Source organism: Motacilla alba, chromosome 2 (assembly GCF_015832195.1).
Source record: "Motacilla alba alba isolate MOTALB_02 chromosome 2, Motacilla_alba_V1.0_pri, whole genome shotgun sequence".
NCBI lineage: Eukaryota > Metazoa > Chordata > Aves > Passeriformes > Motacillidae > Motacilla > Motacilla alba.
In genome coordinates this window covers 148,083,748-148,155,836 of record NC_052017.1, presented here as the reverse complement: position 1 = coordinate 148,155,836, position 72,089 = coordinate 148,083,748, and the positions used below count along the sequence as shown (strand labels likewise).

Genomic DNA, 72,089 nt, shown 5'->3' with positions numbered 1-72,089 from the left:
GATGCAATTTGGACAAAATTAACAAAACGGATGTAAAGAGCCTTAAAAAAGTGCTTTTGCAGAAGGCCATGTGGATAGTGGAATTTTCTTGCAATAACAGTCTTCTTGCTGGAGCAGTTTAAATCTGGATGAGGCGCTTGAGAACGAAGCGAAGAGACGATCTCGTCCCGCTCCTGCCGGGGCATGTGGACAGGATGACCTAACAAGCCTTTCCCATCTGCCATCCCCGTGGTTCTCTGAGAAATGAAATCCCACAGGACCCAGGGCCTGATCCTGAGAGGTGAACCCAAAGGACCAGACTTCACCCTGCTTAAGCTTTGCTATAAATAAATTTGTGTCGGGGCCAATTACTGGCATTTGCCTTTTTCTCAATCCTTTCAGGCAGAACCTCTTGGCATTTAATGATGTGATTTTTCCAGCAATATGTGAATTGCTTTCACTTCTATATTTTTCCCAGCTGTCTGACTCAGAAATGTGGGCTGACTTGGTTAAATCAAGAGTGCCAATGCTAAAGAGATGGGCAAAGATGTCAAAAACAAAACAAACAAAACAAAACAAAAAACCCCACACCCTTATTTTGCAAATATTTGTGCAATGGAAGAAGTGAATCTGCCTCTCGTGTGTCCCCCCATTACTGAATTAAAATTGAGACTGCCAGTGGATGGCTTTTCTGGCAGGAAAATTGGTGTATAAAGCACACATTAAGTGAACATTCAAAAGTAATTCAAGAGGGTTAATTTTTATGGTGCAGCCTCAACGTGTCATTAATCTCAACAAAGATCAAATATTTTGCTGATTAATCTATGTACCCTGCAAAAAGTTAACCAGACATAAAACTGTCGCAAACTGAGAAATGTTTACCACCACAAGATGAAAAATAATATCCTATAATATGTACAATCAAGAAAGTCTTCATTCCCTAGAGAACAAATTAAAACAGAAAAGGAGGCTAAATTCCTAGCCTGTGTTATTTAACTGAATTGTGTTTTCAGCCATCATTTCATTTTTTCATATGTGCCTTCCGATATGGGGAAAGCATTTGACAACATTTTAGGACTGTTCAATTTTATTTTCTTTTTGTGAAAAGCCACTTATTTGCATTAAATCCACTATTTACTGTCCAACCTATAATTTACACAAGAAGTTTCCAATTTTTCTGCAATAATTTTGGCCTTCAAAAATGCCATAGACAGACATCTCAGTCCATCTAATGGATGTTATAAATTCAGTCACAGAATCACAGAATGGCTGAGTTTGGAAGGAACTGGTGGGGTTATGTGGTTCAACCTCCTCCCTCCAGAGTAAGTTGCCAAGAACCTGAAAATTATTTTTACTCAGCTATCAAACACGGAAAACCTGGAACTTTAAATATGCTAAAAATCATATGAAGTTACAGAAAATGGCCTTTTTGTCACTTGCCCATCTAGGGGAAGAAGGTGGCCTTCTAGCACATTTGAAGTTCTTCCCCACATGCTGGCTCCACTGACAAGGTCAGCAGCAATGTTGATGCCAACCTGCTGCGTCCTGTGTCTGGCAGCTCCAAGATTTTGTCATCACCAGGGTGGTTGCCTCTCAATTCTTGATGGAGAATTTCTTTCCCTTCATGCCCCACTGGGCCAGAGGCCCAGGAATCAATGGTGGAAAAATGCTGATGACAAAAAGATGGCATCTGATAAAGATAAAAGCTTCCAAGTTACGTTAAGCAGCACACATGCATATTATAATTTCTGCAGCAAGAGTGGCTAGAGAGTTTTTCCATGCCTCTTCTCACCCACAGAGGGTCCTGAATCCTGGACAGAACTTACTACATCTGTTCCATAACAGTCCTCCATGATTCAATAATGAAATCTCCATCCAGCCCAACTTCAGACCAGAGAACTGTTCCTTGACACTGCAGAACGAGATATAAAGGGACCTTTTAGTGTAAAAAATGGGGGATTTTCTCCTTCTGATTCATTCCCTGGTTTTCATTTGCCATTTCCTGTCCATCCTTCACAGAATCACTGTCCCTGGTGAAGGTGAGGGGTGGATCCAATGTGGGGCTGTCTCAAAAGGCCACTGAGCAACAAGATCAGAGGTGAAGATGTCCAAGTTGAATGAAGAAAATATCTTGGTAGACATTGGTACCTTGACAGATGATAAGATGGACAGACCTGGGGATGAGCAGAGGGATTTTTAAGGTCCCTTCCAACCTAAACTATTCTGTGTTTCTGTGGCAGTCCTGCCTCTCTGTACCTTTTTCAGCACAGATTGATCTGGGTCCATCTTGGACAGAACCACATCATGCACCTGAAGAAAAAGGCAATAAAGAGAATGTCCTCCATGCCCTGCTGTGCTTATATTCATTGTCCCTACCCTTCCACCCAAGGCCTGTGTCTGGAAGGTTCTGCGTCCTTCCTGGTGGAAAAACAAGGCATTTTGTTCCCATATCCACACAGTCTCAGCAGTTGACAGCTGGACTGCGTCCTGAGCTTCCACCTAGCCTGACTGGGCTTTGGAAGTTGACAACCCTTCAGCAACAGAGTTATTCTGTAATAATCAGATCAGTTATCAGTGATAATGTGAATGCATTTTTGGGGAAGGCTGGGGCCACTGGGGAATGACTCCACATAAGGGAAAGACAACTGCATGCTCCTTCTCCCAGGATTTTCCCCACACTGAGCTGAAGACAGACCAGCAGGTCACCAGGCAGGCAGTGAGCTCAGGGGAGGACTGCCAGTGGTGGAGACTACCGTGCTGGACCTCTCCAAAGGACCTGGCTGTAGGATGCTCCCACCAGCACAGATTTCTCAACACCGTCCCAGGAAAGCTATCCCAGAAAGTGCACAGTGCTGCCTGGTCTGCCCAAGCCAAGGCATAAATCTTCTGTCCACAGTGGTCAAGTCTTCAGTTCAGCCTCTGCAATGCCTTGCCCTTACCAAAATGACTGGTTCCAAGGGGCAGAAACTGAGACCTGTTTATCTGAGCCCTGAGAAGAACAGAGGCAGCAAAGGTAGAAGGAATTAGGGCTGCTCTGTGCCTGGTAGGTTTGTGCTTCTGTACCTCTAGCCATGAATGAAAGCTACTCCTTCAAAGCAAGATCATGTTCCTATCTTAGCTGACAACAAAACATCCAGTGGTTTTAGTGGCAGCAGAAAACAGCCTTGGGGAAATAAAAGGGCAAAGAAAGGCAGCAAACTCACTGTTGCCATAAATGTACCTGCACATCAGCTTCCTATCTGCAGAGGCCTTGTGTGAGCCAACCTCCTCCCCGTGACCATGAGCCATCAGGCTGTTCAGGGCAGGCTCACGGCAGGGTGGATGTACATGAAGAAGCTCCTGAGCATCAGAACCCTGCTCTGCCCAGACAGAAGGCCCCACAGGCTGACACGGCCCACGTTAGGTAGTGCTCAGGAGACAAGTGGCTTTTGCTAACCCATCATGCCGGACCAAGGACACAGATGAGGGAAATCAGGCGTGGGGCCAGGAGCATCCCAGCATTCCCACACAGCACCATCATCCAACGGTTGCTCATTCCCTGCTGATTTCAGAGTCTGTCCTCATCACCCCATGCTGCTGACCCTGTACAGATGAAGGTGACAGTACTGGGAAGGGTCACTGGGGTGCTGTTTCAAAATACAGATTTATTCAGGATTCTTTTTTTTTTTTTTTCCCCAGGAATTGTAACAAAGGCCAGGTTCCAAGGCAGATTGCCAGGCAAGCATCCTGCAATCTCCAGCTGTGGGCATTTCACCTGTGAAGCATCTGAAGGTTCACAGAAAGCCCAGGCTGCCCAGAAGCCCCCACATTAAACAGCAGATAAACATGAAAAGAATCAAGCAGATGTGGACTACAGCCCATTTTGCTTGGAGCTTTATCAGCTCAAGGGGATTTGCTGGCATGTCAGTGCCATGCAATGCTCCAAGGCATGGGAGGGTCTGGACTATACTCCCACCCTAAGGGTAATTACTCTTTATTTGTCTAGTTCATCACCTGGGCAGTTTTTCTGATGGGGCAGAAATCATTCCTCATTTTATCTATTCACAACACCTCCTTCCTGAAAGTCCTGCAGAGAAAATTAGAACATGATAGACTTGGAGATGCAACTTTTCTCTTGGAGACCCTAATCTTATTCTCTTGGAAATATGCCAATTTCTTTTTCTTTTCTCTTCAATTTTTTTAAGGGAGAGAAGTGTTGACAACCTTTATGGAGGAAGGAAGAATAAATATTTTATAAGATGAAAGAAGGAGGCAGGTGTGACATGAGCTCTCATCTTACAGAGCTGTGGCTGTAAGGAGAAGGATTAGGGAATGGGTTTTTCAGGCATTCGTCTCCAGCTCTTGTATAAACAAAACTCTTATCCATCAAGTGAAGGATTTCTGTCCCAGGGAATGTAACATTTTTTTCCCGAGAGCTCTTCAAAGGAAAAAGAAAATGTAGTTCCAGAGCTGCACAACTTTGTGTAAGCCATCGTCACAGTTTATGTCACCATAAATAAACAAAGGACTGCTGGGGCCAACCATGACAAAAATGTCAAATTCTTCCTAGAACAGTTACCTTGCCTGCTCTGAGAGCAAAGCAAGCTCTTGTCCTGCTGAACAGAGGGGTCTCTGGAAAATGGAACAGAGCCTGGAAAGGCCACAGAGACCTAATTGCTGACCCATATTGTCACAAGTACCACCATTTTCGTCAGTGGACAAAAAAGCTCCAAGAAAATTGTGTTCCAGGCCAGTCCTTCCTCATCATCCCTCATTTGTGTGGCCAGGGGTTTACATGTGGAGGTTGAGGGCATTATCCTGTAACAAAACAAATGTTTGCTCTCTCCTCCCAGGTTTGCCTGAGAGGAATGAAAACAGGAGGAAATGGTTTGCATGAATGGCACCTAGGAGGCAGTGCAGGTTGAGACTCCCTCCAGGTGAGGACACCTGTGTTTGGGTGCTCTTGTGTAAATTTGGTGTCTGAATTTCCACTATAGGCACTGAAGTTACAGTCAACAACCCTAGGACTCGATCCAGCCCAACCTCCAGTAGTTACTCATCTTGGGGTGGATTTACTTGCCTGAAAGGAGACACCTACAAAGGTGTTCAAAGGTATCCAAGTCATCCACATGAGGTTTTTTAGAAAAGACACAGGATCTACTTTAAATAAAGAGTGTTTCAGCAACTGAATCCTGTCCAGAACTGCTCCATGGGGGTCAATGACATTGACAAATCAGGTACAGATCTGTCCCCCAGGAAAAATAAATGCTGTGTTTGCCTAAATGATTCCACAAAGTTTGGAGATAGTGTTATGCAATTGTGCCATCTTTCCTGTGAGGTCTGAGGAAAACAAAGCTTTCAGCTCCCAAGGGTGCCAGAGCAGCAGTTCCCCTGAAAGCTCTGAGGAAACACCTCAAAGCAATCACCATTCCCCAGCTCAATGTCACGCTTTATTAAGGCAACCTCTTGATTTTCAGAAGCATTCATTTTATTTTGGGCTTCCTACTGTTTATTCACCATTTCCCACCTGGTCTTTGCAGTGGCTTCATCAGTGATGATGGAACCAATGTGCAAATTATGATCACCCTGCTTGATATGAGTTTCTTCATCCTACAAGGCTACATTTGAATGTCAGTCATGTCAGCCTGTTTCCACTAGCTCAAAAATAAGGATTCAGAAGAAAACCCTGAGTCATCAGGCTGTGTCTGAACCCGAGGTCTGGATCCTCTGAGTTATTTTAATGTCTCCATTTGGTATAAATGTCTCCACATTGTAAGTTCCTTCAGCATGGAAGCTGAGACAGCAACAGAACATAACTGCATCCATTTTCCCACTGAAATAAGCATTTCTTTGACTCCATCCTAGACGTTCTCATTCCCTGGCTCCGGTGCACCAAGCTGTACATACATCACCTCTCCTGGACCCTTCAGCACCCCTGGGACCAGCAGGAGAACAACTTGTGTGAGTCAGCATCCTGCCTCCAACAGTGGACGCCCAAGAAAGAACATAGGCTTAGAACAAATATGAAACAATATTTCCTTGAAACACTTCCCAGCATTCAGCAGCTTGCGGGTTGGGAATTTCCCAGGTAAGAAAAGGGATCTTTGCATTTCGTAGTCATCAGTGAACTTTTCTCCCAGACTTTTCCAGTCTCTTTTGGAGAGTACACAAACTTTGCATATCCACAACCTCCTGCAGTAAGGCACTCTACAGGTTTTATAACACAGAGTGTGAACAACCACCTCTTTTTTTCTCAAACGTGCCTCTCAGTAATTTCTCTTGGTGTCCTCTAGTTCTTGAATTGGCAGGGGCTCTGGGGAGTCATCCCTGAGTCCCCACCTTTGTGCTGCTAGAGTAATACTGCCCTATGTCCTTTCAGTCCTCTATTTTCCTGAAATCCCAAAATTTGGCTGCACTGCTTCTCCTCACTGCAGGTCAGCAGAGGGAGCTGATGGTCTGAGCCCTTCCAGCAGCTGCTGTTGCTTTTTGTGTTCCAGCTTTTAACATTCAGTCTCTATATAAAACAATACCCGTTGTCTCTCCCAGCTGCAGGGCTGAAAGTTTCAGAGGAATGAAATCAAATAGCCAAGAAAGGCCATGCACTCAAAAGGAAGAATACTGGTAAATAAGATAATGTTTTATTGTCAACTAAGACAAATTTCAGGGCTTGTCCTAAGACAGCAGCCAAAAGAAGAAAAGTAAGAAAAAACAATCCTAATTCAGACTCCTCAGCAAGGTTGACAACTCAACTTTGGTTTGTTTTTCACCAGTTGCCCTCTTATGCATTATCAGAATATGAAAGATCTTGCTTTGAATGCCACATACAGTGGGGTCTGCAGGAGGAAAGCTTGACCTTTGGAGGAAACCCGCTTTAATTCACAGAGATGTCATCTGAAGTGTCTGTGCCTCAGTTTCTCCACTCCCCTATGCTTTATCAATTTTATTATAGCTGCATCCGGCCAAGGAGCATGTCCTAGAGTCACAGAGTATGGAATTATTTGGGTTGGAAAGCAACCTAAAGATCAACCAGTTCCAACCCCCTGCCATGGGCATGGTCACCTTTCACTAGACCAGGTTGCTCAGAGTCCCACCCAGCCCAATCCTGAAAACTTCCAGGGATGGGGCAGCCACAGATTCACTGGGAAACCTGTGCCATGGCCTCACCACTCCCATCACCCTTGTCACATGTTCATCTTGGAGGAACTGATTATCTGCAACTGTCTGAAAAAGCTCCATTTCCAGAGTCTTTCCCCAAACTCTTGAGCATGTTTCCCCTGAATACTTTCTGCACTGTAAAAGGACTTTGCCTGAGCATAGGGGAAACCAGAAGCTGGGGGGATGTTGCCCAAGAGGAGCTGAGGTCTGCCCTAAGATTTAGGGTGTGGGAAGCCCTGTCTGCAAACCCTGATCTCCCCACGTGTCCCTAACCCAAGGCCTGGACCCACCAGCTGAAATGTGCTCCCTGGGAAGCCAGCTGCATCAGGACAACCAGGAGCCTGATTCCTTCCAGTCTTCCAGAAGCTCCAAGGGGAAACAAATCTGGTTTTGGTCCGATTTGGACACAAACGAGCTCATAAAAAAAAAAAAATTACAACCCAACACTTGATGAGATTTCCAGCCAAGAGGAAAGCCAGTGAGCTCTCACTCCCTCCATCACCCCTGGTTTTGGCATCCTCCAGGGCCCACGTGCTTTGGCCAAGTTTTGTTTGATCCACAGTGCAAAGGAGCCCTGTGTCTACGCTTCTGGCAGCTGGATTGCACCACTGGGTAATTCTGTGGCTAAACTGTTTAAATAATGTTAATGTCTTTACAAATTCACTTTCAAAACAGCCTGAAGTGTAAAGCCAGTGGAGCTGAAGCAGCTTGCTGGGGCTTAGGCATGTTTAGATAAGAATGGGTGCAGAGTAAGCTTTCCACATGAGCTACAGGAACCAGAGATCGCTGCCTCTCAGCCACCTCTCCTGCACTGCAAAGGGGTAGATGTTTGCTGCAGCAGGGCAAGGATGGAAAGCCAGCACAGCTAGAGGCTTTGGGATCAGTATTTTTGTTCTTCTTGGCAGCCAACTCCTTCTGTGGCAGGTGCTGTTGGAGAAAACCACAGCAAAGCCATGGGTAGTCTCAGGTTTTTTGAAACAGCAATAAATAAAATAAATAAAAAATAGAAGGGTTAGCTGACAGTGCTGAATGTACAATGAAAAATCAAGATCTGACACAGGGCAAATCTGGCCCATACCCACCTACTTGAGGCAAAATTGCAATTCACTGGCAGGTATCCTGCTCTTAGCTTTTATTCAGGATGCTCCCTGGCTCCTCAGTTGATAAAGAGGAGCTTGAGGAATGCAGTATTGCTTGCTGGAAGGCAAAACTGAGCTACATGAACCTGGGGAGAGTGCAAGGTATAGGGATACAAATCCAAAAGCAGAGGCACAAATGTGGCAATGGGGACAGGGACTCTATTTCCCCATCCAGATCTTTTCTGGGCTCAGCAGAGAAAGCTGGGAATACCTGAGCTCCCTGTGCTTGTGTGTATTTGCACACTGACCCTGCCTGGTACCTGTGCTGGCTTTGTGCCCACCACAGGTCACGCCATGATGGTGAGAGTCATAACAGCATCATGCAGGATTATCTGTGCCTCTCAGCAGCCCAGATTTCACACAGGTCACCCATTGCATTCCTGTAATCACAGTTGTACTCAATAATCTCTCTTGGCCAAATAAAAATGGGTTGGGGCAATGTTTGTGCTTTGATTTACATCAGGATAAATCAGCTGTTCTGCCCCAGTGGTCAGCTGTCTACAGGCAAAGGAAGAGTGAGGTAAGGTCAGCACAGACCTCTGGAGTGTCTGCAGGAAAGATTTAATGTCTGACAGCATGGCTCAAACTTGTGTTTAGGAAATCAAACAAGTTCAAAAGAAAAATTAAGCACATGCTTAAACAATACAGATAATAAAACACTAAAACAGGTCAGTAATGGGAAGGGGTGGATTTGCCAGTTCTTTATCCTTCAAATCAAAACCAAAAACTTTCCCAGTGAAACATAACTTAGGGCAAGTGAGATGCTCTCTGAAACACCCTTTGCCACAAACTGTGGAAGATTTAAGGGTTTTACTAAGCAGGAAAGATGGGTTTGCAGCCAGTGCAGAACCATCCTCACACTGGTCCTGGCACCAGCTAAGAGGAAAACCAGATATGACCAAGTAAAACCCCAAACACCCCCAAAGCAGCATTCATCCTGTGTCCCAACACAAACCAGCAGCTGCTACTTCCCTCTGGATCCAACCCTTTGCTTGTGCAGTGCCCCTGCCAAGAGCATCCACACTTTTCCCAAGAGCAAACCCAAGATTCCAGGAGAAGAGGAGGCTCAGAGAGGACCTTATCACTCTGTGCAATCCTCTGAAAAGAGACCGGAGCCAGTCTCTTCTCCCAGGTGACAAGGGACAGAATGAAAGGAAATGGCCTCAAGTCATGCCAGGGCAAGTTTAGATTGCATATAGGAAAAATTTCTTCCTGAAAGGATGGTCAGGCACTGGAAGAAGCTGCCCTGAGAAGTGGTAGAATCACCATTCCTGGAAATACTAAAAAAACATGGGTGTGGCATTTAAGGACGTGGTTCAGTGGTGGACTTGGCAGTGCTGGGTTAATAGACTTGATGATCTTAGAGATCTTCCCCAACCTTAATGATTCTATGATTTATGAAGCCACTGGCTCCAAACATGCTCTGCACAGGGCTGTTGATGGCACAGACTTGTGCAGTCCCAGGGCTGGGTCTGGTGGCACAGTCTCATGCTCAGAGCTGGGTTTAGGTACTGTGTGGGACACGGTCCACACTGCCATGCCATTCCCATGTCACACAGTGCTGGCATGCCTTCCATTACGCTGGATGGGGACTGCCAAGAGCTCCTGCTCTCTCATGAGCTTCTGCCCTCGAAGTGGTGAGAGTGATTTTTCCAGTCAGGTATAGAAAAAAAATGCTAATACACACCATTCCATCAAGCTGCCCCATCTCCTCCCTTCCAGCTGCAATCCCACAGGTTCTGCTACAAAGGAGCAGAAAGATAGGAACAAATCATTTAAAATGGGAAGTCTGGGGAAAATTATTTCATTTTGTCAGGTCAATAGATGCTCCCCAAATATATTTTTCAACTTGTGCACCTCTGGAGTTAACACAGATGGTGAATAAGAGCATCCAGAGACTCATATGTGATGGCTGGCCACTGGTCATCTACAGGATTCTTCTTCTTAATACTTCCTCCCAGAATTGTTCTGGGCAAATTACCCAGCAATGATGCAAAATCCTGAGGCTGCTGAAGTCAGGAGGAGACCTGCCAGTGACTCTGAAGATTTGTAGTCTGGTTTTAGCCCTGATAGGAAGAGAGAGATCAAACCATGGAATCATTGAATATCCTGAGTTGGAAGCGACTCACAAGGGTCATCAAGTTCAACCCCTCTTCCTGCACAGGACAATCACAAGAATCCCACCATGTTCCTGAGATCACTTATTGAACGCTTATTGAACTCTGTCAGGCTTGGTGCTGTGACCACTTTCCCAGGGATCCTGTTCCAAATGTCCTTGTAACCTGTTCATCCCTCACCTGGGCTGGGGTCAGGTCCCCCCACAGGCTCAGGTATGTCAGAGTAACCCTGCTCAAAGCTCCTCCACAAAGGAGGCAGCACAGTGAGGAGGCACAAGTCCATGTTTGCTGAGGCTGGACACAGCCCAGCAGCCTTCCTTCATCCCTCCCCAGGAGAAGAAAGGTCTGTGGTCTCACCCAAGATACTCAAGGGACTTTTCTCTTCCCAGACCCTCAGTCCCCATGTCCTCAGGGCCTCTGCCAGGTTGCAGGAGGACAAAGGCACCTCATGCTGTTCCAGGTTTGCTGTGGATCCTCCCAGCACAACCTCTCCAGCACGTGTGCCCTGCAGTCCTTACCCAGCTCATGTCCTGCCATGATTCATGGCTTCTCTTCTGCTCTTCCTTATAAGGGGATTTGGAACTTCACATTTCCTGCACTAGGAAAACCAATGCCAAAAAGTGCCTCTTTCTCTGCTCTGCCACCAGCCCTGTCTGCTCCCCTGGTGCCCTGCCCATGCTGCCACAGACCCAGCCTGCCCCACAATGCTCCCCACAAGGATTCCTTGGGATGCCCCTGTCCCACACCATCCCCTAACCCACAGATGCCATCCACGGGCACGGGTCCCTTCCCCACATGGCAATCCCCTGGTCATTCCCATGTCCCCAAATTACGGTGCACGTGCAGCAGGGCAGATTGTCCAGGAACACATCCCTGCTGAATCAGACATGGAAGTGGCTGTGGTGCAGCAACCTCTCTCTGTTTAATCCTGACTAAGATGTTCGTTTTCATCTAATTGCAGCCAAATCAGAATTTTTGCTTTTATGTTTTGAGGTGAGATTTTTTTCTATTTGGAAAAAAACGGGGGGGAAAAGAGAAAAAAAAAAGGCTGAGGATTATTTTAGAGAGCAAAAAAGAACATAATGAATGTGATAAAATTAAAGTAATAAAATAAATATAATAAAGTGCACTAAAATAAAATAAAAGAACAGGAGTACAGTAATTAACTCTTAGAGCCATTAAACTACATGTTTTTAACTGCTGAAGTCCTTAATGGGAATATTTTGGTCTGTAATGACAATCAGCCTTCTCAGCAGCCCTTTCTTGTCCAAGCAGTTTCCTGACAAGGATTTGTCAATCCTGATTGTGGCAAGCAGTTTGAAAATTCTCTTTTTGCAGCCAGGGAATACAGGAGATATGGCAAAAAGGGATTGGCAGATTCAGGAAGGCAATTTCCAGAAAAAGAATCTGGCTGGTGAGAAAAGGATGTAAAGGAAAACTCTCCCAAGACAGAAAATCCTTTGGAGGTGAGATGAGATAATGCAGCACTTCAGACACACCAGCTCTCTCTCTAAGTATCTGCTTCTCCAGAATATAAAAATAAAACAAGAGTACACGGAGCGACAAACAAGTGTGGAGTGGGAATGAGTTGTTCAGAAATTCTGGAAAAGAAAAGAATTTTTTTTACCAAACATGTTGGATGGGAGAAGAGCATCCAGCAGGTGGGTACCCAAGCCCAGCAGGATAGAGGATCATTGAACATTTGCTTCTCATCCATTCCCTCCCACCTGGTGACAGGCACAACACCCACAGTGACAACACTACCAGAACCATCGCAAAGAGAAGTCTGAGGAACTGGAAAAAAATGATCCTGCTGGGTCTTATCCAAAGGGTAGAATGAGTTTTCTGCAATATCCTCCTTCAATGTTTTCCACTGCTGTGTCTCAGGGTAGCTTTGATCTGTACTCATTCCAGCTGCTTTCCAGTAGGATAAGCCTTCTTCCCTTTCCACACAAAGCCAGCTTGTCCAGTTCTTGAAAGGAATTCAGAGGGATGGAAGACACTGCAGAAGTCTTCAGGGCCCTGGCTGCAGTCATGGTGTGTCGGAACCCAGGACATCCCTCTGGGTGCCCTGGATTGCCAGAGCTGCTGGCAGGGGGCTCTGAGACCCTGGCATGCAGCCAAAGACACACGTGGGGTTTTGATCTTAGCCCGTGGAGCAAATTACCAACTCTGTATGAAGAATTACAAGCCACACACACACAGGTTTAGGTGTTGTAGTAGAAGTAGTCATGAAGTGAAAGGAAGGATTTTTGAGTGCTGTACAAGGGGGTTTAAGCCTTGTACGCAGGGGTCCAAGTTTTGTACATGGGGGTCAGGGGTTCTAAGATGGAGGGATTTGGGTGTGCCCTGTCCTCCTTCTTTGTCCTTCCTAGCCTCCATGTCTTTGGTGATGTTGGCATTCACAGATATTGGTTTAGAGTAGAAATTCACCATTCAATACAGATAATAGGCATTGGGGGAAAAGTATAAACATGTAATACGTAATATATGATATAAAAGATGGCACCAGCCCCCTGGGAGGGCAGTGTGCCTTTGTCTGATCTGCTGAACGGGCTGCAGCAGTTCAGGAAAAGAATCTTTTAGATAACCAACAATAAACAACCTTGAGAACAGACAACAGAGGACTACTGAGACTTTCTTTGAAGGCACGAGTTGGATGAGAGACTTTTCCATCTTTCGGGGTCACCCCAATCTGGGGGTGAGACCCCACAATGGTGTTCCTGGAAGGAGTGGGGGTGTGTGGCCAGGGTGATTCCTGCTCCCAGCTCTCACACGCTCAGTTGGAGTTTGCAGTCGCGGAGATTTGGCTCCAAAGCCCTGGGTGTGATTTCAAATCCCACAGTCCATGCTGCCTCTCTGAATTGCCGCTGTTTTTCCATGTCCCTGGCAGGTGAACAAGGAGGAGGTGATATGTACTCTCAAGGGCCTTGGGCGAATATTGCTTTTGCTGCTCACATTTAACAGCCACATGTTGCCACTGACATTTATCTCAGCTGCCTTCTGTCTCTCCATGAAATGATCACAGCTCTCTGTATGGAAAATTTAGCTGCTCTGAGGATCAAGCTGCGCTGCTAGTTCCATGTGGAAAGGATCGGAAGTGGATTAAGAGGGGTTTCAAAACACAGATTGAAACGATGGGCTGGAACAAGATCTTGGTTTGGAAGCACCATTAAGACATCATCTCGGATTTTGGCACACTGAAAGTTAGGAGTGAATTGCACGCCAGGATTTTTCAGGCTGGGGAAAAAAGACAGAGCAATAGGAAGGATGACAGAGATTTATAAAACCACGAAAGGAACAGAAAGGGTAGTGACTTTTTCACTGTCTCTTTTAATGCAAAATCTGGGAAATCTAATGAAACTAAAACAAGGAATCTTCAAGGCAAAATGCAAGTCAGTTCTTCATGTGACGCGTGTTCATCCTGTGAAACTCCTCATCACAAGATTTTGTGGTGATAAAAGAGGTGAGGCTGAAAGGTCAGTCATTCCCAGGGTCCTCTTGGTCACTCTTTTTATTCTTATTAAAAATAAGTTCAATGGTTTCCTTTTCTCAGTCCCTGGGGACTTCACCGACTGCCATGACTATTTAAATATCTTAGAGAGTGGCTTGGCAACTGCCTCAGCCAATTCCCCCAGGACTTTGGGATGCCTCTTGTCAGATCTCACAGACTTAGACGTGTTCGGAATCCTCAGGTTGTTACAAGCCTGATCTCCTGCAGCTGGAGGGCCTTTGCTCAGTCAGTCCCTGCTTTGTAGCCCATCTAGTTTAACTCTACAGATGATGTTGATGTTCCTGGGATGCTCCTGAGTGATTTACTGCTGTAGACACAGCCTGTGCATCCCCTCAGCTCCAGCCATGGTGGGACACATGAAGACAAAACAGCACAAAGGCTGAGCTGCAATGACATTGAGGTGTTGGATGAGGTGAGTTCAGCTATGACTTAAATTCCCAATGTTCTTCATGGCTTACAGCTGTCTGGACATCTGTGGAGAATATTTTTCACCTGATCCAAAACTGGTGCTGATGCTCCCAAGCATCAACAATCACTCAGCATTGATTAAACACTCAGTCTCCCCCCAAGCTTGTCTCTCTCCTGCTCTCTGCTCTCAAGTTCAGTCTTCCCTCAGGGGAATTGCTGCACAACTTGGCTTTAACCAAAATAAACTGCCCTGGCACGAGTTCCTGTTTTTCAAGATATAGCTTTAAAATAACAAGGAGCAGATTTTCCCCTTCCTTGCTCTTACAGGCTCTATTGTGAAAGCTTCAAAGATTGTCACCTACAACACCATGGTGACCCCAGAGCACCCATATATTTATTCTCTCATGAGAGGCATTTCTGTAGCTAATAGAGATTTATAGGTTGAAAGCAGACAAGATTTTCCATTACTTGTAAAATTGTGGAAAAATCAGAGGGACAAAGATAGCTTGGGGCTTCCAAGACATAAAACAACACTCAGCCCATCTGATTTTAAGTATTTTAGACTTTATATCAATATTGTTCTTCCATGGGGGGGTAGGAAGAGGGACTCAGTGGGAAGAGGGACTCATCTACCCCAACAGCAGGAGAAATCTTTTGGAAACAACAACAAAACCACAGGCCTGGGTAATCCCTGTTAACAAAACAAAGCTGCAGTTTGGATTGTGTGTACAAACTCAAATCAGGCAGATTTATTCCTGTGGTGCTGTGAGACCAAAGAGATAGCAAAATCGTCACACAAGTATTTTTGGAAACTCACCAAGTGCATCCTTTTGTCATCTTCTCTTTTCTACTTCAATTGGAAGGAATCGAGCCCCAAGTACTCTAATCCAGCTTGGATCTCCCATTCTGTTCCTCCTGTTATTTTAACTTTAGGCACAGCAGTTCGTTGAAAAAGTGTCCCGTTCCCACTGCCTGGGAGCTATGGGAAAAAGCTATCTTGGTCCTATCAGGAATGTGCCTCGCCTCTGCCCTGCGGTTGTGTTGCCTTCGGAGAAACTGGTGTCACGAAGCACTGCAGAAAGACAGGCCACAGCGTTCCCTTGGAAAAGCTGGGGAAAAGAGGGGGACAAGTGGCTCAGGCTGTGCTGTTCCTTTGATTCTGAGAAACTGGAGGAAAGTTGGAGATACCTGGGTTGTTTTTCCCAGCTCCTTGGGGATGTTTTAGAGAGGTGGAAAGTTTAAGACTACAAGCAGCCGGGATTTGAAAAACCCAATCCCTGTGAGCAACTGGAGGCTGACTTGGATTTGATGATCTTAAAAGGTCTTTTCCAACCTTAATGATTCTTCCATTCCAGGATTCTAAGAGACATGCTGGGAAGCATCTCACACAGTGAGTGAGAACCCACACATTTGCAAGTGAATCAACACTTTTCTGGCTAGTCTCTCTCCGCAAGGTATAATGGGAGTTCAGAGCTAGTACACATGGATATACAGACATGAAGACTCCCACACATCTGGGTCTCCATCCAGAGCTGAATCCCACCCTGGAGACAATGAGATGAATTCCCACCCACGTGGTCAAAGGGTTTTATGGATGTGTGTACCATGAGAATTACACAGCAAGGGTTGAGCAGGGAAGAACACGATTTGTAGCTTGGTTTGCTGCATGTCCGACCTGACGCAGCTCCTGGAAATTCATCTTTCAACCCAAAGGTTCAGCACCTTTGAAGGTGGAAGAGCTTAAGTGAGAAAGGAGTCCAGTGAGCAGGTACAGACCCTCCATGTGAGCACCTGTACTTGCCTTCCAGCCAGGAGGGGTGTTAACCTGGAATACATTGCATGCTGAAGAGATACATCTGCTATTTCCCAAATAGATCCATTACCCATGTGAATTTAGAGTATCCTGCCCCAAATTCCCTTATGGAGCTACAAGGAGTGACCAGAAGAAGCAAGCTGAGAAATTGGGACATCCAGACTCAGAAGGATGAGAGCCACTGCCCTCTATCTCAGAGCCCGTCCAAACTCCAGTCTCTAAAAGTGTCTCATGCCAGTGTCTGGGAAGTCTTCCTGGGGATGGAAGATTTGTCCTCTCAGGAGCTACAGGAGATCCATGTCTTTCTGAACCAACTGATTACCCAGTATTTCCAAAGGTATCTCAAATACCACTAAATACCTCTGTTGAGGTAACTGGAGCCTGACCATTCCTGACCATCTGACTCCAATCGTCTGATTTCAAGGAGCATTTGGACAACACTCCCAGGAACATGGTGTGATCTTTGGGGTGGCCTGCGCAGAGCCAGGAGCTGGGCTCAATGATCCTGGTGGTCCCTTCCAACGTAGCATATTCTACGATCTTCTCCTACACCCAAACCCAGCACCTCTACCAGATTTGGAGGTTTAGCTTGTGACTCTTGGTTGCTCAAAGTCCCAAAATGGGGAGGTATTTCTTCCCTTTAAGTCCATAGCAAAATTCTCACTGAACTCAGAGAGAAGAGCCAGAAGTCACTCAGTAGTGGGAAATGCATCACAGACAAGGTATGAGGAGGAAAATCACAGAGAACAGCACAGCTAAAGCTCCTCCAGACCACTGTCATTGCCCCTTTCACCTCAGCCTACTCCTCAAGCACATGGACCCCATCTGTGTCCCCAGCTGCCAGGAACGTTGCGCTTGGCACCTAATGTGCCTCCCCCAAAAACCCTCAGCTGTGCTGAGCATGGTGGGCTCCAGTCGGGAAACACAAGCCACTCTGAGAAGAGCTCTTCCCCCACTTGCTGCGATGGGACAGAACAGGTTAATCCTTTAGCAAGGGTGCTAGGCCAGCTGCCAAGCCTGCCTGTGGGGAATCCATCCAAACTTGACTCATCCTCAAGTGATTTAGATTGTTCCCTTTAGTCTTTTGAAAAAGGTTATCAGTCTTCTTGCATCAGGCCAGAGCAGGATTGATGGAGGAGGGAGAAGGCAACATGCACCACACTTGGCCTCCTTCAGGGTGATTTGGGACTGGCTTTTCACTCGTCCTTCACAGAAATCCACTTTCCACATGAGAAATGAAGGGGTTTGCACTTCTCTGAAATATCTGAGTACCTCAGGAGATGACCTTGGGCTAGCCAAGCATCCTGGCTCTACTGGACTGGGAGCCCATAAAAAGCAAAGCAATGGCTGAGTCAAGCCCTTGGTATGCTGCCCTTGCAGCAGCACTCTGCAGTAAATGCACTGGCCAGAGCACAAAGCCCACTCAAAGAAACAGCATGTCCAGTGCCAGCACTTCCTAGAACTGGGAACATCACACTCTCCACAGACATCTCCAAGATCACACTGTTTTCCAGGCTCTGGAGAAACCTGGGAGAAAATGCCTCAGCTTTGCTGAGCCACCAAAGCCAGGAGAGGAGATGATCTGCATCAAGCCATAGGCAGTCACTGCTTCTTTCTTCCTCCCTTGGAACAAACAAGCTCCTCATCCTCACGCTCACAGATAGGTAAGATCTCCCTCACTGGATATGTCAGAGTGTTTTCTGGTAAATAACTATTATGAACCTGGAGGAGGAGGACAGGAAGAGCAGGTGGGAAATGGACAGCAGGGATACCTGGAAAGGACCAGGGTGAGCTGGTTGTGCAGCAAAACACTCACCACCACCAGGTTCTACACCTGGTCTTGGAGACCGTTTCCTCTTCCACTGAGCCCACATCTGCCCTTGCAGGCATTCGAGGGAACTTTTAAGACCCAGGATAACTTAAGAGGAGATTTAGGAGTCCTTTTGACTCAATAATGCTGAAAGTGAAAGAACAGAACTGAAACTAAGAACAAAGAAGATTAGAATGTCACTTACAAATAGACTCTTTACAAATAATAGGATATCACAATAGCCCTAATTAGATCAAAGACATAAAAGACAGGTGATAACAAATATAATCTAGATGGGAGGTCATGCTTATGCAATTGTGTCCCTTCCAAAGCAATCAGAAGTGACCTTGGAAGACCTCAGAACCAGAGGCTGATTCTGGTAACAGCACAAAGCAGCCACACAGCTCCCATTTGTTTCTCAGTGCTTGATATGGGTTTGCCTCAGAGCTGTGCTGGCAGACAAAGACAAGTAACATCAGTTTCCCATTAATCTATACCACATGGTCATTGGGTGCATGGAATCAAAACAATATTGCTGAGATCTACTTCTTTCCCCTGCTTTTATACCCATGGTCTTTTGGCAAAAGCTCCCAAAGCCATCAATAGAAACAAATCAATAACAGGACTGAAATAATTTCCAGGAATGAAATGTGTACCTGTTTCTAGTAAACACCTAAAGGAAAGAGTTTCAATTCCTTGCTCAAGCCCACAGAAAGGCTTTATATAGTGCAAATTAAAAAAATATAAGATATACCAAGGGACTAGCTATTCCTTAAATATTTTACTGCTGCTTTTTGTGTCAATGCATCTTCTTGACAGGCTTTTGGCTGAAGGCAGTTTGGTGGCTACCACCAGTTGTGTAAGTAGATGGAGGGAGCTCAGTGCTTCAGTGCACATCGGCCAAGTTTGCACAGCACATCCCCTCCAACAGGCTGGTACAGCAGCACAGGGGGTGATGTCAGAGGCCAAGTGCACATCTGAAAAGAAGCATTTTCTGAGCTCAGAAGGGTAATGACCCATGGCACTGCGTCCTTACCAGCATCTGCCCAAGTGTGGCCTTGCAGTCATCTCCAAACTGCTGGAGCAAAGGCCAGTCCTGCTTCACCCGCCGTGACCTCCCGAGCACACTTGAGCTCCCACGCTCCTATTCTGCAGAAAGGCTGGTTGAGGAACTGCTCCAGCATGGGATTAAGCAATGTTCCATTTTTCCAAGACCCTTTCACTTCCAATTCTCTTCAGTCAGTTCCTAGGAATTGACTCCAGCATTTACAAATGGGGCAGGAGAAACACGCTGTTGGGTAGGAGGGGAGGGTGAAAAGACTGCAGAACTCTGACTGAAGCAGAGGAAACAAACAGAACCTCAGGCATGACTCCACAGACAGAGAGACAACTTCAGAATGTGGCCTCCAGCCCTAGAGAACAGTCCCTTGAGAGCGGTAACTACCTACAGACTCTTTTTACCTTCTTTGTTGTTACCTTTATTTCTTCCATGCCAGAGCAGATATTAAAAAGAAAAATACTACATTTGCATCCTTTTGGGGCTCCTTTTCATCATCTGAGGAAATTTTGCATGTTTCAGGCTCAGGGTCACAAGTGAATTTGTCTATGCAGTATACCCCTGCACATACCACAGAGCATGTTGATTGTTTGCCATCTCCATACAAGAGCCTGACCACTTTAAATTGTAGTTCAGAGAAAGCCCAGAGAGCTTCCTTTCCAAGGCAGGTTGCTTTCACCCCCTGCTCTGGGTGTAGACAAGGCCACTCAGTAGATACACACAGGAAGAGGAGCACTCAGCCATAAGCAACCTGGAATTTAAACAGAAGAGGAATTTAAATAATTTCAGCTCCATCTCAGGTTTCAATTGGTTGGTTTTTAACAAATTGTTTTGGGAAACTCTTTTATCCAAAATGACCATTCTGGAGAAGACCAGGACCAGCTAATACATCTCAAGTAAAGACACATGAAGTCCTGTGACAGCTCTTGCATTCCTGTCACCGTGCATGACACATGGCCTACCACAATTTGTGTGGAAGATCCTGCCTAGAAGCCAAAGGACAGAAAGGAAAACTCCCACTGATTTCATAGAGTCATAGAATCATGGAATGGTCTGGGTTGGAGGGGACCTTAAAGATCATCTCATTCCAGCCCCTGCCATGGACAGGGACACCTCCCATTAGACCAGGTCGCTCAGAATCCCCTTCAGACTGGCCTTGAACACTTCCAGGGATGGGACAGCCACAGCTTCTCTGGCCAACCAGTGCAAAGGCCTCACCACCCTCACAGGAAAGAATTTCTTCCTAATATCCAGTCTCTACCAGTTTAAAGCCATTTCCCTCTTGGTCTATCACTACATGCCCTTGTCAAAAGTCCCTCTCCACCTTTTTCAACAGTAGACTTAGCTGCAAAAGACTAACCCACTGCATTGCATCCGTAATATTCAGATTCTTGACACTTACTCATCAACCTGACAGGATTGCCAAGGAGTCCACCTAATTCCAGCCAGCTGACTTTGGCCCAATAAAGTCCTGGCAATTCCTCCACTGGCTATGCTGATGTACATAAAACAAATGTGTTACTTCTTTTCCAAACATCTCACCTCATCCCAGCCACAGATCTTTGAGTTTGATACACACTTACAGCAAACTGGCTGAGAGAGAGCAAGGACACACTTAACAAGAGTAGGGCAGGAAGAACATGAGTCCATGAAGCTGGAAATTAAAGGGAATAAAGTTTTCCCTCCCTTGTTCTATTCTAGGATAGATAAATCCGTCTCATGTTCAAGCTCATGTATTATCAGAGATGGGCACTGATTACATACCCACATATGAAATTAAACCACAGAATCACAGAATCATTGAAATAGGAAAAGACCCCCAAGATCATCGAGTGCAACCTTTGACCAAACACCATCATGTCAAGTAAAAGGCAGCACTAAGTGCCACCTCCAGCTGTTTCTTGAATTTCCATAGGTGGTGACTCCACCACTTCCCTGGGCAGCCCATTCCAGCACTTAAGATTCCTTGCAGTGAAGAATTGCATGTTACCTGACAAAAGTCACATTAAGCAGCCAAGGTACAAGTGCACAAAGGGACATTTTTGCACTGAACTGGTATTTTTCTGATACACAGCTTGTGGTAGCCCTTGTCAAGGCTGGGAACCAGCCCAGCTGGTGTTGGCATTGCTGCTATGCTGCAGGGCACCCACCCCATTGCACAGCAGGGATAGGAGCAGGTGGTTCCACCCAACCTCCTCCATCAAAAGTTAAACTATGGAAAATTCCCAAGTGCCAGATGATCTACCATTAACCAATCAGTCATGTGTGTCCTTCTCTGCCCAGTTGAACTAAGATCCACATGAGTTGAGCTGTTGACTAATGGAAAGTTAAGCCTTAAGGACTCTGAAGGTTGGGCCACTGAGCCTCAAAATCTCTCTGCTTTGCCAGTTTGTCTGAGACACTTTGGCCTGTACAGAACATTGCTCTGGGGCTTTTATTTTTATTTTTAATCTTAATTTTAGCCAGAATGGCAGAGCAAGAGGATGGAAGAAATGTAGTAAGTGTATTTGAAATGGGCATGGAATTTTACACAGGGCAGAGCTCCCAAAAATAGTTACAAAACAGACTGCTTTAAAAAATTTGAAATGACAGATTTTATTGGTGTTAGAAGAATGATTTCTCAAGGCTGTATTTACTGTGGCAAGCCTAGAAGGAAGGGAACATGTGTTCCTATATAACAGAAAGAGGAGATGTGCCATCACACAGCCAGACAGCTCATGGGACCAGGCTGCTCCATCATGCTTATCACAGCGGCACTGCAGTACTGTATGTTCAAATGCCTTTGTAGATATTGACTAAAGATTCTTGAAGATTTGCTCATGTCACAGGAGAAGAAGAGGAAAAGTGAAGACACAGGTTGGTTGCAAACTGCTTCTTCACTTGGTCACTGTGGGAAAAAATATCCACACATTCATGTGCTAAATAAATCCTTGGATACAGTTTCGTGTATCCCTGAGTCTGGTGTCATACCTAAGTTTCTGTAATATGGGAAAGGAACAAAAGGAAAAGTTCTCAGCAAAATGAGCTCAGCCAAGTTCCCAGTATCCTCACACTGAAGCTCCTTTCACAGAGGTGCAAAGCAAGGAAACTGCAGGCTCTGAATGCAACCTCCAGCTTAGGCAAAAAATCACTGGATAAACAATAACCCCTGGCAGGGCTCCAAATGAATCATTACATCTTTACGAGCCATTGTTTCACATTGATGGACCTGCTCTCATTCACAAAAAGCTGCTTTTCTGAGGCAAGAGGAAAAAACACATTTGGAAACACATAAGTGAATCCCTGAGTGCTCAGGGTAGCATGGGAGCACTGTGAGAATCCAGCTGTTATTTACCTCAGACAGCTGTGTGGATAGTGTTGAAATGTCTTCATGGATAAATTCTCTTGCTGTCTGCTTCTGTCCTTTATGCCTGTAAACTTTGCTGTGGAGTTTTCCTTCTGGAGCTAAAGTTTGGCTACAGCACTTCTAGCAGTTCCTCTTGCTTTCCATCCCACCAACGCAGCCCATGTTGGTCACATGGCTCAAGCATTACTGAAGGGTTTAAATGAAGACAAAAGAGGCTGAAATCTGCTCTGTTTCATCGCTCCATTGATCAGTTGGCCAAGTGATAAGACCACTGCCCACTCAGCTTGGGAGAGGGTGCTGGGGCTCGATTTGGTTGTGCACCTGGTGGCACCTTGAGCCATTGGAGCTGTCCCTTGGCGCTCAGTCATGGCATGTGGAAGCCCATGCAAATAAAGAAGAGCAAACACAAGTGAAGTTAGCACCTCTGAAATGGCATCTACATGTAGGCAACAGACTGGGGACTCTCCTGGCTTGTGCCTGAGTCTCTGTGTAGGCTACCCAACTGCGTTGACTGGATGTCCAGTGACTGGAGCAGGAATCTGGACACCCAGGGACAGGAAAACACCAACACTTCGGATTCTTCACACCAGACTGAATCTGTGCTCTGATGTCTAGTGATGCCTGAGATGTTTTACTAAAACCTACACTCCTCACACGGCTGGGAGAAGAGGAACAAGTCCTGCTGAAGACTTGTGAGCTCAGTGGCTTTTCAGCATCTCAGGTGGGACCAGGCATCTCCATACAGAGAGAATGAGTCCAGCCCCAAGCTTGTCTTCTCTGCTTTCTCCTCTAAGCCAAGCCATGCTGGCCCATGCCATGAAATGCACTGACATGAAGAGCTCAGGATGCCAGGCTGGGCTGGGGACCAGCCATGGGGACATGGCCACAAAGTCCTGCGTGCCACTGCCAGCTCTGATGCCTCTCACAGCCAAGCCTGGCTATGAAGAAGGACACAGCAGGATGGCTGGGAAAGGGATGCTTTTTGGGAATGCTACTAAAGCGAAGATCTCCCACTGTGCTCACAAGGATTCCAAGAGTGGTGTGCCCTTCTCTGCTGGGTTAGAGGCATTTCTTTGGCAGCATGAAGGGCTGAACTCTTGTTTGACTCCACCTCGGCATGTTCACTTTTGGAGAGACCTCTGCTCTTTCTGGAATGATGCAGATTTGCCTGCCTGCAGAATTGGTTTGAAAGCAGCTGTTGGAGCAGAGAGAGCCTGTTCTGCTCTCCCTCCCCAGGATACCCTGGATGTTCATGTCTTCAAAGTACAGAGCCAAGCTCCTGCAGTCTCCAAGATCCACCTTTGCTCCCAGCAGTAGGAACTGAAGGAAATATTTTCTTCCATCCTCAAAAACTCCTCAGATATGTGCCAGGCTAAATCTACACTCTCCCAGCTGCTCTGTGTTCCTCTACAAAGCATGGGATTGGAAAGCTCATCAGCTCATCTAAGTACCTAAAACATTTGGATGTTTGAAGCCTTATGAGTCTGACACTGCCTGGGGCCTTTGTCCAGGAGAAAGAGGGAAGATGGGCAAAGGAGCATCTTGCTTGGAGCTATGAATAGCTGAATATGTACCAGGGTATCCTAAAGGCAAGAAGCAGCCAAGTCCTCCCTGCAGGGCCTGGAGAGCTGATGTTCAGCTTTGAAGAATATCCCACAGACTGCAGCCACCCACCAGAGGACATGTGGGACCCAATCCTCCTTGAAGGTTTGGGAGCCTACAGGCTCCCTATCTCCCACCTCAGGCTCATATGTCAAAAACTGTGGTTCTAAACCTCTCTTTCACCAGCTGCTCTGAAACCTAAAGTATCCAGTGTACCTAGGGGAGGCTTGACAATATTTTTCACTGTGAGGCTGAAGACACCTTCTGAAGCCTAGAAGTACCTGTGTTTTCAGATCTGGTCTGCTCACCAGACCCACCTCACCACTGAGTCTTGCTGAGATCAGTGGCAGCTCAGGCCAGGAGGCACCTCAGCACAACCAGCCCTGCAGAAGAGCACCAAAAGATGAAGAACCTGCTTATTCAAATATTTTTTATTCAATAGCTTAGAAACTCACTCAAAACAGGGAGAGGATGTTTTTTCTCACTGCAAAGTCCCTCCTGTACACAACAGGATTCAAATCCACATGACCTGACCCTCAGTTACCAAGATAAAATATCTAGGGATGACAGCCTCACTGCTGTAGAAATTTCCTGGTTTCCACTAGGACTCCCTGCACAGACAGGGCACATTATTGTGCAGCTGCATAGCCAAGGTCATGGAAGAGTCTCCACTCAAATGAACATTAACACATCTAAAAAAAAAAAAAAACCAGACCCTGAATATATTCCTCCAGACTTAACAGAGCAAGGACTGCAGGTGTCCAGCAAGGCTTTCTTATCTAGGACGCATGACAGAGAAAAGCCCCCAAATCTCTGCCACCCTTGAGTGTTATCACCATCTACCCATGAAGGACTATGTAATGAGAAGTGCCCACTTTTCATTCGAGTTGAGAGCTCTGAATCATGGCTTTCAAGTTCCTGCGGCCAGGTGCCATCTGTGTAGTGGCAGTAGATCTCATTTCCTGGATGTCTCTGAGAGCTCTAGCCAGGATATGTCACTTTGCTTTCAATCTAACACCTACATGACCATAAAATCCCCCTGAACAACCCTTCACACTCGCTAAAAACTGTATAAGTATCTAAAAATCAGGTAAAGGAAGAGTTAATATTCCTGGGAGGTTATCACTAAAATGGGATTCCTGCCCAGGAATGATGGCTTTATGGGCACAGCTCCACCATGATGCTTTCTTCAGATCTAGCTGATCTGCCTTCCTCTGTTCAGGAGGTCCATTTGTAGTAAAAATCTATAAATAGTCTGATAGGTTGGGAGAAGAGATGAAAAAGGGCCAGTGCTGGGTCATTTAATGTATAGACAAAGACAAGTTCACTTCATCTGTCATGTAAACCTCAACTGCTCAAGTTTATCATTCACTGCCAAAAATGCTATTACAGCAGCTTGAGATTAGAAAGACAGTTTTATTCCTGTTTCTGACTGACCTTTGGATGGATTTTTCAACTCGGAAAAAGAAAAAAAACACTTTACATGCTCTGAACTGAAGCTTAGAAAAGTCTAACACATTTCTAAGTATAGATGTGGTGATTTACAAGGAACTCTTTTTCTGGTTTTTATAAGACTCTGTCTTTCTTCAGCCATGAACAGTGTATTGGTTCTGACAAGGACACCGGGAACCTTCGAGGGTAGAATTATTTATGACTGGGAGTGTGTGATCCAATGGATAAGAAACTGGACTTATTACTTGGCTCTGCCATGGATGAGCTGAACAACAAGAGCTTTCCCTTTCTGTGTCTCTTCTTCTCTGCAGTGATGGTACATCAGAGCAAAAAACTATTTTCTCACTTCTGTTTTCCAAACAAACCAGTACTGCCCAATCATCCTGGCAGCACTAGATGATGCTTCCTTGTCTATAATCCCTGCTCCCTGCAGGGTTTTTTTGGCACAGCCTAGTATCCTCCAAACCAAATACATCAATGTCATCAGGTCATCGGTGTTCTTTATGAGTCTGGTACCTGGATTCACACAGACCAATCTTGCTGTCTGCTCCTAAAAGTTCATAATGAATTATTTGTATCAAAGTACAGACGGTCTCATAATGGATGATAGACCAGTTGTGTTAAGAGCTGGAAAAGTGATCCATGATCCAAAGAGAGCATAGGTTTAATTGTTTAATAACAGTTGGTCCAGCAGCACTGGAGCAAATTCTGTATTTGCCTTACCTGAGGCTCTGAGATCCAAGTGCTCAATGATTTGCATCACATTACTCAACAAAAACCTAAAAAAACCCCACCAGCATTTAGGGCATGAAAGTCTGAGTCTGGAATTCCTGGAAGTTATGTGGTCATGCAAAAGCATCTGGCTTTGCTCGTGGACAAAAGAAACCCAAAACATAGGTGTGATTGATGTGCTGTGAACAATTTGGCATTAGTGATCTCACTCACAGGCTCTGCTTCCTGATGGTGTTCTCCAAATCCCTCGCAAGTACCAGCCCTTTCCACACCCTCCAAAAATGTTCATGCACACTTTGGCTGCACAGTGACTGCACAGGGCTGGGGGAGGGAAATTCTTTATGTAGAAGGTAGTGAGGTACTGGTACAGACTGCCCAGAGTTGTGGGTGCCCCATCCCTGGAAGTGTTCAAAACCAGGTTGGACAGGACCCTGAGCCATCTGGTCTTGTGGAAGGTGTCCCTGCCTATGGCAGGGGATTAAAACTAGATGGTCTTTAATGTTCTTTCTGACCCAAGCCACTCTAAGATTTCTATAATTTCTGTGTGAGGGTCAGGTCTCCAGTGTACCCATCTTGAGGTGATGAGCTACACCCAGGATTTCCTGGTCTCCACAAGCACCTCTTCTTTCAGCATGAGCCCCTAAAACCTCCCACCGCTGTTCGCTCACATCACAAAAGTTCATCTCCAGCTCATCCTCACTCCTCTCCCTTCCCGACCCCTCCCCTCTCCCCTGAAGACATCCTTTTTACCAAAACGAGCCGTGGAGGCTCGAAAAGACACTGACGTCAACGTAAAAGTAAACCAAGGAGGTCTGGTTCCTGTATCATCCCCGCGCCGTGCCCAGCGCCGGGGAGCGAGCCCACGGCCACTCGGTCCGGGAATCTGGAGCGGGCTCCGGGCTCAGCAGCTGAGCTTTGTCATTCCGGCGCTGTGAGTACTGCCTGCGGCAGTGATACTGCGGTGATTCGGGCTGGGAGAGAGGGGGCAGAGGGAGGGACATTCACCGGCAGCAGCTTGGGAAGGCTGCGCGTTCTGATCCCGGCTGGACTGAGAGTTTGGAGGCGTCCAGATGGGGATGGGAGTCCTTGCGTGCTGGGTCGGGAGCGGAGCACGTGGGTTTGGATGCGAGTTGGCTCCACGTGGGTGGGAACAGCACTGGAGAGGAAGGAGTGTGTTCCAGCCAGGTGCTGGAGGGATAGAGGAGGGTTGGGGAGTTCAGAGCTGGTGCAAAGGAAAAGAGCATAAAGAGCATCTCATCGAGGGAAATGTTGGGTTTTCTGTAAACTGAACTGACCTATTTGAATGGTAAAGAGCCCTGTGAGGGATTCTGCATGAAAACTTGAGTATTTCTGGTAAACTTCCATATACAGATTACTTGTGTCAAGTCCAGCTGCAGACACACCTGTGCATCCCACAAGTGTCCCTGTATAGAGATGCAGAGCTAGACACAGGATTTTTAGACTAAGGCCATGAAAATGTCATCTGAGAAGGCTCAAAATAAACTTTATAGTTTAAGGTTAGGAAGCAGAAAACTTTCCCCAGGGAAATGATACGGAAATGTCCTTACTCTGGTTGCTGTGTGGGTGAGGAAGTGGCTGGGATGGCTGAAAACGATGAATGGCCTCACTAGGTCCATCAGCAAGTCTCTGCCAACTGGGACATGTCTGGCCACAGCACAGCTTAGAGAGAGCATCTCCCAGTGTTTACACAACCCGCACTCAGTGGCAGTGTGATGAATTGGCAACGTAGCTCTTCGGAATCATTTCAGCTGTGTTTTGGTGACAGGAGGCGCCTTTTCCTCTAGCATTTCTCACATGCCAGGGCCAATTGCTCTTCTTCAGCAAAAAGACAGCCCTTTTCCTGAAATGACAGCTCCTTCTGCAAAGCTAAAACTCCTCCATTCAGAAATAAAACAGTGGGCATACAAGTTTAATCCTTATTACTTGCGCGTGACGGTCCCAGTTGAAAACCACCAGGGCGAATACTTCTGTCGCCCACGATTAGATGCAATGCTGCATCTCAGCTCACTCTGTAAATCTCTCCCTGAGCAGGGGAAAGCTGGGCAGCCATGGAAAAAGGAGGGAGAAATGCCCACCATCCTCCTACTGTAGCATCTGCCAGCACAAGCGAGGGCACAAGCCTCCCTTTGGCAGAAACCTCTTTACTAAGACATTTTCCATCTCCTTTGTGCACAGATATCTCTGCAAACCCACAGTTAGAAGGAAAATCCCCATCTTCTCCCCATCCTTTCTTACAAGGACACATGGCAACTTAACAATGCAATTGAGCAGCTACTTTATTAATCTTTTTCAGAGCATTTTCCCTCACCCTGCTCAAGCCTCCTTCCCCATGTCTCCAGTGCACTGAGATAAAACACAGACATGGAGCCATTTCTTCCCTCCCCGCAGAGCCTAAAGGTGCCAAAAGCACCCTAGAAGTCTTTCTTCCCCAGTTTTGAAGCAGAAGGCAAAGGCCAAGGAAGGATTTGCACATGAAACATCTCTCACAGCACGTTCTCTCCGAGGCAGAGCAAGCAGAACGGAGGAGGCTGCTGAACACAGCAATAAATCCCACCAGGCGCACGTACACCACCACCACAGCTCTGTTCCCCCTCAAGTGCATCATGCCCTTGGGATGACGTGGTTCTCACAGGGATGCAGGCTGTCCTGGCCCTATATCCCCTTTCAGAGGGAGAGGACCAAATCCTGTACTCCAAGTTGTCAGAAGGGCTGCAGGATTTTGGCAGTCCACATTTTAAGGGGCTGGAGACAAGCAAAGGGGGATGTTTAGCAGGCAGGGGCTCATCACCTCAGGGTTTAAAGAAACCTCACCCATTAAGAACATGTGAATCTTGATGCCTAAAATCAGGAATCCAAATCCCTGAGCCCTTTTTAAAATGGGAGACGAAAATTCCCCATGGGAGTAACATTTCAAACTTCACATTTTTTGGACTTCAAGTCCAGGTTGGGTGGAGCTTTGGACAACCTTTTCTAGTGGAAGATGTCCCTGCCATGGCAGGGGGCTTGGAACTAGATGATCTCTAAGGTTTCTTGCAACCCAAGCCATGCTGTGGTTCAATGATTCTGTGATTTCTCTTTCCACCCTGGGCTGTTATAGCAGGTTTGTATAAATGTCCAGTCACCAGGTTTAGGAGGAAGTGATACTACTTATTACCTAAAGATGCCTGTTAGTGAACATCCCATGACACCTATGGTAAAATCTACAGCCCCTTCTGAGGAATGTCTGCTACTTCTTAGCCAACTCATCTGTAAATGCTGTCAGGACCCTTCCTGCTCTCTCTTTTGCCTCTCATCCATTTTTCATCCTTGCATTTTAATTTGTTGCTTTTAGCTGTACATTTTCGCAGATCACAAATAGCTGAGCAAATCCTACTGATGGCTTAGCAGGGAAACACTTCCCATCCAGGAAATCCCAGAGAGGCACAGCAGAGTCCAGCCAAGCATGACAAAGTCCAGAGACAGAAGTAGTTGTGCTGAGGTGAAGGATGAATCAGGGGAATAGAAAAGTGAAGCCCAGAGCCAGAGTGAAGGATCAGTAAAGCTGTGGGGGTCAGATGGGATTAGGCTGAGCTGGCTGTGACAACCAAAGAAATGATGTCACCCATCAGGATGACACTAACCAGGGATGCTGCTGTTCAGTCTCAGCAGGATATTTACTGGGATCAATACACCATTAGTGTATAGACACAGAAGAACTGAATTCTTTATTGCCTCTTACACATAATCTATAAAAGGTGTACATCTCATCTATCACAGCCTGAAAAGCACCACTACAGTCATTACCACACGACAGAAAGGATGGCTTCTTCCACGTTGATGCAAAAAAGATTTACTGTCAAATGTCCCTTCCTCTTCATGGCTCCAGCCACCCTCTCTACAAATATCTGCCAAAAAATGATAAGGCTCTGGGAAATGCCTCTAAGGCTAAAAATGTAGGGAATGGCTTCCAGTGTGCTGGTCCAGCAGACAGCTTCCCATCCTTGAATGTACTGAATTTGTCACCCTGTCTATGGGACACCTAGAGAGATGGATTTGGGCCACTTTGGGGAGCTGCCCCATATTGTGGCTATCACAAGTAGTCTTGAGCCTCCTAGATGAGGGCAGGGATGCCTGTGGAGGTTTGCCAAAATTTTGTTTCATTCAGAGCTACCAACAACTGCAAAGACCTACATCAGAGTAGGCTGTTTGCTGCAGGTAGGCATTAGCGAGGAGAAACAGCACTGAGCTCTGAGCCCACTGACCCACACAGAGACCAGCACTGGCATTTGTAACCCACCAGGGCCCTCTCAGAGTGGTGAACTCAGAAGGATGCAGTAAAGTGGGTACCTGGGGACAGCAGGAGAGGGCACTGAGACAGCCTCAGCAGGAAAACCAGCTTCTTGCATGACATGAAGGAGGTTTCTGGCACTCAAGTACAGAGGACAGGAGACTGCTGGAGGTCACACACCTCCACCACACAGAGCCACTAGTGTGCAACCAGCCTCTCCTCTCAGTGGGATCTATGGGCACCCTCTTGCTGGTTTGGCCATGCTCCAGCAGCTGATCCTGAGCAGAGCAAAGTGAACAGGCAGAGTACACCTTTTCCTGCACCCACCACAGTCTAACTGGTCATTATCCATCTCAACAGAGAGGCTAATGCATTATTAGGCATATCAGAATCACAGAAACACAGAACAGTCTGGGTTGGAGGAGACCTTAAAAATCACTTACTTCCAAACCTGCTGTCATGGCAGGGACACCTCCCACTATCCCAGGTTGCTCCAAGCCCCGTCCAACCTGGCCTTGATCACTTCCAGGGATGGAGCAGCCACACCTTCTCTGGGCGACCCAGTCCAGACTCTCCTCATCTTCACAGTGAAGAATTTCTTGCTCATATCTAATCTAAATCTATCCCAGTTTAAAATCATTCCCCCTTGTCCTATGTCTGTAACTCCTTGTTCAAAAAGTATAGAATTATAGAGCAGCTCAGGTTGGAAGAGACCTTCAGCGAGACATTCAGCCAGGTGCAATTTCACCTTTATCCCCAAAGTCTTTTTCTGGTACGATGGAGAGAGAAAGCTGAGTTGTCGTGCTGGGTTTCACCTGCTTGGCACTCAATGAGCTGCAGTTCCCCGGCAGCCAGGCTGGCTCCTTTTGCCTGGGTTGAATATGCCAAGCAATACATCTCTGAGAAAAATCCAGGCTGCCAAGCCGTGTTATGCTGTCTCCAGCTACCAATTATGTGGATAAATTGATTCTCATTAGAGTGATAAAGTAGCACAACAAATACACTTTCAGGAACCAGGCATTTTTCACACACCAACTTTGAGGCTTCCCACTGCTTTGATCAAACACACAGAAAATTGTCTGCAGGCTGTGGTGGTGTTAGAGACACAGACTTGTGGAGGCTGAGGAAAACCAGCAAGAGGCTTAAAATACACCAATTACTCCTCATTTGTGCACTATTGTGCAAGGCAGGTTGATCAGATGCTTTTTGAAGGGGCCACCATAAAGCTCACTCCAACCAGCAGCCGCCTCAGAGAATACCCAGGACTGAAATAGCAAGGGCCAGACGTCAGGAATCAGTCACTGGCAGGAGAGGGAAAGGAAGAGGAGTCGAGCTGCCTCTGTCCCCTGCCTAGATTAGATCTGTCTCATTCCAGGGCTGCTCTTCTCCCACTCACAACAGTATCAAGTTCACCCAGAGAATCAGAGCTTCTAAGATGCTGACATTAATAATTCCCAACTGTATTATTCTTTGTGAGCAGCTTACCTAAGGAAGTGTAAGATTATTTTAAACACTCTGATTTATTAATACACCCAGGATGGCTCAAGCCACTGGTTCTTGCCCAAGGGAGTTCAGCAATGGAGCCCAGCCTCTTGACTCACAGTATTGGGACTGATATATGACTAGCTATGATCAGATGGCGTATCTAAAAATACAGAGCCTGCGGTTTATTTTTCTTGGAAAATGGAAAGACACCCAAAGAAGCAGAGCCCAGTTTAGCAAGCACAGCAGGCTGGATTTTTGCTTTAAAGAAGCCAGCAGAATTTGCCCAAAAGAAGGTGCCACCTTAGGTTGTGTTACAGCCATGGGATTAACCTGTGGCTCCAGCACCATGGGGGAACCTCTGGCTGCTGCTGTGGCTCTAACTCTGAATTACACAGGACAGGGATGATGATTGCACATCCCTGCCCTAGGAGACACAAGCAATCAGCTTCCTCTTACCCAAAGGAAGCCTCTACACTGAGACCATCACAAACTGGGCTGGTCACCTGGTCCAGACTGGTGTTAATGAACTAAACCGTGCGAGACGAACCCACCTTGCACCATTCCCAGGGAAACTGCCTGGAACATCTCCAGACACCTCCACAGCTCTTATCAGGTTTGCCTTCTGTTGTCTCTTCTGTAGATTAAACAAGCCCAATTCTGCTGGTCTGCCCTTATGGATCACATTTGCTGCCTTCAGGTCATTCCAGCTGGTTTGGTTTGGATGTTTTCCAAGGCAGGAACACATCCCCTTTCATTAGTCAATTTAACACTATTTGTTACATGTAATAGTGCTTTTGTAGAAAATAATCCCTCCGGGTGACATGAAAGGCAAATCAAACAGCACCTTGCAGCACTCCCAACATAACAAAGACTGAAGCTGTCAGTACCAAGATGAAGTTATGGAAAGGAATGATTCAGCAGTGGCAGGTGGAGCTTTTGCTCCTGATAAGAAATTTGCTTTGAAATCTTAAGCACAAACTGGAGTAGGGGCTTGGTCCTCCCTCCATCATGACACCCACGGATCACACCTCAGTGAGTTCAAAACCTCACCAGCAGGGATAACCTGGTGCTGTCTATAATTGCATCCCAGACAAAGAAAATATCCCCTTGGGTTTCTGAACCATCATGTTTCCACCTGACTCAGGTCTCAGCAGGTTTTCTCTGCTCCAGATGGGAGACAAAAAGGTCCATAACCCAATACCCAAACATACCACCACCACCACAAATAGTACCAGCTGGATTCTGCTGCCCAGCACCCTGTTCCATTTGTTTTTAGGAGAAAAGTTATTATTTTGACATTGTGGTTTCCAGCAAATCACATAGGTGATTCCCTCCTTTCCTTCCTGAATGTTTCCCAGACCACTTCTGCAGATTCTGCTTAAAAGGATGATTCCAACCATAAGGAAACTGAGGCACCACCCCAGAAAATGGGGATTTTTGTCCCCAGGGAGGCCCCTCACACAGAACTTGCTTCAAGGACAGGATCTGTGATTCTAAGCAGCTGAGAACACAAAGGAACACACCTCCTCCAAAACAAAAGGGGGGAAAAAATCAGCAAATGTACCAGCTTTTTCCAGAGGCAGAAATTTTAGGAATCACTTGTAGGCAAGCAGCAGGGTGATTGTCGGGATTTTTTTTTTCTTCCCAAATGGGGCCCTTTCTTTTCTCCCCGTTCCTACAGGGCTTTTCATCACTGTGGCATTTCCTATGATAATCCCCCAGATTTATGCTGCCCTGCTCCAGATCAGAGCATTGCTGAGCTCTGTGCACGTCTAACAAAAGACAGCCCTGCCCTGAGCCCTTCCAAATCTCTCCAAACCAGGCAAACAAAGGGAATGGGAGAGGAGGATTAACATGTTTGCAGAGAGTGAGCAGGGAGAGGATGTCTTTCTCTAAAGCCTTTTTTTAGGTTTGTGGGTCCAAGTACCAGATTTTCCAAGTTGCAGGTGTCCTTCCTCTTGGGCTAGGTTACTAATATAACAAAAAACCCCAAAAGTTGAACAGATGGCCCTGGGAGCCTCCTGCTGCCCTTTTCCAAATTTGTGGTCACTGCTAAATCAGAGCAGGTGGAGACACCAGACTGGGTCCTTAAATTCCCCACAACTTCCTTTCCATGGTTTTTCAAATGTTCCTCTGGCCTCTGCATCCTTGCAGGGCACAGCACATCTTGAGTTCAAGGTTTTCAGCTCTTCAGTTCAAGGTTTTCTCAGCTCTGCCGCACTGCACTTCCCACTGCCATAAACACAGAAGCAGAGCGCTGAGAGCTCTCTGGGGGCTCTTCAACCATCCAGGGCCAACAATCCTGCCAATTCCTGCTCTGCAGCCTTCAAACCAGAGCTGGGCAAGAGCCACCCCACCCAGCACTGACCTCCCAGGGCATGGTGCCCAAGTAATGCCAAGGCCCAAAGCTTGTGCAGCTTTCCCCTTCAAGCACTAGTGTCCCAGTGACAAACAAAACCAATGGCAAATACTTTGCTGGGAATGGGGAGAGTTCTGCAGTGAGGTTATGACACTGGACATTGAGTTCTTGGCAATTAGCTTCTGAATCTTTGAAAAAAATAATCTAGCAAAAAAAAAAAAAAAATAGAGTACAAGAGGTGAGTGGCCAGACCTGGGTTGGGGGGCCAGAAAGATCACAGTGAGATCCTACAAAGGATCCCAAAGAAGTTTGGATCAGTAGGGACAGCTGAGACATGATATGTTTTGTTGGGTGGCCAAAGAGTCCTGGTGGCTCACTTTGCTGGTGCTTTGAACTGGGGAACCTTGTCAGAACCCCCACAATTGTAAGACCTGTGGTAAACTGTGCAGACTGGGATGGAGAGAGGGATCCTGGCTTACCCTCACAGGGTGCATTTATAACAGGTAAGGGACTTCACATCCCTTGTCATGCAAGAACTGGAGACAGGCAGGACCAATGTGCTCCAAACCACTCAGGAGAGACCTCAGGGCTGCCCAGAGGAGCAGCTCTTTGTGCACTGCAGGCATCTTCATTTTTCTTTCAGCTCAACAGGTCCATCAGTAAAAATGTCACAGCCTGGGGAGAAAAACTGAGGGGGAGCCAGTGGTCAGCAAAGCCAAGTCCCAAATATGCAGCAGGCAGGCAGGAAACTGGCTCCTACACTCTTCCTCCCCCATGCCTGACTTACCCAACAGGAGCCATGGCCATCATTTTAGGGCACCACTTGTCTTTCCCTGTCCCTCATCAAGCAGATGAATCACAGCTGGATCCCATCAGCAGAAGCCTCATATGGTGAGAGTCGGATCTCACTCCTTGCACAAACACACAGATGGGGAGCCTGTATCCCTGAGAGGCAGGGATACAAAATTATGGTGGCCTCCAGCCCTTGCAGTCCTCTGAGGACAGCAAGTGACAGTCCAGCAAGTGCTGGGAAGTGCCTGTGATGCTGAGCAGTTGGCAGAGGACACAGACTGTGCCCTGCAGAGCTGCTGACGTCAGGAAGGTACAGCTGCCTCTGGACCCTGCTGAGATGCCATCAAGAGAGCCAGCTGGACCATCTTTTGTGGCTCTCCACAGCCTCTGTTGCCCATGTTGGCAGTCGGGTAAAAAGCCCTGGGGGTATTAAATATCACTGGGGGAGCAATCCAAGCCCTCCTTCTCCAGGGATAAGTAGTTCACATTTCTTTGTCTATTTGGTGTTTCTATCCCGGCATTGCAGGAAAGGGACAAAGGTCATCCCTTGAAACAGATTCTAAGAGTCTAAGAATTAAGAGAGAGAGCTCTGATCTTTTCCTCCAGTCCTTCCAGCTGCACCTTAGGCATAACCAGCATGAATGTTTCAGGGTTCAGATCCCAAAGCAGTCCCAGGATCTTGCAGATGTCCCAGTATGACACACCTGGATCACCAAAAGAACAGCAAATAATGACCTCTCAATAGTCCAGCAGGTGAAGCCACATGTTGCTCTCTTTGGCTCCAAATAAGCAAGGGCCACAAGCTAAAAGCCAGGCTAGAGACAGATGCCAGCCTCAATCTTCAAGATTCTTTCAACTGGACTTCCCTTGGATTCTACCAAAACCACCAAAAAAACCCTGGATCTGCTTTCAGTGTCTGCCATTTGCCATGATATTACCTCCATAAAGTACCAGCTCAGGAGCCACCAAAGAGTAGTGTGTTCCCACACACGTGTCACTTCTTTCTGATAAGGAAGTGTGGTGGGGCTGAAAAACACCTGACCTAGGTGGAAAGTTCCTGCATATTTGGGGAGAGCCCTGTTGCCCACATATTTCCCCCTAAATCAAAGATGACTCCTGGAGGGTGGTCCAGTGCAGAAATTTCTCCACACCTGATCTACCTGTGACAACCTACATGGTTCTCTGGGTCAGTTCTGATTCACAGCATCCCATAATAGCCTTAGAGACCGTGGACAATCAAGAGTTTAGGGCTCATGGGCAGTGCATATCATAGAAACATACATTAATGTTTTCCAGCACTTTTTAAGGCCTGAGGATATTTTAGGGTAGATTAACCAGAAGGAGGAGTAGTTGGAAAGGGTAAAATGGGTGTAAACTCTCCTCAATGCCATTAAGTTTATCTGCCATGGCAAAGGGTTACTCACCTGGCAAGCTCACATTGTTGCCTTGCCATCAAGCCTGCTGCTAAAAAGAGGTTTTCCAGATAGGACAATGAAGATCCCACTCTTCAGTGTCTTCCATGCAGTGAGGATCCCACTCTTTGGGGACCTGCACACAGTCATGATCGTGGGTAAAGACTCCTCAGTTTTCTGAACTGTTATGTCTATGTCAAAGACCTTCTTAGGTAAGAATTCTCCTTCACTACTGAAGAAAAGAATTCATTTGTGAGGATCTGTTCAGTATAACAGAACTTAAATTCAGCTTCCTAAAAAAACACAGGCATGTTTGGACATTGGATTTGGGTCCTTGCAGAGCTGGTTAACAGAGACACCTTGAAAGCTGATCTGGCCATATGCCTTGAGCCCATCTCAGCTCTGTTAAAGTTCATCATGCAGTGCCCAATCTCACTCTCTTCTCCCACAGCAGGGGATCAAAGGATGCTCGGTTCCCCTTTTTGAATAGCACTGGAAGAGTACACCCTTCTACTGACAAAAACAGGACACATCTCCCCAGAGGGATGTGTGGTATCAGCTTTCTCTCCACCTCCCTCAAGAGCTGTCTGGCCTCCTGCTTTTCTCCACTGTGCCACAGAAGACTTTTAACCAGAGTCCTATTCTATATGGTTAAGGAATTGCTAGGAATTACCTTGGGCTAGTAGCATCCTTCCCTGATGTCATTTTTAGTCCTTCTACGTGCTGATTTCGACTGAGACAACACCTTCTTCCACCTACAATCTCACTCCAATATTTAACACTGTTGTATATTCAATGAACAAGCTTGAAAATTTTCCACTTACTAAAGTTTTACTCTTTTTTTTTCTGCCTTTCTCGCTCCCTCTGGGAGGGTGATAAATGACTGAAAATCAAGAGATGATAGAAGCTCTTCATTTATCAGCTGTGGTTGCAACTCCTCCTGAAGTTGAGTGTGGGAACCGGGTCTGGGACAAAGCATGGCCCTGAGCCCGGATGTGCCTTCTCCACCTTAACAGCAGCATCTGCTTCCCAATATGGCATGTTCTGCACTATCTCAGGCACAACTTGAAACTTTGCAGCTGTTGCCACTCAGAGCCTAGCTCTAAATCCAGCAAGGAGGGAGAGGCTGGGATAGTGGGGGAGTGCAGGGCACTGATTATCCCATGCACAGGGATGGGAACGCAGCTCTCATGTATCACGTGAAAGCATAAAACCAAACCAGTCCTCACATAGGAAGGACCAGACATTCTCAGAGAAGGTGGACAAAGTGCAGGTACCAATAGCTCATCCTGGAGAAAAGTCATCTCTTTCTTACAGTCTCACATTTGTAACTTCAGAGAGTCATCCTTAAATATAAATTTTTTTTATAGTCTGGGAGAAATTTAAGCATTTGCCACCATAGGGATTGAGAATGTCAGAATCACAGAATTCTAGAATGGTCTGGGTTGGAAGAGACATTAAAAGACCATCTAGTTCCAATCCCCTGCCATGGCAGAGACACTTGCCACTACACCAGGTTGCTCCAAGTCCCATCCAGCCTGGCCTTGAAGTCTTCCGGGCATGAGGCAGCCACAGCTTCTCTGGGAAACCTGTTCTGGTGCCTCTATAAGGTCTAAGTTCACCCACCCTGCCCAACATTAGACCATAGGTTGGTTTCTTCTCTTTGTTTCTACCCCTGTTGAACTTCCAGGATGGAGGGAACTGAAGGCAAGATGATCACCCAGAGAGGGCTCATGAAGACTTTCCAATCACACTTGCTTCCCAAGCATAAGGAAGTGAGAAACAAATGAAAGTTCTGGCATATGCCTAGCTAGAGGTCAGTTATGGAATGCCTGGATCAAGTCCCCTGGATCAGGGGGCTCATAAAGCCAAGGAGGATGTTCCTGAAACTGGGGGAACAGTCTGCTCCTCAATGTGCAGAAACTCAAAATAGAAAATCAATAAAATTACCAGACAAAAAGGATCAGCTCAGTCTTCCTGGGAAAGATCCAAGGGTGAAAAAGTAATTCCAGAAAATGAGGTCAACCTTCTCTAATAACCATAGCTACTGTTTGTGCTCCAGTGAGACATGCATGTGTGGAGTTTACCTCTCCTCTATTTATGGATTTGGCCTCTTGACCTGGAATTCAATGCCTCTCAGTTGATCCTGTCGTGTTGTGACAGGCCATATACTGCGTGTTTATTGCATTGGCACCAGTGTTGTCTTCATCTAAAGTGTGATGCAGGCCAGGGCTGATACTAAAATCCAGCATCTATCCTCTCTGTATTTCTAAACAGCTAATCTTGATGTAAGCTCTTGCTTTTTTTTCTGCCTTTTCTCCCAGAGGAAATCTCTAAAACTACTGCAAAGCTCCTGGAGAGAACATCTGTGCAAACCCCCCAGAAAGATTGGGGTTTGGTACCAGTTTAGAGCAAGAAGTGGAACTTGTGATGGAACTTGGGGGATTTTGAGTCCTTAGTGCATCAATCAGCAGGGGTGTCTTGAAAGCTGCTCTAGCCATGTGATTTGAACCCATCTCAAAAATGGGATAATTCTTTATGCTTTGTACAATGCCCGTGTCTTCTCATGTAGCCAAGGGTGTAGAGATATTTAAATCCCCACTCTGAGAGACACCTGACACCCACAATGACTATACCACCACTAGGAAAGGCCTGTATGAGGATGGAGGAACATGTTGGAGAACTCCTTGGTGGAGCTCTCAGACTCTCTATTGACACCCATGCTCAGCCATTTCAGCCCTGGATAGATCTCATTATCTCCTCTTCCAAATGACTGCAGCAGCTCTACCAAAGTGTGCAGGGTCACCCTTTGGTTCCCTGTGCCAGGGGTTTTCTCAGGGTCTGGACAGCTGGGTTGGTTCAAAGCACATCACAGGCTTTGTGGCATTTGGTTCAGCACCTTCCTGCAGTTGCCAGGGATGCTTCTCTCTAATCCCAGTTCACATCAGGAAGAGGAAAAGAGGGTGTTTTCCTCATGTCACACATGGTGGTGGCATTACAGTGGCCTTGAGCTGGCAAGTTCCCAGCAAAGAGATTTTGTTCCCACAGAGACACAGGCAAATTGACCTGGGGGCAGCAACATCAGTTTTAGTTTACTAGAGATGTTCAGGCATTAGCACCGTGAGTACAGCTGGAGCCCTCTTCAGCATTTACAGCACTTCATAAATTTCAGAGAGATTTAGGGCAAGGAGCCAGATGTTTGGGGAGAAATTCTGAACACTACAGACAAGTGGAAATATTTTTTTTTGGTAGTGTATATTTTTTCCCATTAGTTGCGAGGCTATATTTAGAAGGGGGGTGGGGAGGGGGAAGAGAGGGAGAGAACGCAAGAGACAGATTAGGCATTTCTTCATATTCTGTAGTCACTCCAGTTGTTCTGCTTGTAGGAACAGATGTCTCTTTCCTGGGCTGATAGCACTCAGGTCCACAAGGAAATTTTCTTACCAGCAGCTCCTCTAACATAGAAGGGAGATCGGGCCAGAGGTAAGTCTGTCCTTCATGCAGGAATACACTGCAGGGACCATTGCAGGGAATGCTTTGGGATATTAGTCAGAGACAAAGAGGGGGTCCTGGGATCAGATACAGTGGGGCACCAGGAAGGATTTGCTGGATATTGGACTCCAAGTCCTGGCTACTGCAACAGGGAGCCCTGGAAGGGGTGGGAACAGAAAGGGTCCTGCACTGAGCACGTGGATGAGCAGCTCAGGAAGTCTCTGGCTCTGTCCATGCAGCAGGTGTGGAAATCCCTTGGGAAGTGCCTGACCCGAAAAGCCAGGCTATGCCAGCCACTAGCAGGGGTTGCAAGGAGCTTCTCCCTTGTGACTTTCTTTGCTCTTGGGATTTGGGGCAGTGTAAGGATATTTGGTTGTTTTTCAAGGAGATGGAGGATAATGGAAGTGTGCAAGTTTTAGGCTTTCCCTCCTTGAAAAGTACTGTGACAGCTCTTGTGAGAAGGGGGGTGATGTTGTTTGTGCATGCGTAATCCCAGGTGTAATAAAATTTTGGTGAAATGCATTCAGGAAGGTTTTGGAAGGCAGGAGAAGAGATGGTGCACTGCCTGGAATGGGGTCAGCTGCAAGTGGGGATGTTTTACCTGTTTGGCTATGCAGCAGGGTGCAAGCTCAGGTCTAGGAGAGGTGCTGTCTTCCCTCTCTGAACCCACTTGCTGGGTTAGTAGAGGAGAAAGCAGATCCTTTCCAAGGTCCTTGGCAGACCCCTGCAGAAGTGCTCCCTGCTTTCACAGCAATACACTCACCAACAACGTGGAGAGTGTTAAGAAATGCTTGCGTTTTTCCAGGTTAACCGGGTGAATCCAAAATCTGTGGAACTCTGAAGGCACTGTGGGTTCTGCACAGCACTGTCATATGTGCCTTGCTAAGGAAACCACAGAAATCGATCTTCCAAAGGGTTAAGACATGGTTGTCCATCCTGGGATGCCTCAAAAACTCTCTGCTCCCTAACTGGGTCTCCCACCTTGCTGCATTCCCCAGGCCAAGACCACACATGGCTCTGTGCCTCAGTTTCTCCTTGCAGCCAAGAGAGCAGCACAGCTGGGAGTGAGTGCTGGGAGGCAGAGCTGGTACACCTGACCCCTCTGCATCACCCCTGCATCCCTACCTGCAATGATGCCCTGTGCTTCCTGGGATGTGAGCATTATTTCACCAGTCCTGCATTCCCTGGCTGTGCAGGAGCCCAGGTATTTCCCCAACAGTAGAATTCTGCTGTTCTTCTTCTTTTGCTGCCCTTCTCACCTTCTTGCCAAAGGACAGAGAAAGCAGGCAGCTGAAGGCAGAAAGAGGAGAAGGTGCTCAAAGAGTGCTAAATTTGCAATTAAAAATTTCCTTCTTAAAAGCAAGCAGCAGTACACAGTCCAGTTATTGTTTTTGGACTTGCCTGTGAAGTTCCTGCATGTGCCTATATGGTAATTTTCACTGCACAGTTCTTCTTGCACACAGTCACAATAGCTGTTATTCCAAACTGACATTTCCAGCACTTTGTCTCAGGCACCCTGGAAACGCTCGATGGATTACTGTAATCCCTATAAAATCAAACACATTTCTCTTTTACTGTTACAACCTCCCAAGAAGACGGGCTTAAATTCATCTTTACTGGCTGAACCCATAGGAGTCCAAACCTATATGTTTTGTTTAAGATGTAACTTTAAAAAAGAAAAAAAGTTAATCATCCTGGAAAAAAAAATCACTCAAAAATATGTGTTTTCCCCTCACATATAATGGTCCACAAGGAACAGAGAGGGATACACTCAGGAAGTCATGCTCTGATTTCTCTGCAAGCAACAGAGCTGGAAACACACAGCACCTACTGCAGAGATGTCATTCCACGTTCCCTTGTGACAGATGGCACTTGGTACGAGCCCTGACAGGGTATGAGATATTGGTCCTTTAAATGCTAGCAGCATGATTGATAGAGCGTTCACCAAAACACTTGGCATTTCTGTCACTGCAAGGCCAAGATCTGATAACACAGAAAAGAGGGACATGAAAGATACAGTGGAATTGATAAGGCATCGTAGACATCCAAATATTTCAGGAGGGATTTTTCTACATAGTGTGCTATAAACGAGCAAAAAGAGGCAAACGCCCCTTTATTATTACCTTTCTTATAGGTGACCAGTACCTGCAAGCCTCATCAGAGATGTGCTGGGGGACCTCTAGGTGCCCACCACTGCTGGGTGGATATTTGTAGGTCTGGAGAGGCAAAGTATGTACAGTCCCACTTCTCTTTTTGCATGCACAGGCACATCTGGGCTCTTTCTTTCAAAGACTGAGGCATTGCTGCTGCAAATGGCCATAGAAGAGGTATAAACTCATTTAAAAAATCTGCCAGTTTGTGAATTTCCTTCTCTGTGTATCTCTGGGAGCTTCATTTCGGTGTTTTCATGCATGCTCAGGACAAGGGCTGAGGGAGAACCATGCAGACCTTTCCAAGTTTTAAATAGATTGTCTCTGGGGTGTCCAGGACTGTGATCTGTCACCTGGTTTTTAGCAGCAGGTTCAAGCCTGGATGCAGAGAGTTGGCATTTGGTCCAAGCCAAGTGGCATCGGTCCCATCTGGGTCACTTTGCTCCGTGGAGAAGAGGAATGCACTTTGGAGAGCTGTGCTCTCCCTCATCTAACTGGCAGTGATTCCTCATGGCCCAGGGTGACCTGTAGGACTAAATCACTGCTTGGGCACCCACAGACTATTTCTTGTCGCAAAATGAATGAGGGATGTGGGTGCCTCACCTTCAAAGGATCTGATTTTGGCCTTGGGCCCACGGAGAGCACAGGATCCACCTGTGTGTACGCGCAGCATTGAACTGGGCATGGTGGGTGGAGCTCAGATCACAACACAGGGCAATATCCATTGCTCATCCACAGCAGGGCCTTGGAGATGGAGGAGCACATAGAGGCAAACTGGGCATCTCAGGCAGGAGGCAAACAGCTCAACAGCACATCAACAATACCAGCCCAACAACCAGCACTGCATCAGCCTCCACACATCCTCAGTCTGTGATTGCTTCTAGGTCTTGAAGGATTACCCTTATGTCTGAGACTGGACATACAAGTCTTCCCCCTTGCCAGATGGGAAATCTGATTTTCATGGCCAACATTAGAGATTCAAAAGTCAGTTTGGGGGTGTTAATCTCTCTTGGCCTTGAGAGGAAGGTGTATGAGGAGCAGGTGAGGTCACTTGGTCTGTTCAGCCTGGAGGAGACTGAGGGGAGACCTCATTGAAGTTAAAACTTCTTTGTGAAAGGAGGAGCAGGCACTGATCTCTTCTCTGTGGTGAGCAGGGACAGGACCTGAGGTAATGGCCTGAAGCGGTGTCCAGGTAGGCTTAGATTGGATATTGGGAAAAGGTTCTTCACCCAGAGGGAGGTTGGGTACTGCAACAGGCTCCCCAAGGAACTGGTCACAGCACCAAGCCTGACACAGCACAAGGAGCTTTTGGACAACTCTCTTGGGCACATGGTGTGACTCTTGGGGATGGTCCTGTGCAGGGGCAGGAGTTGGACTCAGTGATCTTTGTGGGTCCTCTCCAACTCAGGATATTCTGTGATTCTGTGATTCCAGACCAAAGCTGTAATTCAGGAGATGACTATTCAAACCACCGGACAAAGTAGGACTTGCTGGCCATCACACTCTTTATGGCACATGGGCAAGCAGACCATGGCTGAATAGTGCCAACACCCAGCAATTAGATATCATCTGTCCCAGTCAGGCTGGTTCTCCCATGGTTTGGCATAAATCTGAAATTATTTCTCTTCAGGAAAACAACAAGAAGCAGGCAATACTCTGTTTCACAGAAACCATCCAGCCCTGTTTGCTGTGTTTCAATGCCAGAGCAATTGTGAATTTGCAGGGAATAAGACCTAAATGAAAGGATGTGTAGTGGAGAGTGTTAACAAATGACTTGCAGGTTCACATTAGAGGAAATAAGGATCACTCTCAGTGCCTGTTTGTGTGGTTGTCAGCTCCGATTTCCTCCGTCCTCCTAATGTTTTTCAATCTGCTGCCTAATTTCAACTAGAATTTGGCAGAAGGGAAAGATCACCTCAATTTTCAGGAAATTAGGCAGCAAAGAAAGGAGAAAGTCAAACAAGTGTTGGAGCCAAGGGAAGAGCTGGAATGTGAGTGCTCATTAAGGCAGCCAAGTGTCCACATGGGAAAGAGTTATAATAAGCATCTCAAGCAGGGCAAAGCATTCCCCCAGCCCTGCAAGCCACTGTGAGACATGAGACTGCAAGAAATCAGGTGTCATTTAATCTGACACTCAGAAAACTATGTGTTTTGTGTCTCCAAAGTCCCTTTTATGTCCATGGCATTGGAGGGGAAGGAATAATCCAGCTCTGCTCTGGATTTGGCACTTTCTAACTGCAATTCCCCAGAAGGTGGGTGTTTCACACACTTGTTCCAGCCACCCTCAAACCTGGAGGTTTAAAGGAGATCTCAGTGCCCAGGATTCAAGTGAGAGCAGAGACCTGATGCCCATAAAAATGGGATCTTACCTGCCCTGAGAATAGTCCCATTTCTGCTTTGGAATAGAATCTGTCTCCCCCAGAATTATTTCTCTTCTCACAGCCCAAGGGCAAGATGGGCACCAGCTTTTTCCTTTCAGCAGCTGGATTCATTCCCTGTCTCTCCCTTTTTTTCTCTGTTCCCCCTGTCAGCAAACCCACCCTCCCCAGGCTGAGCACAAGACACACAGAGCAAGCTCCACCACATATAGGGCAAGGTCGACATGCATAAAAACACCATATTTGGCCAGTTTGATCCAGAGTTGAGTGAGAGCTTGCCAGAAGGAGAATCATACAATTTAAATTGAAAGAGAGTGAGTTTAACCCTTCATTTATAAATATGATGATAAATCACCCAGGGAACTTTAAACACAGGAAGGCTGAAAAGCTAAACACACACTGCTTGCCACCCCAGGCAGCAGAATAACACCAGCAGGCAGGACAGGGTGAGGGTAACAAGGGGGATGATAGAGGAGCCAGGTTGCCATATCAGATGTTCCAGTTCAGGACAGGGAGATGAGAAAAGCTGAAGCTGTTTGTACTAAATTACACTCGTGCTTGTTAACGTCCTTTTCAACTTTCCGATCCCAGTGTGTGGCTCTGGTGTTCTCTGGGTCTGCACACAGAGATCCTTTCTGCACACCAATAAATAATCCTTTTGGCATGCAGTTAGGACAAAACTCAGTTGTCTGACCTGGCTTTTCTTTTGTATCCTATTACTTGAATTGCTGAGCCAGATCCAAAAGTCCCCTGGGCTAAGGAAGTGAACCCCATTAATTTCAGCAAGGTCAGGGTGAGCCTTAAGGCTGTCACCAGGCACAAGGCTGAGTGAAGTGGAATATGGGATGGCCAAGGATCTCCTCCTGGAGCGGACACAGCACTGGGGGCTGCCCATGCTAAGTTAACAAGTGTGATGCCAAGCAGCGAGTGAGTGAGGGAAGAGGCTGCAGGACCTGTTTTCAGCACAGTGGCCATCTGTTTCCTATTTGGCCCAAGAATAATGGAACTGGTTGTGTCACACAACAATGAGAAAGTATTTCAGAGCAAGTACCCCTCTCCCAGTGCTGAGCAGGGACCTTTATCAGAATGAGGGAAAGCAGGTCAGCCTCCATTCTCTGTCCCTCCCTTTATCCCATTTCTACTCAGATTCCTGCTGTACTTTTAAGGAAATGCTACCCACAGTTTTCCAGCCAGACAGACAAAATCCAGCCTGAGAGGTATAACATAACAGCATAGGCCAACTGGCACGGTCAGACAGCACTCAAAAGGATGCATATTTACCCATCTTGGGCTTTGCAGACTGCCAGCTCCAAGAAACAGGGATTGCATGGAAATCTGGGGGGCTGAGAGCTCAGGAAGGTATGAAGTAGACTAAGCTCCAAGCTCTTTGAGGATTTTAGGAAGGGGGTTAACCCAAAGTCTATTTGCTCTAAAAGTAAAGGTAGCTCTTGCAGCTCTGCATGACCTCATGCTGTAGTCATGAGCAATAAATAGTACAAAACACAGCAAAATAAAGGTTTGCAGAGGCTGCAAAGCCCTTCAGTAATTTAGCCATGCCCCTCACTGACTTCCACATGCCACCACATCATGGTGATGAGTAGCTGAAATTACTCACTTTAATACCTGCATGAATATGTCTGATGGTAGGGAAAGAGACCTGGTTGAGATAGTATTTGGACTCAGAGAGAGGAAGAATGCAAAATCCTTGGAAATACTTTAGCCTTGCTCAGACACAAGGTCAGGCTGCCTTTCTGTGTTGCAAAATGGGGCAATGTACCTTTCTCACGGGCTTGGAGTCCCACAACGGAAAAATCCTTAGCATCTGTAAACTGGGGGTTTGGTTCGGCTCCATCTCATTAAAAACACTCAGAGGAATTCTATTGCTTTGCTAGTCCAGTTCTCCATCCTTTCTGCTTCTGAGCCATGAGATGAGAACAGTCCCACAAAGAAAGGAAGAGGCCATTCACCCAAACATCCATCAGTAACAATTTGATTAGAGGAAGATTTTTCCCACCACAGCCCAAGAGGCAGCTTTTCCACAGACTGTCAGGGAGGAAATCTTCAGGATTAATTAAATTTGCTGAGACTTCTTTCATGTAGTTGTTTGGATTTTGAGTTCAGATAGGGCAGCGATGGACTGGGAAAGCTCTAATGCAGCACTTCTTTGCATATTTAATTTGGCAAAGACAATGTTACCTGTTGTTTTTCAGCAATTTACAATATCTGGAGTTTATTTCCTTGCACATGGGGCTCAGTAGAAAAGGTGGCTATGTAAGCCAAGACATTGTATATGCTGATTATTTTAATTTTCTATTTGCCTGTAACATGTCCTACATCCCTCAAAGGCATTGGGAGGATGAGGAACATTTGAATGTATTTGGAATTGCTGATTTCTTTGAGACAAAAAAGGCAAAATAGGATGAATATCAGGTGTTTGTGATAAGGGATCTCAAACTGAACAAAAATCTCCCAGAGGAGACAAGCTACTAACAAGAGGCAAAATCAGAGCAAACAGCCAGTGCCATGGAATTACAATGAGAAGACAAATGCATGTGCAATTCAATAGAGTTTTGTGCAAATTCAGGGATGGGATGGGTGATTTTGTCTTCTCCCCTTGCTCAGGTATGTGTCTGAGCACAGATATACAAGCTCACACTGCACTCCAGGGGCATCACAGTCTTTCTTTATTCCTTGGCTTCCACAGTGCTCCTCTTGATAGCATCTGCAAAGAGAAATCTGGGAGCAGATCCAGGCATCTGCTCATTTCAGTTTGTTTTCATAATTAAAGAGTGAAACAAACAAACAGAGAAGATGGTGAGAACTTTAGGAAATCAGTAGAAAATGGGCCAGGGCTCTGCATCATCCCCATGCATCTTTCTCAGGTGCCAGACTTTGCAACTCCACTAATTTCAGCCTATTTTGGGGCCAGTTTTCCCTGGTTTTTTTCTGTCAGTGTGCTTGGCACAAAATGTGGAAGAGACAAGACTCTCCCTCAGGAGTCTGCAGGCTCAGTCAGACCCAAACAAAATGCCATGAACATGTGTGCTACTTTGGCTGCCACCGGAGCTCAGTGCCGGGTGAGGTATTCTGGTCATTCCCAAAACAGATGGTGTTCCAACGTCTGGTTTCTGCTGGAGATGGCCTAGAGGGAAAAGAGGACAGAAACTAGCATTGTTCCTCTTTGTCCAGTAATTCTTTGGGGCATTACAGGTGGCCTGACCTCAGGCTTCAGGATTTCAGTCCTGCAGTGTATTCTGGCACTAGGTTGGATCTCAGGAGGGCTTTATGTTTGAGCATCAGCCATTCCAATGGACAATTCAACTCCTTGGGCTTCAGTGTCTATCTAAATTTTAAAAATTGACATTTGGTTAGAAATATCCTTCTGAGCTCAAGGACATTAAAAACTAGCTTTTTCCTTCAAACCAGTTCCACAGACTGAGGCAAGAAGAAACTAAAGCAATCCCCAGATTCCAGGCCAACAAACCCAAGATCCATCATGATGGCAAAGTCACTTCTCCAAGAATTTTCACACCTGCTCTTCTAAATTCTCAGTCCTAATCTCTGCTTTTTCTCAACAAATGTTCTGCTTCACTCTCACCTGGCTTGAATGAACCCAGCAGAGTAATCACAACTAGGCTGTAGCATCCCATGAGGACTACTGATCTTGAATGTTGACTATTGGCCAAACACTGGTGAGATACATTAGGAGTGTTATATGCAGGAAATGCAGAGAGACATGGCAGGCAGGCAGAAGAAGGCTTTGGCACTCATGAGGCAGGCTCAGAGCTGCTGTGGTGTTCTCTGGACTCAGTACTGTCACTGCAGAACATTTTCTTTTGGCCAGCAGGGACTCTCTTCAGGATCTACTTTTCACTTTTGTCCTAAGTAGCTTCCTCCTCCACTTTATACACAGCCACCAACAGCCTGAAGCACCTCACAGGTGATACAGCACCTTTGGTCCATCCTCCTGATCCCCATAAGCAGCAAAAAACATTAGAGGAGGGGAAAAAAATCTGCCAGAGGATGGGGTATGCCTGGGGGAGCTGGACATCCTGACTCCCTCAGCAATTCCAGACTTCTACACTGAGACACCCACTGCAGTTCTGTGAGCACTGGGACATGTGTTTGCAGCTCCTTGTCTCCCAGTCCTTCTGCATTTGGCTCATTAGCAGGGATTTCAAACCCTCATAAATCAACTCTTTCAGCATCATTCTCTGCTGATCCAAGCTGATTTTTTAACCTCAAAGCCCTGCCCAGCCACTTTGAGATATTCCAGACATTTTTCAACCATTTATTTTTATTGAAACCAGCCAAGTCTCTGTATATATTTGTCTTTTTTTTAAATCTTTTTAATATACAAATCAGTTTAAAATAGTGTATAAGTCAGGAATGATTTGCAAATTAAACTGTCAAACCCTGGCAGGACCAGTGGCTTACACCCTTAGCTTGAAATCTTCTGGCTGCTGTTGATGTGAACACATATCTGTAGAAGATGCCACACAACCTGCTTCTGCTTTCTCAGAAAATTCAGCCTTTCTTTGATTACTGGGAAATCTTACAGCTCCTGAAAACACTGCTGCATCTAACTCTCTAATGGGATCACCTGCCCAAGGCAAGGGAAATTTTAGGAATCAGATGCTGGGGTTATGGTTATGCAAAGGTCTTCTGGCCTTAAAACCATTTTTGTACAAGGAAGAGGAAGAGAAACTTGAAGTGGGGTGTGTGTCTCTTCCCTAAAACATGCATCTGGAACCACTACAAGACACTAATTATAAACACAGGTACTTTTCTTGCAATTATTGGTAATTACATATTGGTAGATGGGGATCTACTACTCAGGATGGGCAAATATGCTGGGTAAAATGTTTTTAAGTGACAAGATTTTGAGCCCTAAGGAATGCTGACATATTTATCACTATAGCTCCATTTCTTTTCTTCCAGATTACTGGAAGTCAATGACCATGCCGACCTCCTCCACCCAAATGCCAGCCCTTGACTCTATCAATTCCACCGAGCAACCTAACTCCAACATCAACTTGTTCTCCAAGTTCATCCACTCAGACAAACAATTGTTCACAGATTTTTATAGCCTGTGGATTGTCCTGATGGTAGTCAATGCCATCATTTTCCTGGTGGGTGTTGTTCTGAACAGCTTGGCGCTGTATGTCTTCTGCTTCCGTACCAAGACAAAAACCACCTCTGTTATTTACACCATCAACTTGATTGTAACTGATCTCCTGGTGGGCTTTTCCTTGCCTGTCCGGATCATCATGTTCTACAGTGCAGGGGATTGCAAGAATTGTTCCTTGGTTCACATCTTTGGCTACTTTGTCAACATGTACTGCAGCATCCTCTTCTTGACGTGCATCTGCGTTGACCGCTACCTGGCAATAGTGCAGGTGGAAGCCTCACGTAAATGGAGGAACCCCACCTGTGCCAAGGGGATCTGCATCTTCATTTGGATCTTTGCCACTGTGGTGACTTTCTCCATCCTGACCATGGCAATACGATTTGCCAAGTGCTGCCTCTCCAAGATCCTAGTCCTGATGGTCTGCGAGTACTTCTTCCCCCTCATCATAATCATCTTCTTCACCACCAGGATTATGTGTGCCCTGTCCAAGCCCAGCCTCATGCACCAGAGTCGGGAGAGGAGAATGAGGGCTGTGCAGCTCCTTATCACCGTCCTCATCATCTTCATGATCTGCTTCACTCCTTTCCATGTGCTGCAGGTCGCAATCTCCATCAACCCAGACATGCCCCACAATGTCAGCCTCCTCGTCTACCACGTGACAGTGACTCTGAGTAGCCTCAATAGCTGCATGGACCCCATTGTCTATTGCTTTGTCACCAATAACTTCCAGTCAACCATGAAAAACATCTTCAGGAAAACCGAGCCAGAGCAAACTAATGCAGACATCCTGGGTATGAACAAGAACTCCAAGTGCTCCAACGCAAACATCACCTTCTCAAACACAATAGGAAGCCCTCTGAGCTTGCCATCACCAAGCAGTGTTCAGATATAACCCACATCTGATGGGACACGTTGCAGTAAGCCAGTGCCATGATGCTGGAATATTGATAGGATGCACAATACTATAGTTTTTGAACCCTTTGTGGTTTAGGCTGAGGTTCAGACTGACAGTGGTGGAATTCATTCCTCAAGAACATTGCGGTCTGTTTCGAAATGGAACCTACAATGCTGTTAGTACCATACAAAAGAGAGTCCAATAATTACTGTTCCCAGTAGGGAAGTTTTCTTTGTATTTTAATACAGACATTTTGCTAGCAACAAACTCTTTACTGTGGTTTTCTTTGCATGTTTGTCATCATAATTCAACACTTCTAGGATGACTTAGAAAGCAGGATAGCTCTGGTTTGTAATGAAAGATTTTATGCCTATATACTTAAGAATAAAGTACAAGAAGGATGTTTCCAGAGCTATCCACAACAAAGATTTTAGATGCCAATGGAATGGGAAAGAAAGTATTCTAGGCCACATGTCACTAGTGACTACACATTCATTCCTGAAAAAGTCTGAACCTTCTCAGGGAAGACATGAAGTCAAGCAGTGAAGTCTCCTTTTGGCTATAAGAAAAAATGCATGTCAGTGTATATATTTTCATACATATTGTGTTGGGGAGAGGTTAAGGATATGTTCCACCTGTATTTGGATCACTAAATCCCCTGAATTGCAGATGAGTATACAAAAATCTGTGAAAATTAACATGACTCCCAGCAAACTCTGCTGTTCCGCTCTGTCTCCCTGAGGAACAGCCAAGATGAAAACCAGAACCAGACTATAATGCTATACTACTCTGGTTTGGTTTTTCTTCCTGGCATGTTGTAACATCAGGGCTTGCTGTCCTAATTCCCCCAGCAGCCCATCCACTCAGTCACTCAAAAGCCAATACTTCCAAGCACAGAAAAAGAATGCATCTCAGGTCTCTACGCTGAAATCATTCACCCCAGGACAAACTCACCAGGATGTTTTAAAGAGCCATGTTTAGCTGTGTCTTACATGCCTAAAGAGGCTAAGGATGCTGCAAAATTCAAGCCCCAATGGTGGGGGAATGTTTCAGATGACATTATATCAATGAAACAAAGCAAATACAAGAAAAAGTTATCCTAGGAAACCTGCAAAACCCGTGGCATGAGCAACAATAACTGTTGTTGCTCCACATTTCCTCACTCACATCTATAGCCACTCCATCTGGAAGGCTACTATGAATTCATCAAGTCTAGTGATCAGCCTTTCCTAGCACTCACTGGTGTTACGTATCAGAAGAGCAGGCACTGGTCCAAGCTAGAGCATCCTGGACTACTCTGCTTCCCTGAGATCTGACTGTGGTACAGCCATCTCCATTCCACAGGAACACAACATAAACAATGCCTCAAACTGCCTCTTGCAACAGGGTTTGCAAGAGTTTGCTTCTTGCAACACATATATGTTTCACCTAACCTATTTCCCTGACCAACCCAATGGGTATAAAATTTGAATCAATATCACTGCAATACAGGGAACTGGGTGTTCCAGTACCTGCAATGTGAGCTCTTTCCTAACCAATGCAGCTGAGTCAGTGCCCTTCTGCTGGGACCTCTATTCCTTTGAAGAGGATTTTCCCTCCAGGGGTGGTGATGAGAGCCACCAACACTATGACACTATCCCATGGGAAGTAAGACTGTTGTCCTGGTCATGGTTTCACTTCCCAGGGCCCAATTGTACCATGGCTTCCTTCTGCCTCATATATTTCCTTATTCCCATAAATCACTGATACAGGCACCTCACAGCCAACATGTCAAATGATACATCAGCACACTCTGACTTCTCAGCCAGGCTGGCCACTTCACATTTCTGACACCATTTTTCACCATTCCCTCTCTTGGAGTAAGCAATTTTTTTGGTCTTTACTTTTAAGACCAATTTAAGGTCTGCACTTCCCTGCAAACTCCCAAAAACTCAATCTACCAACCCACCACACATGCTCACATCTTTCCATGCCTCCCAAGCTGCTTGTAATGAAAATGTGTGTCACATATACAGAGCTGTAAACAGCACTGTTTTGCCAAGGCTACTCAGAGAAACAGTAGAAAATGAGCTTCTTTGTTCCATCAACCCACAGATTCACACCTCCCATTCTCTTGCTATCAACAGTATTTTTGCCATATACAGAAATGTATTAACATCTTTCTCAGTTCAGTTGTTCATTTGAGGTCAGCATAAAATCTCTAAGATGATTTGCTTAGATTTTTTTAAGTTCCTAAACAATGTCTCAGTCAAAGCTCTTTCTGTCTGCTGTAAACTTCAGTTGTGGTAGACTGAATTCTCCTTACTGTCAGTATATTATTCACTCCCCATAAAAGCCTCCCAAAACAGGATAATTCATTTTAATTTTAATGCCTATTGCCTTATCCAGAGCTTTCAGCAGTTCTTCTTCATTTTATAGCAGGTCCAAAACAGGGTCTGGTTCCTTATCAAAGACACAGTCTCTTAAAATTGGAAAGCTATCCATTTTTTTCACAAACTAACCTATTTTTGGTGACTTTCCGAGCTTTCTATTTAATCTATACTGTTTAACATCTTGCTTTTCCTCAGAGTGCAGTACTTGCTAAACTTCTGTCCTATTTAAAATCACTTATTTGTGCTCAGGGCACAAAGTTGAAAACCAGAACCAAAAACACAGCTAACATAATATTTCTATTATATTTCCTAAATATTTCCCCAAATTGAATGGTTTTGGGATTTTGGGGGGCACCTTCCACCTGCCAGTTCCCATTGTTGCTGAAGCACCCCTCAGTTCTCTGTGTTTCTGGAGACTGGGGCAAGGTCTCTCACCCCCTGATCTGCACAATCCCTCTGCTCAGGGTATCTCCTTGGGTTGCCTCTTATTAATCACCAAAAGGGATTGGAATTGTCCTGTTCCTACTCCAACCTGCCCTTTCTCTAATGAGAACAGCCACACATGACAAAATAGGGACACTTCCAAGGACAATGTGAGTGATTCCATGCATCACTGAATCCATGCAGAGACTGCCAAGGTAAAGCACACACACACAATCAGCTTTTGCAGGGCAGTCCTTTATGCAGAGTATTTAAAGATTTAGATGCCAAATTCTCGATGATTTCAGATTCAATCCAGTACTTAGCAGTCTTTGAGGATCTGGATCATTCCCTAGAGGCTGAAATAGTAATCAGGATGGATGTGCATTGCATGTCATACAACCACCACTGAGTCTGTGGTAGACAGAATGCGTTCCCTAAAGAGCTTAACAGCAATAAAGAGCTCTGTAAAAAAGCCCCGACCTTTCAGGGAATTACAGCGTTCATTCCTCTTTGATGTGCTGTGCTTCTCTTGTGCATCTAAAATCCTATAAACAGAATTAGAAATATCCTCTTCCACAAGCTGCCCAGAGGCCAGCAAAGAAAGATGGTGAAAAATCTCTCATGTATTTCTTGGGCATCTCGGTCATTCTTGGGACACAAAATCTCTGACCATGAGCCTGAGTCACAACACACAGATATCTGCAGTCTGTTGACATGCTAGGGGAAGGGTATCCAGAAATGATTGAGTATCTTTCTGTCCCTGCTGTGGTCTCACCTGCATTGCATCCAGCACAGTCCATGATTCAAAGCACTTCTGTCTTTGCAAGGTTTTTCCTGTTAAAGCCCAGAAAACTTAGCAAGGCAAACCCGTACAATAGCCAACCCTCAGTCATACTACAAACATATCAGGGCCCAGCAAAGCTGAAGATCTCTAATTCTGCACCAGAAAATGAGCCTCTGACCCTACACGTGGGGTTATCTGCCAGCCTAGCTTCCTCCTGAGCTCTGAGCAAGCTCTGCCCTCCCTCCACAACCTCTTGGTAACTGCCAAGAGGAAACAACACAGCCACGTGCGAGGGCAATTTCTTCCTTCCTTGTCCCTCCAGGGTTTGGTCTCTCTGAGATGTGTGCATAAGAGTCTCATTAGTCAGGCTAAACATTAGTAAGCACTGCCACTTTCTGTGGGCAGAAAGGCTGAGGAAAATGGAATTGCCATGTTAGGAATATGAGCACAGGTCACTCTGCTCCTCTGTAGCTGTCTTCCAGGTGTAAGGGCAGGAGTGGCTCTGGGCAAGGATTTGGGAGAAGACAGGTCTGATCGCCACAGCTATTCTGGGACAGAGGAAAATGAGGAAGACATTGCAGAGGAAACCAAGCCACAAAGTAATAAAGGAGGAAGGAAAGGAGAGGGACCCAGCAGGTGAAAAAACAAGTTGAGTTCCATGAAGAGCAGGGCTAGTAAGAACAAAGATGAGCAAAGTAGGACAAGGGAAAACAGACAGGGAATGCAGGGACATGATACCCTGCAAAGGATGACATAGGAAAACAAACGTGAGCTGGCTTGCTTTTCCCCTTCTGGACACAATTAGTCCCAAAACAGGAGCTCTGGGGAGGGTGCCAGTGCTTGGATCAGAGCTGGAAGACTCCCATTTTAGGAAGAAAAAGCTTTTAAAGCAGGGCATTTTATCACCTTCCCATTGTGAGGCCCAGGAAAGGGACAAGTGTGATCTCCCCACATTTATCTGAGCTTTTGTGGTCTTGCAGTAGAAAACAGGGAGGCCTCCAGTGGGCTGAGAAAGAGGAAAATGGTCTTTGTCCCTACACCCTTGGAATAGGGTGCTGGGGATGCAGGAGGAGATCTGGTGAGGTGTGGGTGCTCGCGGACTCATATTGGCATCCATTGTAAATGCTGGCTACACAACAAGTAGGATTGTCATGGGAAGTTCTGAGTGAGGCTTATGATAGGTGGTGCCACCTGAAATGTCACATCACGGCACACGTCCCATGCTATGCAGGGTATCCCAGGCAGGGCAGACTGGGATTGCAGCATGTCCCCTAACACAAGAAATAATCAATCACTTCACTGTAGTATTTCAGTACTTTGTGGTGGGCCCTGTTCAGCTATTGGAGCTTAATGGGGATGCCAGGGAGAATATCCACTGCAACCATAGAATTGTAGGATCATTTGGCTGGAAAGGATGTATAAGATCATGAAGTCCAACCCTTCCCCCAGCTATGTCAAGGCCACCACTATGTCCCTAAGTGTCACATCTACATGCCTTTCAAATATGCCAAGGGATGATGACTCACACACTTCCCATCTTTCTGATTCCTTCTTCTTCAAATGCATCAAAAAGCACCCAAACTTCCCTAGCAGAGATGTGAATTTCTCTAAGTGTTCTTATAAGCAGCCAATGCTGTCAGGATATCAAGGTCTTAGTTCATGAAACTGCCCTTTTTCATGATTCTTGTCAATAGAGATCAGATTAATTTAGGTATGGAGGTATGGGTCTGAGTTTTAGCAAAAGGGATTTTGCTTTTCCTTCATAGCTGTATGCAGAGCTAACAGCCCAGCTCAGGACTGAGGTTCTTCTTCCCAGCTGCTGTGCAGCAAGAAAGAGCCTGTCAAATTAAATAAAGCCGAGTTTACATGCAGGAGAAAGTCCTTGTTCACCTCACAGCAATCTCAGGGAAAGCTCACAGAGAGGAACTTCTGCCATCTCAATGAGAAGGTAAGTAGAAAAATGAAGTAAAGTATCCTGAATTGGAAGTGACCCACAAGGATCCTTGAACTCAACTCCTGGCCCTGCACAGGACCATCCCTAAGAGCCACACACCATGTGCCAAGAACTCTGACCCAAACATATCTCTTCCAACCACATCACCTGTGATCTTCTCAGTAGGAAAAGCCAAAGAGCAAGTCTGAACTCCAGCCCCAAAAGAAGCATTTTTGGGGATGTCTTGAAGGCCTTGCAGGAGACCCCTTGGCTTCTCTTTGATCCCTCAGTAGACCTTAATATGACCTCACTGACACGACCTTAAAGCAACCAAACAAATTTCCCTCTATGGGGTTCAAGTACCCGGGAGCAAAATAGTGGTGAAAGTTTTCTTTGGAGCAGTTTTACTTCCATCTCCTCCAAACAAGGACTCTAAAACAGGCCTAGAAGTGCTTGTTTGTCTCTACAGATGGAGAAAAATGGAAATTTCTGCAGATCAGTTAAACAGATTCCCCCAAGAGACTTGCCTAGGGGAAGTCCACATGGGAGTAGGGCATGGCATGAAAGCTTTGGGCCAGAGCCCAGCTGTTGGCTCATCCATCCTTTGATCCCACAGTCAGCATCTCTCCAGAGAAGGAACCTTATAAATTCATTCCTGAAGTTCATTAGACACAGGAGCTTAGACCAAAGCCCAGTATCCAACCCCTTGATGTTTTGGATAGCTTGGAGATCGCCCAAATCCTGTCTTCCCAGGGAAGGCCTCTCTTGATTGATAGTATTTAGAGCTGGAAATGCCACCCTGCCCACATTGCTTGGAAAACACAGTGCGCTCAAGACGCCGGTTCAGACGGACTCCTCTGCACAGCTGCCCATTTGCAGAGCATGTGGTGGGAATCTGTTGATAGGTTCTTGACACAAGTTATGGCTTGTTTATCTGGTAGCTTTACTTTGTGCCTCCTACCCAACCCGGAAACCCTTCCTCTTCTAACCTCTTGGCCTGCTATTATACACAGAATCGTCTACACGATAATTTTGGTAACCATGATTCATCTTACGACAAACACTGCATAAAGCAAGCAGATTTGTATTGTCATAATTAAAGCAAATGATTGGATGGTTTATCCATACAATCCTAACAGTGCTGCCACTGCTAGTACTGTACCTGATCTGCAGAGGTTTCAGTAAGTCACTGTAGGGTATATTAACCCACAGAATATTAATATGGGCACAACCCTGCTGTTTCTTAAGGCTGGAAGGACTTGAAACCCAGCAGGACTTCTTTTTAAAGTTACTGATTGTGTAATGGAGGTGAGAAAGCCTCTCCCAGTCATCCCATTTAAACTGGAGCCCCTTTTTCAAAAAGCCTGCAGTTCTGCTCTAATTTCTCTGGGGTTTAGAGATGATACATCTCTTTCTTTGTCTTTGCAGTGTTACATTCCAAAGCCACAGATATTTGCTCTTTGTCTAACAGATAACTACACCCTGAGATGACAGACCTTTTTTTCCCCAGCGAAGGTATTTGTAAACAACCCTCTATTCCTGCATTCCAAAAAAAATTAAATTACTCTCTCTCTTCCTATGAGGCATGTTTCCAGGTTCAGTCTTTCTGGTGGTTATTTGCTGAGCTTCTTCAGATGTTTCAGCTGCCTTTTCCAGGTAGAGGCATGAGAGAAAGATGGGAATGGGGAACAGAGGGAAGTTATTCCACCAGGTGATTTAAAATAGGTTAAACCCCTTCTTTACACTGGGGCAGAAGCAGAGTGATACAAATGGACTGAGGAACACTGAGTTGATGTTCCAGGATATAGGAGCACAGTGCTTCCATATCCACCACCCAGAGCTCCAGATCTGCCAGCATCAAAGACCACCCTTAACATTTTTTCCTTCCTTTCAGCCACCACGCTATCTGTCTAGACCTGCCCAGCAAAGCCCACATACTCTGCACTTGGCAGCCACATGTGAAGCCCTCCCAAGCCCAGACGGATTGGAGGAGTAGGTGGGAGGATGTTTTCTCTACAGCTGCCATGTCTAATATCAACAGCAGCAGCTGCCAGTGCAAAGGATGTGGATGTGCCATTTGTAACTTAACTTTCATGAACAACAGCACAGCTGTTTGTGCTGCAAGATGCTGGGAGGCAAGAAAAATCAATTGGTTCTGCCATGAGCATCCTGCAGGGTTATTTGTCAGCAATGCTGAGCAAGGCAGCAGCAGAATCCCAAGGGAGGGATGCACAGAGGAGGGTAGGACACCTGCACAGAACACAGCCTTGCAAGTAAGGGTGGCAAATATGGAGTGTGTGTTTGCAGGACTACCTGTGTGATGGACAAACAGGCCAAGGAGCTGGCAGAAGCAGCTGCAGGCAGGGAAGTCCTCTCCTCTGTGGCAGGCAGCAGGGGCCTGTGGGTTGTTTAATATACCCTCAAATTCTTGCTATGTGATGCAGATAAGACATCACCCAGATGCCAACCCAGCACTCACTAGCAGCCATGGAGGATTTCAGAGCAGTGTCTGGTGTCTGTTCTGGCCTATTCCTGGAAGCCCTTCTCACTTGCAGTTCCAGTGTCATGGTGCAGCTGGGGACTTTGCAATATCTCCTGCCCAAGGACCCCAGCACGTGGCTGAACATCTGTGAATGCAAACACCTAAAAAGCAGGAAAAAAAATGCACCCTAAATCCAAAGGGATAAATTTGTGCAACAATGTGCTTGTGTCTGCATGTGGTGAGAGACAGAAATGCTTCAATGTGACTGGGGAGAGGATTCACAGATATGAATGAACTCACCATGAAGGCACAAACCCTGAAGAGACCAGAGAGATGAGAGGCAGGACATAGGTACAGTGAGGAGATGTGGGAGATGTGGAAATTAAGGCACAGTCTCTGCATTCAGGTTCTAGTGAAACATGTCAGGAGTTTATCTACACCACACCAAAGGGTGTCCCTAAGGGGTCTGGGGAGTTTCTCCCTTGCCACGAGTGTTTGTGGTGGGAGAGCAGACAGCAGCATGGACACCAGCAGATGACATGAGCAGATCAAAACCACAAGATAACTTTTGTGGGGGAGGGAGCTTTTTAATGCAGCCTCAGTGAGGAAGGAGAGCCCTTCATTGTCCCTCCAGTTCCCCTCAAGGGCAAAATTTCTTTCCCGTACATGGCAAGGTACAATTTTTTTTCCCTGCCATCAGCAAAAATCTTTCACAGATTAAATATGTTCTAACAGCTCTCCAGGGGATCTTCTTTGTCCAGCTCGCAGTGCATAAAATCACAGGAAACAGCCTGCCTTAGGGCTTTTCTCAGCAACTGGAGAAAATATAAAGCTGCTGGGACACAGGTGTAAATGTCCCATCAGTTCTTTTTAGACTTGGGCTTCATGCTGTGAGGTCTCATTCTGTTTGCCTGCAGCAGGACCAGAGGATGCTCAGCACCAGGCAGAATTAGTGTTACAACTGTCCTGGGTATTGCACCAGAACAGATGCTCCATTTGGCCCAGGTCCTTTCATCTTTCAATGTTTCCACAGCCCTTACCATATGGAACCTACAGAATATATTGATTTTGATTAACATGTACAGTTAATTTTCCTGAACAAAATTTTTACCTAGGTTTCACTTTTAAAACCCCCATACACCTGTGTGGGGCAGGGCACAGGACTATGGCAGGCACACAGAGGGATAAAGGGCTCCAGGTAGGCAGGAAAATCATAGCCAAGTGTTTGATTTTATTTTTGAACTTCACTTCCAGTGCTCCCAGTCTCCAATTCCTCACAAGCACTTAAACCCCTGTTACAGTCATCCCCCCTCTCTTCTCACACATCCTCACTCACACCAATACATCCAGGAACCCAGCTCTTCCTGCACAGAGGTGGGATCCTAAAACTGGGCTACTCCAGCAATCCCAAGGCTGCTCTGCACCAATAAGTTCAATGTCATGTCAGCTACCACCAGCCCTGTACACAGCAACTGGCCAGGAATCCCCAGCCTTGACTTCCCTCCCACAGCAGCATCTGCCATGCCAGCATCCACAGGGACACCATCACAGGAGTTGTCCCCCCGCATCCACAGGGAGACCATCACAGGAGTTGTCCCCCTGCATCCCCTCCCCTGGCTTTCTGGAGCAGCTCAGAGCACCTCCACACCAATTTTGCTGTGTTTAGGTAACTTTCCCAGGACCACTTAGGACACATTGCTCGGTCCAGGTGGCTGGTATCCCTGTGCTGAAGGAATCTTTCCTTTTTTTCCACATCTCTTCCCTTCCCACGGGAACAGGATGCCCTAATGACAAGACACAGTATTGTATCCTTCACTCATATGAGCACTACTGGTTACAATTGCTGTTTAGGGAAATTTTATAAACACATACAACAGGTTTAAGCTTTCTTTTTATTTATTTTAATTAAGTACTTGTGGATAACAAAATGCCAAACTTCTCAGAGAGCAGCAATAAATCTGAAGATCTAAACAAGGTCAAGGAATCATCATCTTTTTCCTTGGAAAGTCTATATTTGTAAGCTCATACAGGATGGGAAGAGGGAAGTTTGCTTGGGAATTTCTTGGGAAATTTCCCTTGGGAATTTCCCCAAGAGACTTCAGTGACCCACCATTACTACTGCATTACACTGATGCAAGGCAGGGAGGATTTGCTTGCACCATCCTTTTCTACAGCTTTTTTAGATATTCTGCAGCAGAATGATTTCAGCAAATAGCATGGCAGTGTTTTAAGAGGCCCGACACTGCCAGCCAAGTAGTGACCAAACCAACCACTGCCCTCTGCTGAACACAGTCCAGAATCCCCACAGAGCTCCCAGTGGTTCAGAAAATTATGGTCAAAATCCTATTTTGCTGTCAGGATGGAAAAACTCAAACTATTCCCTTAGATCATTAATCTTCTCTTCAGGTCAGCTGCCAAAATCCTGTATTTCATGGCTTTCATGTTGTATTCCTGCTGCATTGATGCATCTTTACAGCTCATTAAAGTATATCCTTCAACCTCAGAATATTAATCGCTCTGTTAACTAAAGCAGTTTGGGTTCAGTTTCCCTCACTACAAGAGCTCAAGGAGCCCTTGGTGTTTCCTCATGCACACCTTTCTGTGCTGGACCCCACAGAAATCCCTGGTAGGATCTCCAGCTCACTGCTGACAACAGACAGCATTGTTTGTTCATGGCCCTGGACAGTAAGCACTGGGGAGACTGTATCCCAAATTCTGTGCTCAGTTTTGTGCCCCTCATGACATGAAAGACGTTGAGGTGCTGGAGCAAGTCCAAAGAAGGGCAATGGAGCTGAGGAAGGATCTGGAGCACAAGTCCTGTGAGGCGCAGCTATGGGAGCTGTGGGGCTCAGCCTGGAGAAAAGGAGGCTCAGAGAGGACCTTATCACTCTCCACAACTCCCTGACAGAAGGTTGTAGCCAGGTAGGGCTCAATATCTTCTCCCAAGTAACAAGAGATTGAACAAGAAGAACTGGACTCAAGTTGTGCCAGCATAGGTTTAGGTTGGCTCTTACAAAAAATGTCTTCATAAAAAGAATGGTCAAGCACTTAAACAAACTGCCCAGCGAAGTGAAGGATTAACAAACTTGGAGGCATTTAAAAGACATGTGAATGTGGCACTTAGGTACCTGGTTTAGTGGGGGACTTGGCAGTGCTGGGTTAATGGTTGAACTTAATGATCTTAAAGGTTTTTTTCCACCTAAATGATTCTATGATTCTGTGGTTTCTTGTCCCCCTCAGAGCCTGTGGTATACCTGTCCCCAAATACCCAAGGGTCAGTCACCACTACCCCAGGGCACTCCCTGCTTCAGGACCTCTGGCATGGCTGGAAATGGTCGCCAGAGCTGCATTTAGATGAAGACAGAGGGTGGGAAGGCCCTGGCACAGATTGCCCAGAGAATCTGTGGCTGCTCCATCTGTGGAAGTGTTCTAGGCCAGGCTGGACAGGGCTTGGGACAGCCTGCTGTAGGACAAAGCATCCTTCGGGCACAGCAGTGAGAGGGGGTTGATGCTCAGCCTTGTCACCGAGTGGGAGCTGCAGGGCATATCCCCCCCGGGGCCCCTCAGCAGGTCACCTCCATGGGCTGGGCCGTGCCCTCTCCTCGCTCCTCTCCGCCCCAGCCCCAGCCGGAGCCCGGCGCCGGCTCCCGGGGCCTGGCGGGGCCGGGGGGAGCGGAGCGGGACGGGCAGCGCGGCCGCCGCCAGATGGCGCTGAGGGAGAGGCCGAGGCGGGAGAGCGGCGGCCCCTCAGGGACGGGACCGCGGCCCCTCCGGGGCGGGCTCAGACCTCGTCCTCCCGAGACAGGATCCCCTCTATCCTAGCACGACCCCCGATCCCTTGATGGGGGCACAGCGTCACCTCAGTGACCGGATCGTCATCCCCTCAGTGGTGGGGCTCAGACCTCGTCCCCTCAGTGATCAGACGCCCATCCCCTCACTGGCATGACTCCCCTTCTCTGCAGTAGGGGCTCAGACTACTCTGAGTTCTGCCTCCTCTAAGGCAGAACCCTTACTCTGTCCCTTGGCTGGAGGGGACTCAGATCATGTCCCCTCAGAGACAGGATACCCCTGCCCTTCAGTGGGGCTCAAGGCACACGAGGCAGGACCCCTGTGGCGGGGCTCAGACCTTGACCCCTTAAAGCCAGAACCTGCAGACCCTCCATGGAGCACTCAGACTGTATCCCCTAAGAGGCAGGAGCACCCTGCCCTGTGGTGGAGCTCAGACCACATCTCCTCAGGGGCAGGACTTCTGCTCCATCCCTCGGTGGAGTGCTCAGACCTCTTCCCCCAAGAGGCAGGGCCCCAACTCTGTCCCCTCGATGACCACACCCAGGGTGTTGGAGCTCTCTGGACACTCCTCCAGCCACCTGTGGTCAGAAGCAGGACCCAGACCAGATATTGACAGGTGTGGCCAAGGCAAAAACCACTGTGACCATGGCCATAGTAAGAAGCACAGGTTCAGCTATAGAGGGAGCCCACAGATGTGCTGGGCAACCCTGCTTCCTTCAGCCTGTGACACAGGAAAGAGGACATTCTCCCCTTTTTGCCCACCCCCACACATAACATAGCTGAACCGTGGCCCCATCGCCCAGCTGCTCTGGACATTGAACAGCCTACATGCTCCCAAAAACAGCAGCAGTCAGGCATGGGACCTGGTCAGGGCTGGGAATTGTCTTTGGGCATGGTCACAGCTGGGAACTGGCTTTGGGTGATGTTGTGTAGGGGTAGCTCCTCTAGCCAAGCACTGGAAGGGATGTCAGCTTGCTACAGACCCTTCTCCTGTATGGGTAGTACTGGCAACTTTATAAGAAGAGTTCCCCTGTTCTTGCCTTCACAAATGCTTGCGTAAATGCCATGAGATAGCCCTGTGATAACTTTTCTCACTACAAATCCTTCCTTTGTATTTGATGAAGGACCAGTTTGGTCTAAATGACACCTTTCATCCTGTAGCCACATGAGGAGGTCACTATTTATGTCTTGACTTGTTTGCTGAGCCATGTTCAGTGTCCCAAACACCTGGCTAGAGCTGCTGTCATGGTCTGGAACACATCCATTCCATAACAACTGGTCCAAGCCCAGGCCTCCAAGATGACTGTGGTTACCCTGCATGGGTGCATTCCTTGATCCATGACTAAGAAATGCTCTGGGTCAGTCACATCACTGGAGCATGTATGGGAATATTTTTTCATCTCCAATACAAGCCTGCACAGTTACACACTGCACTAGACTTTGACAGTTTCCTGTCTGAAACTGTTTCATTTGTCATCTTCTTGATTTGCTAGTAAATTAGAGGAGGAAAAAAATGCTATGACTTATCCCTTCCACCCTCAAACACAAAGTGCTCCTGGTTAGGCAATGACTGCATCAGGAATTTCCTTTGGGTTACTAAGTCACTACAGAAGGAAAAGGTTCTGATGGAAATAAGTCACCACACACCGGTCCTGGGAACCACTTACCCTGGAGCACGGAGCTCCAGAACAGATCACCATGGTCACCTTATGCATTGTCCCCAGGCAGTAACTGCATGTCTGAAAAAGCTCCCAAAAAGCTCTGTTCAGGGTCTTGCTCAACTACAGCCCTTCATGGACATCCCCAGCAGTTCACGGTCAAGACTTGAAATGTAAAGAACTTAAAAGCCTCCACGTACAATGTTCCATTGCAAAAAGGCAAGAGACAGCAAGCATGTTGCCAAGGTCATGGATCCATGTCAAATTATGTCACCCACCCTCTGCATTACAGAGAAGGAAGGACCCAGCCCAGTTCCTCTCTGACGTTAGGTCTGACTCTGGGACAATTTTTGGGTGTGAGAATGAGCTGGGCACTTGAAACATGTCTTTCTTCTTCTAAAAGCACAAGTGGAGTGCTCAGCCTTGCTGCAAGCTAACTTTGATGTGGGTCCATCCAATGCTAATTGGTAAAGGAGAGAAAAAAATCCCAGGAACAAACTGAACCAGAAGCAAAGTTCTGCATTCCTCCTGGCAGAAACCCTGAAACATGGGAATAATTAAACCTAGTCAAAATGGCATGTAACAAACTGAGAACAGCAATGATCATCTCCTTCCAACGCCTTCCTCAGAATATTGATTAATTCCCCACCCTCACTCCCTGTGCAGTCCTTTCCTCAACTTTACCTCTTGCACACTGAAAGAGGCTTAGTGCCTTTCTTTGGAAAGGTTTCCTAAAAAGTCTCAGAAGCTTAGAAACACTATTCTCCTTCCCTAGCTGAAGATGTCCGTGTCCAGTTTATTCCAACTTGATCCTCCCCTGGTTTTACCTTTTAACTTAAATACCTCTTTTACCACAATATATTTAATATAAATACTTATTTTTCACCCAGACTTCTTTTGCTTTGCTTACAAACAGCATCTTTCAGCTTTGGTTGACTAAGTGATTTGGATGCTTTTAACAAAAAATGCATCTTGCTTTTCCTGATCCAAGCATAGTCTGAATTTCCTGAGACTGTGCTGCACTCTGTAGACCAGCTTGTAACTCTTGGTGATTAATTCCTCCTTGTTTTTCCTTAGGAGTGGAAACTTCTGTGGTTCAAAATGCATCAAGGGAGACAATATTTCCCTTATCCCACTTCTGTCCCTCATTGCACATAGCTCTGTCAGTGACACAGTCTTGCTGCAAAGCCATGAGGCATCCATACACTGGGAACATTTTCTGACGTTCCTTTCATAATCCGTTTGAACCCCTTACAATTTGACAGGTCAGGCAGACCTAACAGGTTTTTCTCCCAGCTGGCAGAGCAGAACAGAAGAGCTCATCCCCCTGAAAGCAGGACCCAAACGACCAGGAGGCCACAACAGCCTCCAGCCCTGTGAAATTCGTGATTCAGTGAGGTGCTCAGGGAGACAATCACCAGTAATCCCGGAGCCTTTCCCTCTAATTCACACTCACGAGGACAGGGCATGTAACCTGCCTGTGATTCATCTCGTTCTCAGGCAAAGTGCCACAAAGGAAGAACACTCAAAATGGTTCAGGACAACACTCGGCTGCTTCGCTCCAAGTAAAACAGGAGAAGGAGAGGCAGCTGCAGAGTTGTTTCCAAACAGATCCACAGTGAAATGGTGACACAGCAATACACACAAGTCCAAAACAGAGCAGAGATCTGACATAAGCAGCCTCTTTTACAAGCCAGCCTAAGGAGGGGGGCAGCTGACCTGGCTGGGGATTTAATCGGTTTCTGAGTGACAAGTTAATGCAGAAAAAACATGGTGATGCATCAGTCAGAAAGAGTTGTGTGCAGCAGCCAGGCAACTCCAAAACCTGCCCCTTCCCCTCCTCTCTGCAGAGTTGTGTCCCGTGGGTCAACATAGGCTGTTATTTCAGAGGAAGAGGAGTCCCCATCCTTGCAGATGAAATGTAGACTCCATAGAGGAAGAGCAGTGAGTGGCTACATCTGGCTAAATATCCATGTGGAGAAATGGCATCATTACCACCTCAGCACTGCTGTCCCTCAGAGCTCTGGGGTCTTCTCTACCGTCTACCCTAAAACATTAACCTACCCTGGTAGACATTATGGTTTTTGTCAGTATACTGACATCTTGCTTAGACCACATTAAGTTTCTATGTCTGCACTGTGAGAACTAAAATAACTTTATTTCTAAGCAGTTTCATTCACTTTGTCCTGGTTTAATGCACGGTCTTTCAACTCACCCCTTGGGTAGTCAATTTAAAATGCAAAGATGTCTCTGCAGACATGAGCTCCCACCTAACTGCTCTGTGCTACTGCCTTGGCACACATCACAGGTTTCTTTCTCTGCACTTTAGTTTAGCCTGGTTCTGGAAGTGGAGGCTCTGGAAACTCCAGCAGGAAGGACTAACCTAGCTAGTATTTGTAGGGTGCTATCTATATCCTAGCTGAGACAATTTCAACATAAATGTTGACTGTACTTATTCTCCCCTGCATTTGCTCACACAAGACCCACCTAATCCTCTTCCCACTCACATACATCTGGTGAGCTGAGCCCAACCCTTCAGATCTGAGTTGATACCAAAGCCGTAGTGTGAGAAGGCAGAGAGACATGGAGAGAAGGGTAAATACAGCTACAGCCATCCAGGGAGAGGAGCTGGCATAAGCAGAATTAATGGGGCAGCAGTGTTGGGTACAACAGGTGTCCCTCTGACACTATGGGGTTGCTGTCAAATCTGAGGCCATAGTGGTTGAAGGGAGGAGGAGAATGCTAACAGCTCAGAGAGCAATAGATAGAGTGCTCTGGTCTGACTCACTCAAAACTCTGAGTACATCCTTTGCATGTAGGGAAATGTGGTGGGAGAGGCTCCTCCTTCCATCCCTGAGGAAACAACACATAAGTCAACCTCAACAGTAGAGGGTGGTCCCAGCCAAAGACAAGGAAGAAGAAAAAGCATTAGTGACTTTCATGAAGAGGCCCTGCTGCATCCCAAATTCCTTGCTGAGAGTACAAGAGCCAGCAAAGCTTAGAATCACAAAATCATAGAATATCCTGAGTTGGCTTCATGTAATTCCCTTGGGTCCTGTAACTGGTCACCAGAAGAAAGACACTGATGCTGTCCCTGCACTTCCCCTTTTGAGAAAGGTGTAGTTTGTCATAAGGACTATTCTAAGTCTCCTCTTCTCCAAGCTGAATAAGCCAAGTGACTTCAACAGTCTTAGTAGGACTTCCCCTACAGACGCTTCACCATCCATTGGATGCTTTATAACAGCTTAATGTCTTTCTTGAATTGTGGTGCCCAAAAAAAAGTGCACGCAATATTCAAGGTGAGGCCACTCCAGTGCAGAGCAAAGTAAGAAAAATTCCCTCCCTTGCCCAGCTGGTGATGCGGTACCTGATGGCCCCAGGACAGGGCTGACCCTCTTGGCTGCCAGGACACTGCTGACCCATATTCAGCTTTCCATTGACCAGGACCCACATGTCCCTTCCTGCAGCACTGATCCCAGGCTGTCCACACATCCAAGATTCTCCCATCCCATGTGCAGAACCCATCACTTGCCATTGTTGAACTCCATATGGTCAGTGTTTGTCCAGCCCTCTATTTCATCAAAATCTCTCTGCCTTTGAGGGAATCAACAGTTCCTCCCAGTTTAGTTACCAGGGTAATTCCTCTTGCTCTTCTTGAAAACTGGGACAACATTTGCCAGCTTCCAGACTGTGTTGCATGTAGATCCTACCAAGACAAAGAATATCATGAATGTCTTCAGGAGGGTTATTAAGCAGGCAGAGGGAAGCCCACAGTGAGATTAAATGAGGTACTGTATATTTAAAAGTGTAAATAATGCCTCTGCTTGTACATCATATTTCCCACAGATTGGAAACGGCATTCTCAGGAATTTCCAAGCTGATCTGTATCTCCATAAAAGCTTAGTCTTCATTAATCCAAGGAAATGCATCATTTGAAGGAAGCCTTTGTGCACTCCAGATACAAACTTCTCCAAAATCACCCCCAGCTGAGGCAAACTGCTCCAAGACTTCACCCTTCTGCTGCAGTACAAGCAGCCACAGTGTTTCAGCTGACATTCTGGTTCTGGGAGAAGGTTCAAGTCTGCCCAGGGTTATAACCAATAAATGAAATTAGCAGTGGCTTCATCTCAGTTAACCTCAAATTGCCTCTGTCTACACAGACGTGCCTTGAAGCAATTGAACTCAAGCTTTCCCTTGGCACTGGATCAAGCACCATGGATTTGCATTTGAGTTTTAGCTCATACTTCACATAACATTTATGCAGACAACAGGCATATATGAGCACTTACCATCAGCTTCCCTTCCTTCTTCCTATTTCCACAGCAAATTGGCAAGGAGTGTTTCTAACAGGCTTTTAAAGCCCAAATGTTCACAATAAATAGGTATGGTATTTATAGTCTGAGGCTATAGGAATAAGGCTATAGGGATAAAAATAAGAGCCTGCTATTGAGCTGTAAAGCTCAGATTCAGCCTACATTAAAGCATGACCTTTAGAGGTCCCTTCTGACCCAAACTATTCCATGATTTTATGCAAGCCCCTCCACACACAGCACCAGACTTTACTGTGCATAGAGATTGTATTCACATGTGACACATGGTTACTACAGGTGAAGAATTAGAATGCTTGCAAATTGTTCCCTTTAACCTCATCATTCCCAGCATTCTATGGCACAGAGATCACTGGGACTGCCTTCAGAGATGCAGTTTCACCCACTGAGTCCCACTGCGTTCCCCACTGAGAGACACAGGCAGTTGGAAAAGTCAGTGGTGGTTTGGAGAGCCTGGGAATTTGGTTCATTGCAACCAGGTTCAGGAGCTGGTGATGCAGTTTGTTTATAGCAATGCCAACAACTCTTCATTCTTGCAAAATAAGGTATGGGTGTATCATGGCCACATCTCTATGGCTGCCCTAAAGCAGGCAGCAATACCTTGCTGAGATGTGCAGATGTAAGAAAACAGATGCAGACAAGGACAGAGTCGTGCCCTGTACTTTCCCAGATCTCCAGGATGTTGTTCAGCACAACACCCTGTGCTTCACCACACCAAGCTCTGCAGAAGAACATCCTTGCTATCACCAGTGATGTGCTACAAAACTTGAGCAAGTTACAAGGCTCTTTGGGATCTAGCTAAAGAAATTCAGACACAGGCCAAAAGTAGAAGGTGGCCTACATGGAAAACAAGTTCTGCTGAGAGACACCAGCCTTCATTCTCCTCTTTTGGGGATAACACCCACTTGGAAAATTTGAGCAGTCCATAAAAGTGAAGCAAACTGAATGATGGCTGGAGGAGGTGGCAGAAATCTGTCTCAGAGGTGAGCACAGGCTGAGTTACAGCAGATGTCTGCTTAAACACCAGTTAGACAAAATCCTCTTTTGCCTCTTTCCTTAAAAAAACCACAGTCAGATAAACATCAAGATCTTTTGATGTTCCTGAAATATTGTGGGGTCTTGGCAAAAGACACGGTGAGATGTCTGGGACTTGTTTACCTGGTGCATACATGTGGTAGTTCAACGGCATTTCTCAGATCAAAAGGAGAGGCTAGGCCTTTTTTATTCCAAGTGCACAAGGTCTGAAACCCCAAGATCCCTTCATTTCTGTTTATTTAGCACTTCCTTTGTGCTGATTTTTTATTTCCATCTGAAAACCTTCACTTTTGGATTCAGGTGCTGTGATGCGAATCAGATGCTCTCAAGGAATAACAATCTGTCCTCTTAAAATGACAATGTATCCCTTGCTTTTAAAACAAGAATCACTGGCACTGATATACTTTACAGTTACAATATTACTGCCTGCTGATCCCATTCCCCCTCAAACTGTCCCCTTTCTCACTGTCCTTCTGGACACATGAAGACTTGCAGATTATAATTCTGTTTTCCTATCTTTTGATAAATCCTCCCAGAGTCAACCAGGTAGCCACATGTATCATTGTAGGGAACGTTTTCTACCTCTTCTTTCCTTTCAAACCATCATGCCCTGGAAAAATATCTACATCCATCATTGCTGCTATATTTCAGACTATCTTTCTCAGTTCTCTCTAGAGACTGCAGGTTCCCACCAGCCCTCAGCCTGTCCTGTGGCTCCACAGCCATAAGAGTGGCAGCTCCTGTTGTTTCAAAGATGATTTTACAGCAGAAGCAAAACAGAAGGAAGGAAGATGCTCACAGAAACTTCCAGAGACTCCTTTCCCTAACAGCTTCCAAGGCCTTACGATCAAGCAGAGGCATCTGGAAGACACCTGTGCCTCCAAGCCCTTCAGAAACCCTGTGGAACATCTCTGGCTGAGCATTCTCACCACACCTTGGGCACAGAGGGGCTGAATGGACATACTGCTCCTCTAGCAGACATAAAGCACACGTTGCACAGCTCCAGATCTTTTTGCCTTGGCCTGTTTATAGGAAAGGATGTCAGGGTCAGGCACTGCTCACTCGGCTGCACTGCTCAGCACAGGGAAGGTGCTGGACCAGAGGCTGCTTGTTTTTCCCCTCCTAAATCCCTGGTACTACCCCTCATGGAAACTTCAGCCCAGACTCTGAGCTGTTACAAATAGCTATAGCACCATCAAAGGTGTTTAAGCTGCTGTAAATCAGGAAGAATCTGGATCCTTTGCCTCTGGTGCATCCCTGTATGTGTCATGACTTTATAAGCAATAGCTAAGAATAACACTTAGCCTCCCAGCCTGAGTGCTGTGCAGAATATCAAAGTAATTCACCAGGAGTGCAACAACACGACTTTCTTCTGTCCTTCACGATCATAAAAATGTCCTCGCCTCCCACATGCAGGGAAACAGTGAAGTCACTTATCCCCTAAATTATACAGAAATCAACAGAAGCAGCAGAGTCCTTATTTTACCTGATGTTCCACTTGAGAAGGAGAAGCATGAGAGGCTCTGTCATGGCAACTGCTCGTTCCTTGCAGACGAGCTGTCTCCAGGCCTCTCCGATTACATCTTTGCCGTTATAATTCACATCCTGCACTTATTAGTGATAAGGTCAATGGGAGCAATTACAATGGGAGCCGCTGAAAACTCTGTTGTTGCACATGCTCCCAACGACACTCACTGTGCTACAGACACCAAAAATAACTTCCTGGTCTCCCAGAGCAGTACGGAAAATATTTCCCTGTATTTTCTAGGTTATGGATAACTTCCCTTCTTTAGGTTTGTAGTGGCTATTTCTCCAGGAGAGCCAAATACAATTCTCCTTTGGGACATGTACCGTTTTCCTCTGCTTTCAACCTGGAGATCTCCATGTCCTCCTTATGAGGGCAAGAAGTCACTCTCCCTCACTTCTCTGACTCCTGTTTACATGTACACAGCTTTAGCTCAGTATTTTTCCCTTTCTTTTTTCCAGCATCCTCAGACTTATCCTCTTACTTTAAGGCTTTTAATACTTATATAAAGGTGTGAGCTCTCAGTGCACACCTATGGCAGAGAGCAGTGACATTGCTTGTGTCCTCTGTTGTTCCTCTAAATGAAGCACATGAAACCCCTGAATGTCCCAGAGGCTTTTTTTTACTTCTCTTGTAAAGAGATGGAAGTGTTCCAGGAGCTGCATTTCTTCCCTAAGAGAAAACACACCTGCACTGCCTAGACAGCATGACAGCAATGGACAGGAAAATTACTTCTGATCAAGAGAGCTAAATTTTCTGCTTCTTCCTACCACTTTCCATTTCTTCCCATACTGTCTGTCACTGCTTTCACCTGGGTCTGGCTCTAAGTGGCAAATGCAGAGACTGCCTTTCTGCACTGTCTTAAAAGCTCATTAATTATTTCTGATGGTCTATAAATGTTATTTGTTTTTGACAAACAGTTGTAAATTACAGAACTACAGTGAATATTAGAGGAGACAGGAATGGGATGTGAGAATCCAGCTGTGTTGAGAGTGAGAAAGAGGTGTATCTAGGGACCTTTGTGAAGGTCAGGTCCTGCAGATAAGTCACCGTACCACCGTGCCATAAAAGCCATCAGCACAAATTGTTTTTCTAGGAAGAATCCAAGTCCCTTTTCCCCATGTGTTTGAAAATACAACTCACACACACATGGGGTGACCCTAGAATTGCCATTGCAGTGACACCAGAAAACCTTAGAGGCCAGTAAGGCCCTGCTGTACTGTCCTATGGAGATGAGGTGAATTCCTGATCCAAGTAGGATAAACTGGCAGGGCA

General features: G+C 46.3%; 1 protein-coding gene across 1 annotated transcript; it reads left to right on the top strand.

Annotated features, from left to right (window-relative positions):
- Window positions 1-39,781: 39,781 nt before the first annotated feature.
- Window positions 39,782-50,903, top strand: GPR20 (G protein-coupled receptor 20). The gene is made up of 2 exons (XM_038128135.1): window positions 39,782-39,922; window positions 49,401-50,903. Exon 2 carries the CDS (start codon window positions 49,415-49,417, stop codon window positions 50,480-50,482), a length of 1,068 nt encoding a protein of 355 aa, XP_037984063.1. The 5' UTR covers window positions 39,782-39,922; window positions 49,401-49,414; the 3' UTR covers window positions 50,483-50,903.
- The last annotated feature ends 21,186 nt before the right edge of the window (window positions 50,904-72,089 follow it).

Excerpts from the sequence above, each read along its gene's own strand:
- GPR20 (XM_038128135.1), top strand. The coding sequence starts at position 49,415 with ATGACCATGCCGACCTCCTCCACCCAAATGCCAGCCCTTGACTCTATC.